Below are 71,453 nucleotides of genomic sequence, written 5' to 3' on the forward strand. Positions count from 1 at the left end.
AAGTGGGCCCTATCCAAAGGTTCAAGGACTGGGGGAAGTAGAGGCTCTATAGTGGAGATGTGAGATTCCTGCTGTCTTAGGGTTCAAAAAGACAATGGAAAGTTAATGTTATCATCACATTATTTGGTAATTGGGTTAACTCTGAAAAGTCCTTCTGTTAGGGTTTGCTGTATAGTACCCAGTGTCTTGTATGTAGCTGTGCCATTGGTTGCTTCTGATCTACTTGGTCTAGGCTTTTGAGAGAGTCCACATATCAAATACACAGCCTATATATTAAAAAGAGTCTGTGTTTTAAAAACTTCGAGACATACAATTAATTTCCCCCCTCTCATATTAATTAACTAGTGATTTATATGACTACACTTTACTAGGAGTGTACATAAACACTATTCCCACCACCAAAAGACTGTGTCCCATCCCACCCACCCACCCCCCCACCGGCCCAGGAAGCTGCATGTCTACCCCTCACCACAGGGCTTTTACTTTGGTGCCCTACTTTCAATTTAGTCAGATCCTGCTTTTAGTTTCCCTTTCTGATCTTCTTACTCAACTTCTGTTGCTGAGTGGGATCATCCCATACTCACCTTTATCTTTCTGACTTAGCTCACTTAACATAATTCCTTCTAGCTCTGTCCAAGATGGGTCAGAGAAGGTGGGTTTATTGTTCTTGATAGCTGCATAGTATTCCATTGTGTATATATACCACAGCTTTCTCAGCCACTCATCTGTTGAACCAGAATCCTTACGCCAGCCCTTGCACTTTGCGCCAGGTGCATTTAACCCACTGTGCTACCGCCCGACTCCCATCTTTTTTTGGTTTTTTGTCTTTTTTATTAGTGTCTTAATATTGCTTTAGAAAATTATAAGGTAAGCGGCTGCAATTCTGCACCGTTCCCACCACCAGAGTTCTGTGTCCTCATTCTCTCCATTGGAAGCTACAGTAGTTTTCCCAGAGTTGCAGATATGTGTTGAGTATTATTTCTATAACTATCGTCTATTTGTATTTATTTGCCCTCCCCCCCCTTTTTTTTTTGGTTCTGCCCTCTCTTCCTTTTTCAGTCACGCCTACACCTACTACTATTTCCAAATATCCTTCCTTTCCCCCCTTTCTCTCTCTGAATGCTGATGGAGTTGGAGTTCAGAGGCCCCTGGTCAGCTTCCCATATCATTTCTCCCTCACTGGGAGTGTGGACCAAAAGTTGTGAAAGTCTTTTTGTATAACCATTATACTATCTCTTTGACCCTATACTTGGATGGATAATAAGAAAAATCTACTTCCTTTTATTCATTCATTCATTCATTCACTCATTCTTTCTTTCTTTCTCTCTTTTTAATTTTTTTATTTATAAAAAGGAGACATTGACTAAACCATAGGATAAGAGGGGTACAACTCCACACAGTTCCCACCACCAGAATTCTGTATTCCATCCCCTTCCCTGATAGCTTTCCTATTTTTTAACCCTCTGGGAGTATGGACCCAAGGTCCTTGTGGGATGCAGAAGGTGGAAGGTCTGGCTTCTGTAATTGCTTCTCCGCTGAACATGAGCGTTTACAGGTCAATCCATACTCCCAGCCTGTCTCTCTCTTTCCCTAGTGGGGCAGGGTTTGGGGAAGCAGAACTCCAGGACACGTTGGTGGGGTTGTCTGTCCAGGGAAGTCTGGTTGGCATCCTGCTAGCATCTGGAACCTGGTGGTTGATAAGAGAGTTAACATACAAAGCCAAACAAATTGTTGACCAATCATGAACCTAAAGGCTGGAATAGTGCAGATGAAGATTTGGTGGGGGTCTCCATCTTGTTTGTTTGTTTGTTTCTTTCTTTCTCTCTCTCTCTTTTTTTTTTTTTTTTTTACCAGAGCTCTGCTCAGCTCTGGCTTATGGTGGTGCAGAGGATTGAACCTGGGACTTTGGAGCCTTAGGTACGAGACTCTCATTGAATAACCATATGCTATCTACCCCTGCAGAAAAATTTATTTCCTTTTCAGATTTAATTTTATTCTCAAGTCAAAAGGGAAAAATTCCGCTTATATGTTACCTCTCTTCCCAGTCCGTACTTAATTTATTTATTACTTTTGTTTTTACTGCCACCAGGATTATTGCTAGGACTTGGTATCTGCATGAAGAATTCACCACTTCTCCTTCTCCTTCTTCTTCTTCTTTTCTTTTATTTGATAAGACAAAGAGAAGTTTAGAGGGGAGGGGAAGGTAGAGAGGAATAGAGAGAGACCTCCAGAACTACTTTATTGTTTGTAAAGCTTCCCCCCTATAGGAGGAGACTGGGGACTTAAACTAGGGTCCCTACTCATGGTTACATGTGAGTTCAACCGGGTGGGTCAAACCCAGCCCACAAGTCTTTGCTTTATATTTGAAATTGAATAAACTAGTTAAAAAAGAGAGGTAAGAGAAATAAAATTATATTCTTTTTATGTTACTTATTTATTAAATAGAGACAGAGAGAAATTAAGAGGGAGGTAGATAGTGAGGGAAAGAAACAGAGGGACACCTACAGCAATGCTTCGCCACTCATGAAGCCTTCCACTTGCAGGTGGGGGCCAGGGACTTGAACCTGGGTCCTTGCACACTGCAATGTGTATGCTTAACCAGGTGCACCACCACCTGACTCCATAAAATTACATTTCTCCACATTTTACTATGCAAACACATATACTTCCAAAGAAATTCCTACTTATAAAATGTTGCTAAACTAGCCTAAAGAGGGTACCATAAGTTCTCTAACTGATGAAACTTAGACCTAATAAGCTCAGTAATTTAGTAGAAAAGCACAGAGAAGACAGACTCTATAAACCTAATACCAGTTTGAATACAAGAAATGACACTCAAGGGGCTGGGTGGTGGCACACCTGGTTAAGTGCACATATTACAATGTGCAAGAACACAGGTTCGAGCCCCTGGTTTCCACCTGCAGGAGGAAAGCTTCACAAGTGGTAAAGCAGGGCTGCAGATGTCTATTTCTCACCCTCTCTAGCTCCTTCCCTCGCAATTTCTGACTGTCTCTATCCAATAAATAAATAAAGATAAAAAAAAATTAAAAAAAAATGACACTCAACACTTTAGCAACTGGGAGAAAGTTCAAGCTTATCAGATAAACAAAGAACTACAAAAGATGGATACGGGGAGTCAGGCGGTAGCGCAGCAGGTTAAGCACACGTGGCACAAAGCGCAAGGACCAGTGGTTCCAGCCCCCAGCTACCCACCTGTAGGGGAATCGCTTCACAGGCGGTGAAGTAGGTCTGCAGGTGTCTATCTTTTTCTCCCCCGTCTTCCCCTATTCTCTCCATTTCTCTCTGTCCTATGCAACAACGACCACATCAATAACAACAACAACAGTAACTACAACAATAAAACAACAAGGGCAACAAAAGGGGAAATAAATAAATATTTTTTTAAAAAAATGGGTAAGGGCAAAGCAACGATTGCTACCTCAACATGCTTCACCCCAGAATGTATCCAGAGACTTCACGTGTGGAATGACAACCCTTCAGCTTCATTACTCGGGTGAGACCTTTCCTTTAATAGTACACTCTAATTTCATCTCAGGTAGTTCACTTTCCAACAAAGTCCCATAACCTATATATACACCAGTTTCTGTGAGAGAGAGCTTATGTGCACACGTATCCATAAACTACTGCAAAATATATACCTGAAAGCAGGACTACACTAGAGTTTGCAGTGAGTACCTCCCTAACACTTCCTCTCCACTATTCCAAGCTTGGGATCCATGATTGCTCAACAAATTGTTTGGCTTCATATGTTAACTCTCTTTTCAATCACCAGGTTCCAGATGCCACCAGGATGCTGGCTAGGCTTCCCTGGATTGAAGACCCCACCAATGTGTCCTGGAGCTCAGCTTCCCCAGAGTCACACCCTACTAGGGAAAGAGAGAGGCAGACTGGGGGTATGGACCGACCAGTCAACGCCCATGTTCAGCGGGGAAGCAATTACAGAAGCCAGACCTTCTACCTTCTGCATCCCTCAACGACCCTGAGTCCATGCTCCCAGAGGGATAGAGAATGGGAAAGCTATCAGGGGAGGGGGTGGGTTATGGGGATTGGGTGTTGGGAATTGTGTGGAGTTGTACCCCTCCTACCTTATGCTTTTGTTCACTAATCCTTTCTTAAATAAAAAATAAAAAAATAAAAAAAAAAAAAGAAATACACTAGGATTCATAAGATGGAAATACATAGAAAAAAAAAAATGGGTAAGGGCAAAAGACTGGCTCACTTAATGATGGCATTTTTAGTCAGTGCCAGATCACCTCATCATCTGGGGCCCTAGTTATGGAATCATTGGATTCCCACACAGATATAATGGGCCTAGACCTCTAACTGATGACTCTCCCACAATCACTGGTCACCTCCATTGGGAGCATCATCATAAGCCCTCTTGTGGGCCACCCTAGAAACTTGTCCTTATTATAAAGTAGCAGTGGTGAGGACTGCCCCACTCTGTAAAAGTAGGCTGGATCACCCTACCCTGCCACTCTAGGAAGACTAGTCCTGAAGTGAGTGCAACCTAGAATGTTCCCAGCTATGATCATAGACTGCAAGGTCAGACTGACGGACTTAGAGGTCACACAGGCTCCTATGCTAAATTTGAATCTATATTGGCCCTGGGTGAGATTGGTGGGGTAAACAGTTAACTTTATTTATGGATTTTCTTCAAGTTTGGGAGTATTCTCTGCCCTAGTCCAACTTTCTAGCCCTACTCTCAACTCTGACACCATCTTCCCAGATAATATTTTTAGTCCACCTGCATGTTAATTATCAAACTCAAGCAAAAAGTACTAAAGTCATAAGTCCCTAGGAACATACCTATAATAGATTTCCTCACTTCTCTCTACCTCAAGATCCTTATTCTCATCTTTTATATTCCTACTTTTTTGGTTCCTGCTTATTAATCATTTTTCCCTGTCTTGTATCTTACTGCCTTTCAGCCACCAAGTTATAGAAGCTATCATGATACCATCCTGACTTCCCTGGGCAGATGACTTCACCAATGTGTCCTGGAACTTCTCCAGAGCCCTACACCACTAGGGAAAGATAAAAACAGGTTAGGGGAATGGATTGACTTGCCAATGCCCATGTCTAGTGGAGAAGCAATTACAGAAGCCAGATCTCTCAACTTCTGCACCCCCCCCAAAAGATTTTTGATCCATACTACCAGAGATAGAAAAATGTTAGGGAAAAATTACCAGAAGGCTTTGAACTCTACTTCCATCAGGACACACAGAGAGAAAAAGAGTGGCATTTGAAAGTAGCAGTAGGTATAGGTGTGACTTAGAAAGCAATTAAAGGCAGGACTACAGGGAAAAAAATAGACAAATATATACATATACATATATATATATTTATAGAAATAATAGTAAACTCATATCTGTGACCTTGAGAGAACTACTGCAGTTTCCAGTGGAGAGAAGGGGACACAGAACTCTGGTGGTGGGAACAGTTCAAAATTATAACCCCGTTATCTCATAATTTTATAAATCTATATTATGTCACTAATAACATTTTTTATTTTATTTATAAAAAGGAAACACTGACAAAAATCATAGGATAAGAGTGGTATAACTCCACACAATTCCCACCACTAGAACTCTGTATCCCATCCCCTCCCCTGATAGCTTCCCTATTCTTTAACCTTCTGGGAGTATGGACCCAGGGTCATTGTGGGGTGCAGAAGGTGGAAGGTCTGACTTCTGTAATTGTTTCCCCACTGAACATGGGCATTGACAGGTCGATCCATACTTGCACTAACAAAATTTAAAGAATAAAATGTCCGTAAAGATTATGAGCTGGGAGTCAGGTGGTAGTGCTATGGGTTAAGTGTAGGTGGTGCAAAGTGCAAGGACTGCATAAGGATCCCAGTTCAAGCCCCCAGCTCCCCACCTGTGGGGGAGTCACTTCACAAGCAGTGAAGCAGGTCTGCAGGTGTCTATCTTTCTCTTCCCCTCTCTGTCTTCCCCTCCTCTCTCCATTTCTCTCTGTCCCATCCAACAACGATGACATCAAGAACAACAATAGTAACTACAACAATAAAACAGCAAGGGCAACAAAAAGAAATAAATAAATGTTAAAAAATTAAAAGAAAAAAAAAAGAATATGAGCAAACTTCTGTATGGCTCCAGGAGTTTCATGGACATGGTTTACTCCAAAATAAAGTATCTTTCTACTTTTTAAAGTAATAACAGATCTTTTTGGTTACAACTAAATTAAACATCTTTTTGCTTGCATATATACATATTAAACACTGAGGTAAGACAGCTACAGGGTCACATAATTCATCAGCTTAACAAAACCATCAAAGACCTGAAATTCTTTCTTTTCACTCTGGTGTACTTTGCATGGAGTAGATTTGCTCAGTCACACAATGATGCCTAGCTACAAACATCATGTTCCTATCACCATAAGGGAATAAAAACTTAGAAAAGAAAATATGTTCTCTTTGGAGAATGAGTGAAACCCCACTCCTACTCAGACTGTGCTTTATAAGGCCAAAAATTGTGCTTTTTTTTTTTTTGCTCTTTTTTTTAAATGTTTTATTTATTAGATAGAGACAGAGACAAATTGAGAGGGAAGGGGAAAACAGAAAGGGAGAGAGACATAGAGACACCTGCAGCTCTGTTCCACCATTGTGGAGCTTTTTTCCTCCAGGTGGGGACCAGGGGCTTGAACCTATAAGCTTGTGCACTGCAATTTGTGTGCTTAACCAGGGGCACCATCGCCTGGCCCCTTTTTTGCTCATTCTTTTTTTTTATTTTTTAAAAATATTTATTTATTTTCCCTTTTGTTGCCCTTGTTGTTTTTTATTGTTGTTGTAGTTATTATTGTCATCGTTGTTAGGACAGAGAGAAATCGAGAGGGGAGGGGAAGACAGGGGGAGAGAAAGATAGACACCTGCTTATGCCAGCCCTTGCGCTTGACGCCACATGCGCTTAAGCCGCTGTGCTATTGCCCAACTCCACTTTTTGCTCATTCTTAAACTAGTCACTACAGCCACTAAAGAGGGAGTAGAGAGACCATCATCAGGGTAGATAAGTCACTCTCAACCCAGACTGCCCACTAACCTCACTTGGAGAGTTTCAAAACTGTCAGACTCTAGATCAATTGACCACACTCTCTAGACAAGTTCTTAAACATTGGGGTTTTTTTCTTTGTTGGGGGGATAAATTGTTTATAATCAACAGTAAAATACAGTAGTCTGTATGTGTGTAACATTTCTCAGTTTTCCATATCACAATCAACCCTCTATGTCCTTCTCTGCCATCATGTACCAGGACCTGAACCCCTCCCCCACCCCAGAGTATTTTACTTTAGTGAAATACACCCAAAACATCATTATTTATTTATTTATATATATTTTTCCTCCAGAATTATCTCTGGGGGTCAGTGCCTGTCCTACGAATGCACTACTCCTGGTAGCCGTCTTTTTCCATTTGCTTGTTGTCATTATTGGATAGGACATGTCTCTGATATCTGATTACTGTAAAAAATGTGCAGCTTGGCGGTACGAGAATCCGGCATGAAGACCAGCCAGTCTATCTTGGCGTTACTCTCGATCGCACCCTGTCATTTCACGAACATCTCATAAAAACTGCAGCAAAGGTGGGCGCGAGGAATAACATCATTGCAAGACTGGCCAGCTCCTCACGGGGCGTGAGCGCTTCCACACTACGATCATCATCTCTGGCATTATGCTATTCCACTGCAGAATACTGTGCCCCAGTATGGTTCCGTAGCCCCCATGTCCACTTGGTCTATTCCAAATTATATTCCTCCATGAGGATAATTTCTGGAACCATCCATTCCACCCCAGTTCCATGGCTGCCAGTTCTTAGCAACATCGCCCCGCCAGATATTCGTCGGGATGCGGCATCATCTCAGTTCATTTCCCACGTCTACACTCGACCGGACCTGCCAATATACGCGGATATCTTCGCCTACCCTGTTCAACGCTTGACGTCTCGTCATCCAATCTGGTCTCCTATGCCTACACTGAACTTCTCTGTTCCAGTCTCTTGGAAACAGAGTTGGCAGTCAGCTGAGGTAAAGAACAAACACCTCATCACAGACCCCTGCAAGCGTCAACCCGGCTTTGACCTAGCATGTTATGATTGGGCCCTCCTCAATCGCTATCGAACAGGCCATGGCCGGTGCGCCGCTATGTTCCATCGCTGGGGAGTCAGAGACGACCCGAACTTCCCCTGCGGCTACAGACAGACTATGACCCACATAGTCAATGACTGCCACCTCTCCAGATTCAAAGGAGGCCTCGAAACTTTACATCAGGCTCAACCTGATGCTGTTGACTGGCTACGGAAGAAGGGCAAACGCTAGAAGAAGAAGAATTGGATAGGACAGAGAGAAATTGAAAGAGGAGGGGAAAACAGAGGGGGAGAGAAAGACAGACAACTGCAGACTCGCTTCAATACTTGAGAAGTAACCACCCTGCAGGTGGGGAGCAGTGGGCTTGAACTGGGATCCTGGAGTAGGTCCTTGCGCTTCATTCACACTATGAGCACTTAACCCAGTGTACTACCACCTGACCCCCCAAAACATCAGTCTTTTTATTAAGCTCCCTATAATATTCTTTTTTTTTTTATTTTTTTTATTGTTGTTGGATAGGACAGAGAGAAATGGAAAGGAGGGGAAGACAGAGAAGGGGAGAGAAAGATAGATACCTGCAGACCTGCTTCACTGCCTGTGAAGTGACACCCCTGCAGGTGGGGAGCCGGGGGCTCGAACCGGGATCCTTTTGCAGGTCCTTGCAATTGCGCCACCTGCGCTTAACCCACTGCACTACCGCCCAACTCCCTCCCTATAATATTCTGATTGACAGTGAGGGGTAAAAACTAGTGAGGTGTTCAATTTTACATATATATATATATATATATATATATATATATATATATATATAATGCTTTTTAATTATCTTTATGTATTTTTTAGAGACAGCTAGAAATGAAGAGAGAAGGGGGAGATAGATAGAGAGAGAGACAGAGAGACACCTGCAGCACTGCTTCACCACTCATAAAGATTTTTTCCTTTGCAGATGGGAACCAGAGACTTGAACCTGGGTCCTTGTGCATTGTAATATGTGTGCTCAACCAGGTGTGCCACCACCCATTGAGGCATTTAATTCTTAGATGAAATGACGTTTATCCTGTTGTTATATAAGGAGGGATCAACTCACCTTTCTGGAAACATGTGGTTGCCTGAAAGAAAAAAAAAAAAAAACCACTAGGGTTCTGTATAGAAGAATTAAGAGAGAACAATTACCCATGGCTTTGTAGGGAAGGTTTAAGAGAAGGCAGGGGATAGCATAATGGTTATGCAGACAGAATCTCATGCCTAAGGCTCTGAGGTCCCAGATTCAACCCCCCAAACCACCATACACCAGAGTTGAACAGTGTTCTGGTAAAGAAAAAAAAAAAGAGAGAGGTGGGAAGGCAGTGGTGCATCTGGTTAAGTGCACACATTACGGTGAGCAAGACCCAGATTCAAACCCCTGGTCCCCATCTGCAGGGGGAAAGCTTTATGAGTGGTGAAGCCAGACTTCATGTGTCTCTCTGTCTTTCTCCCTATTTTCCCCTCATCTCTCAATTTCTGTCTTTATCCAATAAATAAATAAGTAAACAAATAATTAAATTGCCTTGGTCTCTCCTTATATTTTCCCCAGTCGACAATAAAGCTGGTTTTCTTAAAAAGAAGAAGGGGAGTCGAGTGGTAGCGCAGTGGGTTTAGTGCACGTGGTGCAAGGAGCAAGGACCGGCATTAAGGATCCTGGTTTGAGCCCCTGGCTCCCCACCTGCAGGGGGGTCACTTCACAGGCGGTGAAGCAGGTCTGCAGGTGTCTATTGTTTTCTCTCCCCTCTGTCTTTCCCTCCTCTCTCCATTTATCTCTGTCTTATCCAACAATGACGACACTAATAACTACAACAATAAAACAAGGGCAACAAAAGGGAATAAATAAATATTTTTTTTAAAAAAAGAACTATTCAGAACTGAAGAGGCACTTGTTGCATACTACATACCCTGAAGATAGTTTCCATATCTGAAATCACAGGTATTTTGCAGCATAATTATTGGCCATTAAAGAAAATGAACTTCTTATCTTCTCAAGCTCAGAGTTTGAGAAGCAGGTTTGTCAAGAAGACAGAGGAACAAGGTGATGGATTCCAGTGATGAAACAGGAAGTTCAGTTATAAGTTTGGGACACACCTCCAAACTGGTTACTTAGCCAGAAATGGGATAATCAAAATTTAGAGCTAGCTGGGTGTTTGACTACCATACTCTCCCCACCCAGCCAGTCTACTGCCCTGTTCACATGAAAGAGAAGCAAGCACAGAGTTTACATAATTCCTGGAAATGAAACCAAGAGTCTGGAGCCTGAGTAAGACCTTTTTTGTACCTTTCTTTTGTACCCACTCTTTGGCTCTGTCTTACAATCACCAGTGTTTTCTCTACAGTTGTGCACATAAATCTAATCGGACTGTAGCAAAGCAGGCTAAGCACAGGTGGCATCAAGTGCAAGGACTGGCGTAAGGATCCTGGTTCAAGCCCCCGGCTCCCCACCTGCAGGGGAGTCACTTCTCAAGTGGTGAAGCAGGTCTGCAGGTGTCTGTCTTTCTCTCCCCCTCTCTGTCTTTACCTTCTCTCTCCATTTCTCTCTGTCCTATCCAACAACAATGACATCAATAACTATAACAATAAACAACAAGGGCAACAAAAGGGAATAAATACATAAATAAATAAAAACTAAAAAAAAGATTAAAAAAAAACCTAAACTAGGTATGTCAAGAGATGCTCAGCATTTTACTTCCACACTCAATTTTCCAAGGGGACACATGGGGGCAGCAAATGTTTAAGAAGACTGTCCAGGCTATATTCATATACTTAGAAATCATTTGGAAAAGGGATGGGGAGGTGGTGTTTATTTTATAGTACTGTCTATGATCTCTATATTTTGCACTGATTGTAATAGGGATTTCAGAGAATGTAGAAATCATCATGATCCCATTCTGCTTTCAAATATTGCCCTGATAAGATATACTGAAAAACATTCCTTATCAGTAGAAAGTGTGTCTTCGTGAGGATGCTTGGTAATATTGAGTCACAGATTCCTCATAGATCTTAATGATATTTTGTGTTGTGGACACTTGGATAAATGTATATAAGTATATTGAGGGATTTCCTTTAGCTGTTACATGCCTAATTTTTACTGTTAATGACTAGTGATGAATAAAGTCTTCCTTTTTGGTAAATGATTTTACTATTTTAAATTTTCTCCCTCATTTAATGTTTCTTCTCCTGTTATCAATTTCCATATATATATGAAGAAAGAGGGGGGACAAGGAGAAAGAAGGAAAGAGGGAGAGAGGGAAGAGGAGTGGTGTTTTTGAGAGAGAAGTATGGTAACACTATACAGAGTGTGCTTTCTTCCAGTTATTCTTATTATCATTCACTGAAGAAGAAGAAAACGAAAAAGGAGACAGGGGCTAGGTGGTGGTGCACCTGGTTAAGCGCACATGTTACAGTGTACAAAGATCCAGGTTTAAAGCCCTGGTCCCCACCTGCAGGAGGAAAGCTTCATGAGTGGTAAAGCCAGGCTGCAGGTGTCTGTCTCTCCGTCTCTATCTACCCCTCCATTCTCAATTTCTCTCTGTCTCTATCCAATAAATACATAAAGGTAATAAAATAGTATTAAAATTTAAGAAAAAAGAGAGGCATTCTTGCACTGGAATTTGTGCCGTAAAATATCAGGTATGTGTCCAGACAGTGTTCAAGACACATTAAAGGTACCAGTAACTGTAGCCATATTCAGACAGACAGAAAGAAGTTTACATTTTCTGTAGATTTCAGTGGAGGTGGAGGTGAAAGTAATTCATGGAAAACAGTCACCTATGAAATGGCAACGGTAGGCCTGAGGATCATTTATTTCTCTAACATCATGCAGAAGCAAGGGTTGGAGGTCATTTCAATAAACCCAAGACATTTCCAACCTGCAGCTGACCATGGTCACGGGTCACAGCATGTTGAATCTCTTTAAAGTGGATTGAATGATTAGGCTTATAAACATTCATTCAAGAGTTATTTTAATTAAACCTTTAATTTTAAACACAACCCAGGACACAGTCTTCTGCCTAGCTAAGTCAGGAGCTAGTTGTGGTAGGGGCAGGACACCAGCACGGACACCGAGTCCTGACCAATTGGGCCCCCAGTAAACTGAGTACAGTGGGCTCAAAATATACCCTGTACTTCACTCAGAGGACACAACTGCACTGGGCTTAGCACACCTGCATTGAGGGGGCTTTATAGGACTCTAAAGCTCTAAAAATCAGTGATGCCGACTATTTATTCTTTGGCACAACACTATGGAAAGCATAGTGAATCTTCTCCTTTTGGGAGGTTTGAACCAGACTACTGTATATGCCCATGAATGAGTTTTTCTTTTCTTTTTTTCTTCCTTCTTTCTTTCTTTCCTTCCTTCCTTTCCTTCTTTTCTTTCTTTCTCTTTCTCACTCTTTTTTCTCTCTTCCTTTCTTTCTTCTTCTTCATCTTTTTTTTTTTCCTTTTTCTTTTTCTTTCTATCTAGTATTGGCACTAGAACACATCTAACTGCCAGGCCAAGGAAATCCTATTGTTTGGAGAAGACTTTCTTTCCTGGTTCTTTTTCTAGTGACAAAAGGAAAAGGATAAGTTTTAAATCTTTTTGATATGGGGTAGGGGTTGCTATGTAAGTATTTAAATCCAGTAAGAATATGTAAACTGGATCTATTTCTTTGTTTGTTTTACTTAAGGTAAACTTTATATCATGGTTGCTTGAGTGCTCCCACAATGAAAGGAGAAAATATGTAGCTAAACAATTTTTAGGTTTTTATGATTTGTTTGGTGTAGTTGAGAGGTTCACTGGAGCCATAGTTTGAAATTTAACAAAGACTTTAAGATAACTGGAAATTAAAAGCAGTCAGATGCTGTTGTATGTGTCTTTGTTCATCCAAGTGTCTTAGATCACTTGGCCTTTAATGGTTCCTGAAGAAAATGAAAACCAGTTTTTCACAATTAGGAATAAAATATTTTAACTGAAACCCTCCCTCAATTAGCTTAATGTCCTGTAACTTTGCTGTTTTAAATAGTAATTCTTAAAAAGGAGAGTCAAGTCAGAAAGGAAACAGTGTGTATAAATTGTCAGTTCTGGTGTTTGTTTTCAAACACTTTCAAGAAAGAAAAAAAAAAAATCTCATTCTTTGCACCACCCTTCAAAGGAAGAGTGTATAATTCTTATATCCACAACATTAGGACTGGGATCATCTAATTAGAAAGGTTGTACAATGTACACTTCAAGGTTCAGAAAGAATACACTTGGAGTTTGGAAACAGATGATGTGGTATGTGCCACCTACTTGATTAAGCCTTGTTCCACTGTTAACTTAGCATGTTGAAATAACAAGGAAAATCACGGTGCCACTTGAGCACGGCTCCCTAGACTTTCAGAGTATTTTTAAGTTAATAACCCCCCGCCCCAAAGTCTAGTACCTAAAAGCAAGAGCCACACACCCTTGCTTTTTCGGGTAAGTAATTAGAAACCAGCGGTGGCTGGCCTGCGGTGCTTGGGGAATGTTGGGTGAGTACTCTAAACACAGGCTCGAATCCGTACCAGATCTCAGCGTCACCTGCAAAAGCAGGAAGGCTCCCTTATCGAAAAAACTACAGGAGATTCAAGCACAAATACATGGCAGATTAATGGCAACCGGGGTTGCTTAAAAAAAAAAAAAAAAAAACTATGATGGCTTGTAACCCCAGTGAAATCTTAACTTTGAGGTTCACCACCACGAGGCAAAGAGGTAAAGTGACACATTTCCAACTTTCAAGAGGATGCCCTTCCTCTCTCCCCACACCATCCCCCCCCATGGTGACAAATCCTTGGAGAAAACCTTAGAGACTCCTTGAGGAACCCTCGAGGATCCTCGGGAAACCTCAGAGAAAATAAAAAGCTGAAAGTCCATTGGAGTGACCCCGCCCGCACCAAGGGAGGGGGCCTGGCCGGACGCGGACGAGGGCAGGTTTCGCACTGCAGGAAGTATTGGGCTCCTTTCCTAGACTTGCCGGAGACCTGCACGAATGCGGGAGACGTCTCCACCAGCCTCCGAAATCTGAATGGGAATGAGCCCGCGGCTCCCGCCCTCTGCCCCCCCAGCTAGGCGCCAGCGAACACCCCTCCCGGTGAGGCCGGCGCAGCGGGGACTGTCGCACCGGCGGGGGCCGGACGCCCAGCGCAGCCACCGCTCCAGTCCCGCGGCGGAAATCGCAGAGCAGCACTGCGACTTGGGGGAGCTCGGAGCACCATCTACCTGTTGGCCAGGATCACTCCATTTCCCAGAAAGACGCCTTTGGGCCCGCCAAGACTGGGACCACCGGGCACACCCTCCTCCAGGGGACACCTCCGGGGAAGGAGCTTCTAGTGGAGCGGAGACAGAAGCTTGGGCGCTCCTGAGACTGGAAGGAGGTGTCCCATTGCCCCCCACACACACCACCACACACACGTACCACCACCACCTCTTCTAATGCATCTCTGTCCACAGCCTGTCCCCACCCCCGCCTTCCTAACACCTTGCTTTTCCAACTCAGCACGCCTGCTCCTGGGATGCTTAGAAGGGACCCACCTGCTCAGTTAACTACACGGGGTGGGGGTGGAGGGAGTGATGAAGGCAAGGACGGACATCTTACCTCCACAGGAGCAAGTCAGGTGGATTTGCTGATCTGTGACTCTAGATGCAGAGAACAATTACAAAGCATATGGGCTAAGACCTAGATGCAAAGTTAGACTGGGAAGAGGGAGAGTGGACTGAAAGTTACATCTGACCCCCAGGGAAACACAGACACTGCATTTCTTGCAGTTAAGATCCCCTATTGTAGTCTGCCAGACACTACCCCACTAAACTTTGAGACAGAGAGTCAATACTTAACAATTTGTGGGCTCTGGTTCTGCAGTGGTATTGAAGTCACTCTTGAATTGGTTGATTCTCATGCAGGGAGTTTGTTCCTGAGATGTATACATTCTATAATTCTATACTGAGACTGAGAGTTGCCCTAGCTTCTTTTCAAAGGTAAAGCCTGGGCTTTACCTGGTGGAAAGAAAATACCTGTTGTATAGAGATAGTCCCCAAACTGCCACAGAGAGAAGCAAACAAATCAGTGATTCTCAAAGTTGAACAACTTGCATTTCCAGAGCCCACCAGGCCAGCTCAGGGTTTTCAGTAGCACTGATTTGGCTGGAGAATTTGCATTTCCCCCTAAATTCCAAGAGGATGGTGATCTTGCACTTTGAGGGGCACTGTTGAAAGTTTACTTAAAGGGAGTCGGGTGTAAGGATCCTGGTTCAAGCCCCTGGCTCCCCACCTGCAGGGGAGTCACTTCACAGGTGGTGAAGCAGGTCTGCAGGTGTCTTTCTCTCCCTTTCTGTCTTCGCCTCCTCTCTCCATTTCTCTCTGTCCTATCTATGACGATGACATCAACAAGGGCAACAAAAGGGAATAAATATTTTTTAAAAAAAAGTTTATCTAATAAGAGAAAGAAGAGCACCACTCTGTCACACAGTGTTGGCAAGCACACAACCCCTCTGGCCCCATTAAACTCTTTGGGTGATCATAACATGGCAAAGTTTAGATGCACTACCCTACTTTACCCATGTACCCAGACAGCTCTCACTGGGGCAAGGATGGCACCTTATTACACCCTACCCTTGGTTACTCTACAGTTTTGGCATCTGTACAAGGAGAATCTCTCAGTGCATTGATGTTGCAGGTGTCTTACACGTGGTCTTGACCTTATGCTTTCAAAAAGTATTCAGAAATTAGAAAGAATGAGGCAAGGCCCTACCACAGTTCAAAATGCAACTAGTAATTTATAACCCTAATCCTTTATAACTGGGGTAGATAGGCAGCCTCTTCCACCAGCTATAGTAGCACATCCCATAGAAGCCTATTTTCTGTGACCACCCTTTTCTCAGGCTGGAGGTATGGAGACCAACCTACCCCAATCTAGGTGGGTCGCAGACACTCAGTAAAGTTTGGCCTCTGTGTTGGTGTTGGCAGCAGAAGAAATGTCTCACTTGGTGACTCCCAGAGTTGTCACAGTGATAGAGCATGAGGGTCCTGAGTTTGATCCCCAGCACAGTAAATGCCAGAGTGATGCTTTGTTAAATCTTTCTCCATCTCTCCTGCTTCTTAATTTTATGAAACAAAATAAAGCTTTAAAAAATGAAATATCTTGGGGCCAGGCAGTGGTGTATCTGTTACAATGAGCAAGAACCTGGGTTCAAGCCCCCAGTCCCCACTTGCAGGTGGAAAGCTTCACAAGTGGTGAAGCAGGGCTGCATGTGTCTCTCTGTCTCTTTCCTTCTATCTCCCCCTTCCTTTTCTATTTCTGGCTGTCTCTATCCAATAAATAAAGATAATACATTTTTTTTAAAAAATGAAATATCTTACTTGAAAAGGAGAATGGGTGTGACTATGGGAGTTTAGTGGATGTCTGGGATTGCTGGGGCACAAATCCAAACTTCAGTTACATCAGTGGGATGTTGGTGATATGGAAACTAGAAAGATCTTCACCACACACATCTGAAGCAAACTGGTTCAGATGGTGGTGTGGAGAGGTATTTTCTCTTAACTCTTTCCAAGATCAACCTGAGAAGCAGTGGCACCCACATTCCAGAGGAACCCCAAAGGTACCCTATTACTCATGACTTAGCTACTGTGTGTGTGTGTGTGTGTGTGTGTGTGTGTATAAGACAAATCAGGCTAGGCTAAGGGTGGATAAAGCTCATCAATAGGGACTGGGTTCAGCTGGTATTTCTGGTAACTTCCCAGAATGCCTTTCCCCCACCTTCATTTCCTAGGCATTTAATACTCAGCATCTGCTAACCTCTGACCCCCCCCCCAACACAAAAATACACACAAATGCATGGGGGGGGGTTACAAGTGAAATTAGAGGGAGCAAAATCCTCACTGGTTAAGGGTTTCTTAAAAACATTTGTAGGCCTGAAATGTCCCGTGCAAAGAATGAATTCTAAGGTGACCAGGATTCCATTTTCCCTTTTTCAACCCATCATCATCTATTGGTATGTGTGTGTGTGTGTGTGTGGGGGGGGTTGAAATGACTCTAGAAATGTAGATAAGAAATGACTGGAGAAAGAGCTCAGCTGGTAGAGCTCAGACTGCATGTGCTGGAGTGCTGCTTTGACTTGATTCTCTCCTCTCTACCACATGTGAAAGTCCCTCTCATATGCAATTAAAAAAAAATGCATCTTTAAAAAATAAATAAAAGTAGTGAGAGTATGGAGAAAGGCAGATGGACATTTTCAAAAATCTAAGACTTGGTGGTGAGGGTGAGGCTGGGGTGTGGGGTGTGGGGTGTTGTTTTGGTTGTAGCCAGGTTCAGCACTCAAAACTGACTTTTTCAGGGAGAGAGGGGAGGGGTGGTGGAGAGAGAGATAGTAGCACTGAAGCTTCCCCCAATGCCTGGAGGCAGGGGTTCCAACATGCATTTTGTGAAGTTTTATGTGCACCCTGCATGCCCTGCACTCAGGCTGCTCCCTCCTTCTTTCCAAACCTGCAGGACTCCAAATGTCCAAGCAATGGACTCTAGGGAAAGTTGGGAGAGTTCACCTTTCCTTTCTCACTGGTCCCCTGCACACCACTCCTCTGCCCCTCCTCCCACCACACATGGGATTCTTCACTAGGGTTTCCCTTTAGGGCAGATTATTTTATGACAGGGTGTGATAAGTGGTGATTTTGTTCCTCTTTTGATGGTAGGATTGCTTTGTAAACAGAAGCGCAAACTCATTCCGATAGTGGTTCCGCACCACTGCTCAGCGGCTGCCTGTGCAGAAGGTTGGTGGAGGCTGTGGAGCACCTGTCGCCTGGGGCTGGGAGGAACTCAGGCACATGGAGGGGGTTCACTCACAGGGTCCCAGTCCTCTGGGCCTCGGGATTTCTCTAGGTCTTCTGCCTGTGGGCTTCCGGTTTGCTACACCTCTGAGGCCTTGCACCTCTGTCCTAAGAACTCTCAATGAAAAGTGTGGCCTGGAAGGCAGCCTTTGGCTACATTTCAGGGCTTTTCATTTCTCCTGGGAAACTTTGGTGGGAAGTTTGACTTCTGTCTGTGGAAATTGGGAAGACTTACTTTACCTGATGCTATTTGGAGACTGAGTGGGCTTCTGTTGTGCTAAAGCAAGTACTCCTGGTGAAGGCCTCAGGTCCTCACCAGGGCAAGACAACCTCAGCTCTCCTCATTTTCCCCCACCCTCACCTCCACACATACAGTCATCCAACCTCCTCTTACTTCAGCTTGGAGTTTGGGGGTGCACTTTAATACTCCCTGGGGCCCAAGAAAGAACCAAAAGTTGAGTTAGGATCTTGCAGACTAAAAGGTCTCAGGAGAGAGAACCTCTGTGGACAAGAGGCAGAAGCTAGAGTGGTGTCTCAACCACTGTATGGCGGGAAGTGAAACTCAGGCTGCCACACGAATCAGCCTCTATCTGTGTTGACCCATTGCCCAGATTCAGGTCTGGATTTCCAAGTGCCTCCAGGAGCCTGGAACCAGAGTGCTGGCTAGGGGTATGAGGTTAATGGTAAAGAAGGGGGGGGGGAAGCCCTGGGAATTCTGGGTAAATGAATCTTAGCAGTGTTTGCCCTAAAAGAAAGATGGGTTCAGTTGCAGTTTTGGGACTGATGGGGCTGGGGGAGTTGGTTACAAAATAGGAAGAGAGCCCGCCAGAATACCCTGGGACACCACGGGCCTTGGAGAGCATGGGTTCAGCCTTACCTGAAGCTGGGAGTAGCAGTCTGACACCCTCTCCTTAGGGGGGTGGGATGTGTTCCTGCATTGAGTGGCCTAGAGAAGTTTGCTTTGTGGGGAGTCTCAGGACCTGTTAGGATTTGTGATGGCAGCCCCCAGGAAGGTGGGAGGAATCCCCTATCTCTAATCTCATTGAACATAGCCTTAGTGTGCTCTGATTCAAGAATACTGTTCTGGAGACTTCTTGGTGTGGAGGCAGAGGCCTAAAACAGTTAGTGGCCCTATGGCCAGTGCTTACCCTAGCACCACAGGTCTCCTGGGTGAGCTCCCAGGCTGTACCCACCCCCACCCCAGGCTCTCTGGGGCACCAGTCAAGCTGGTGGAGAGGTTTGAGAAAGTCAGATGGGAAAGGAGAGTGTATGGGGGGAAGGGGCGCACTCTCTTGAGAGATTCAGTGCTGGAGGAGAGGATGCGGGGCAGCTAACTGGTCTGGCATCCTAGGACTGAGAAGGGAGAGTTCGTCCAGGTTGAACCGGTCCAGGAACCGACAGGCGTCCGTCTGGGCAGCTCTGACCAGTCTCGGCAGCCTCTCCAAGCTCAGAGCTGAGCTGGGTACAGTGCAATGCACTCTGAGCCCCTTCTCGTGAAATCTACAAATCGGACGTTTCCCAAAAACTCTTAACTGACGAGTTCCCAGACCAACCTGTTTCCAGTTCACTTGGCACATGACAACTAAAGTTGGTCCCAAGCGGTCTTTAAAGTTGAACTCTAGCTCCTGGCTGCTCCCGGATTCCTGGACTCCCTGCGCGCAGGACCCAACAGACCCCACCGGTCCTCGCGCCCTAAATCGGGGTTTGTTAGCTTCCAAATTGCCCTTCTCGCGTCCATCTCATTGGTGCGGCTTCGAGGAGGCCACTCCAAAAGCAGTGTGTCCAGTACGCCCCCCCCACCCAAAAAAACCCTCTCATATAGGCGTAAACGCGGGGGGGAGGGGCTACTCTCTTGGCGCCCACTGGGCCCTGCCAGCACCACGCTCGCCCCAGCTGGCTAGCCCGACCCAATTCACTGGGTCCGGCCAGGGCACTCGAGGATTCTGGACAGTAGACGGAGTTCATTTTAAGAGCACAGCACCCCCCACTGGAATGTCGAGAAGCTGTGGATGCGTCCTCTGTAAGTCTTGCACTTTTGAGGAATCCAGTTTTCACTACCCCATTTCAACAATCTGGAAGAAGACCGAATAGATGAAGTCTAGACACTTGCGGTTTTTTGAGTTTTGTTTTTTTTTTTTAAAAAAAAAACTTCAAAACATCATAACTTAAGCTACTTAGAATCTCACACACAACACAAAGAAAATGCAAGCTTGTTATGTAGGGTCTAAATCAGCCTCGGCAGCGTTTCCAATCAAAAAAACGGGCGCTGATGAAAAGCCCAGAGACATCTCATACTCTTGAGCTGTAGGGAGCTTCTGGTGAGACACCAGGCCACCTCAGGCTGCTTCCAGGACCACAAGGATGAGGCCAGAGTAAAGGACACAGAGAGAAGCTATGATGTGGGGACGAGTCTCCCTCCACTCCTTGGCAGGGAGTTGACGTTTCACACACATTGGATTGACGTGTAGGAGGCGATTTGAAACCGGTTTTTTGGTTCACCTCAGAGCCCTGCGACGGCAGCCTGGTAGAGTTCGCCAGCCTGTCTCAGGAAGCCAGGCTCAACCTGGACAGTGGGTCTTAATTCTACTGGTGACGCTTGATGGGGTCTGGCTGGAAACTTGCCACCCCCCCATCCCGCCCTCTTCCGGTCAGGTGTGGTTCCAAGGAGGTGAGCGGTGGAGTCCCAAATCCCATGGCTTCTTTTAAAGCTCCCTTGTAATTAGAAGCAGCGGTGAAATCACTGTAGTGATGTTATCTGTCCTGGGAAAGCAAACCCCCACCCAAACTTCAGTTGCCCATCCCAGAACCACCAACATCCTCACTCAGCAGCCTTGAAAAAGTTTTCTTTCCTTTCCTTTCCTTTCCTTTCCTTTCCTTTCCTTTCCTTTCCTTTCCTTTCCTTTCCTTTCCTTTTCTCTTCGTGGAAATGACAAAGGGCTGGGAATCCTAGGGAGTTGTGAGCGTGCAAGAGAGGGTGGACCTTCAGTGGAAGTATAAATGTGTGTGTGTGTGTGTGTGTGTGTGTGTGTGTGTGTGTAGGGTGGGTAAGTGTACAGATTTCGTCGCGGGAAATCAAACCTAGGAGCCCAGAGGAAGTAAAGTCGTGAAGTCTACATCTACCAGACACTACTTTCATCTAATGTGGCCCTGGTGGTGAGGGTGGGGTGGGGTGGGGTTACAGGCGCAGATCAGCGCGGCTCCGGAGCCCCGCACCTCCTGGGAAGGACCCAGAGGTCACTATCCCCTGCGCGGGACCTCTGGGGTCTTGCCGCATCTCCGGGGCCTGCCCTCCTCCCCCCTTTTTCACCTTGGTAGAGACCGTCCCAGACTCAAAGTGCGGTGGGTGGGGGGGTCCCGGGAAAAGCACCGAGGAGCCCCTGAGTGAGAAGACACACCCACTCATACCCTCCTAGCGCCCCGTACACCCAGCCAGGTCGTCTGCCTCGGTGCCTCGACCAGGAACTGACCGGGAAAGCGGGTTGGGGCTGTTGGGAAAAGCTGGAGCTGATGACGAGATTGCCGTGGCTATAAATCCATCACTTCCCAGGTCAGCTCCGCGCCGCGCTGGGACTGGGGCTGGCGGAGCGAATTCCTGGGCGGGCGCGCATGCGTCGGCAGGTAGCAACCCGGCTCTTTATGGCCAGGTGAGATTTTGGTGAGCAGGTTAAAAAAAAAAAAAAAAGGAGGATTTGCCTAAGCGAGTCCGGGGAACCGACTGGCCCAGCCCTACAGCCGATGCGCCAAGGGGACCTGTCGCCTGGAGCGCCGAGCCGCGATGTCCATACTTGCCAAAATGGGGGACTGGCAGGTACCGGGGTTTCCTTGGGTTGGGGGCGAGTTATGCGGGGGTGGAGAAGGGGAGAGCGTGGGTGCGGGGAGGCTAGGAGAGATAGAGGCCCAGAGCAGGGCAGCAGCTGGGGAGGCGCACGACTGCGCCCCGGAGTGATTCTTGGAGAGAAGGGGACCCGGAGGGGCTCGGGTTGTGGTTCCGCAATTGGGGGGGGAACACGCCGCCAGCCGGGCTCCCGGGAGAGTCCTGCGCACACTCCACAGGTGGCCCTGGGGGGGGGGTCCTTTGCCAGTGGTTCCCCCACCACCGCAGCCCACTAGAAACCTGGGTGGATGACTAATTCAGGAGAGAGAAGGGGAGGGGCTGGGGCTGCCGTGCTGGGGGGTGGTGGTGGTGGGGGACGAAGGGGATTCCCTCCTCTGCCTGAGGCCTGGGGAGCTGGACTGCTAGTGAGAGGAAGTTCGGGTGCACCTGTCTCCCTTTCTGTCCCCAGTGTGGGCCACCTAGATGGTGAGGAGAATGAAAAGGGGCCGAGTAGCCGGTCGTAGCGGAGAACTCTTTCTACAGGGAAATACTTAAAAGAGTTTGCGCAAAGTTAAGTTCCTCACTCAGTCTGCTTCCTGAAGCTACTCCTCGGGCGCCCCGGGGTAACTAGATGGGGGCGGGGGCGTTTAGCGGTGAGTGGGGGACGGTGAAGAGACGGAAGGTTGAGAATTTGCCCAAACCAGCGCCTGCCAAACTTGGCGCTGCTGGGCTGCCAGCACCACAAGGCCAACCAGGCTTCTGATCCGTCCTCTCCCAGCGCCGGGACCCGGATGGGCTACCAAGCTTTCCCGGCAGTGCTCTCCTTCCAAGTTCCAGGATTTCTTACTTGATCCAGGAGCGGTTCTGGTCCGCCTGGAAATAGTAGAAACTCTCCCCCCATGTGGCTGGTTTTTATAAGGAACCACTGGGGCCCACTTTTCACTCCAGCCAAGCGAGACCTGGTGAGGACAAAATTCTGTGTGCCTATAAACCTGTGGGCCAGTGGAACCTAATGCGGGACTTCCTCAAGGTAAAGCCAGCCCCACGGCCTCGGAGGAGAGTGATCCGGGGCTTGTTTCAGATTTGGGTCATTCAGTGTAACATTGGGAGACTTCACTCCATTTCCTGGAGTTGGGAAAAGGAAGGCATTTTGCATGTTTGCTATCCTGTTGTTTGTATTATTCAAGACAGTGTTGTCAACTGTGAGCTCTTCTACCTCTCTCCCAGTTAAACGTGGCTGAGTGCAACTGTAGCCCCCAAATTAGACTTGCCAAGGTGGTTTAAGGGTATAAATCCAGCACCAAGCACAGATTCTGAGGATTCATATATTCCTTCCTTGTGGGGCCTAAGGGTTTCTCTTTATTGGGGTAGGGGGGACATCAGGGGGAGGTCTGGGGATTTTCTTCTCCAGAAGAACTAACTATAAAATTCTTAATCAGGGCAAGGCCTCACCTAGGTCTGGGCTCTCAGTCGGCCTGCCTTGATTCAGAAACAGCCTGGGTTTGACTCCTGCGGGCTTTGGGTTTGGCAAGTTGCAGGAAGTCTGCATCTCAGGTGGAGCCAGCAAATTTGGGGCCTGGAGGTGTCAAATCCTCAAAGTTTGGCCTATGGGCTCCTGGGTCTGGCTGGGTGGTGGCAACTACAGAGAATGAAGTCATTCTGATTGTTTGGTCTTTGTTACATTGTCTCTGACTCTCACAAGGCTTTATCCTCCATGTCCCCAAGCTGGACTTGGACTCCCAGCCATTCTCCCCTGACTGGTTCTGGTACGGTGTCCTGGGTGATCTGGCAGCAGCAGAAGCATTAAAATGCATTGAAGTGACTTGACATGGTAATGATACTCACAGATGGAGCTTAGCCCCTTCTGGGGTGACCTAGGCCCTTCTCCTGGCCTTTGCTAAACACTAGGTTGCAGTCCACAGTGCCCAGCTGACTATGGAGAGCCAGCAATCCCAATCTGCTATTCAAAGTGCCCTCCTTGGGCTGCACCACAGTCTAGTAGCCCTGAAGGTGTGGAGTCCTTGAGCTGGCTTTATGGGTCATAAGGAGTGTGAGTGGAGAGAATGAAAGGCCTAGATGCTATCCCAGCCCACACTCAGAAAGAAAGTGAAACTTAGAGCTAGCTCCCTGAAGCACACTGTGATGATGCCTGAGGGTGTGAAATCCCAGGCTCCTAGACCCGGGATCCTGCCTGTAGCTCTAACTCTATACCTGGAGAGGCTGTGAGGTGTGGGGACTCCCAACACCTCAGATCTCTATTTCCTGTGCTGATTTGTATTGCCAGCCAGCCCGGGGCAGCCCTATAGGGTGCCCTGAACCAGACCAAGAAACCAGTGCTTCTCTGGGTGGAATTCTGAGTACTGTACTCAACTCTAGTTCAGGCAAAGGAGTGTGCTGTCTTTTAGCAGGGGCAAGTGTGTGGTGTGTGTGTGGCAGGAGGCGGGCTTCCAGGGTGTACTGAGAGCTGCCTGACTTGAAATCTTCTGATAATTGAATCTCCTCCTAACCACCCTCTAAAGATTGCAGGGCTCTGACCCACTGTACCTGGCACAGGGAATTTGCTGTAGTCTTATGGAGGGAAAATGACCCTATTGCAACTTTAGGGAGTGGTCTTCCTCCTGTCTTTCTTCTATCTGCTAGGGAATGCTGGAATCTTCAGCAGTCTCCCCCACTGCCACCCCACTCACTAAACAAATCCGTGAAGCCTGCACACTTGCAAGAAACAGGCCCAGATAGAATCAGAAGGTGTTACTGGGATGGCTCTGAGGTGGATCTGCCCTTGTGAGGGAGAGGAAGGAGTTTGAAACTCAAGAGGGAGAAAGACAGAAACTCTTAAAAGCTAAAAGACAATGTTGAACCCAAGCAAAGGAGTGTTCTGCTTTGGGGAGAGAGCTGATCACACTGCACCTCTCTTTTTTCCCCTCTTACTTCAACAACTGGCTGGATTCCAAAGATAAAGCTACTAGGTCTCAGCAGGTGAAAGGGGTCCCTTTGTGAAGCTTAGAGTCCCTAGATTGGCCACTTTGGAGGAGGGGGGTGGTCCAGGCCTGAATTCCTGGCAGCTGGGCACTTCACCAGAGAGCACTGCTTGCCTCAGAAACACTATCAAATCATGAAGGAACTCTCCTGCTTTAATTAAAAAGGGGGGTCTTGGGAAAACTGGAGCAGATTAGCACAGAGAAGAGTTGGTTCCCTGTGATTTATTTTGATGCACGCATGATATGGTATCCAGACGCGCAGGCACGCACATGTGGCTCTTTCGGCCCAACTCCAGAAGCAACTGTGAGTCTCCCTGGGAGTTCTGTATGGTCCTAGAAAGACTTTAGTCTGAACACCGCATCTAATTATCAGTCGGTAGGGCTTCATACAAACCAGAAGAAAATAATTTAACCCCTGGAGCTGTCAAGTCACCTCTTCCAGGATACAATTTTTATTTTACACGCAGCAATTAAATGATCGCACACCCCAGCCGAGAGTGTCCTGAGCAGTTTGGCAAAATCTCCAACCTGGGGTGGGGGGGAGAGGGGAGAGGAGCTCAAAGCCAATAAAACTCCCAAGGCTCTGAGGCCGAAGTGGAGGTTGTAGTGTGCCTAGGCGATCTCTGGTTTTGGAGGGGGAAGAGGGTGGAATCCTGGAGTGACTTGGCCTGCCTTGTTTTGGTGGTTAGATTTAACTGCAGAAGGGATCATTTCTAATAAAATTGGAAGAGGAGGAAAGGACAGCGCCATTAGTGGCAGACCGGGGTGTTGAAAGCCGAGTCCTGGAGCAACTGCTTGGACCTTTAACCTGGCCGAACTCACTGAAGGCACTTCCCAAGAAGAGCTAACAGACAGGAATGGGAATGGACAGAATTGGGTCAGGGGTTCTGGGACCTGGGCGCGGGACCTGGCTCCAGGGAGGTTTAGTCGGCTGGAAGGCCAACTGGAGCTCTAGGAGAGGGTTCGCAGCTGGTACAGGCCTTTATACCTGGGTTGGAGAGGCCGGTGGCAGATTGCGGTGCTGGCGAGCAATTGGACTATTGTTGATATGCTAATGAGGCGATTAGGCTGCTGGTAAAGAGCTGGAAAAGGGAAAAGTTTCTACCATTAGAGGGAGATCTCCGAGCGCACACGGGAGTTCTTTTTCTCTCCTCCTCCTCCTCACCCTCCTCCTCACCCTCCTCCTTACCCTCCTCCTCGCCCTTCTCCTCCTTGCTCTCCTCCTCCTCTGCCCTCCTCCTCCTCTGCCCTCCTCCTCCTCCTCTGCCCTCCTCCTCTGCCCTCCTCCTCCTCTTCTGGCTCGTCCTCCTCTGCTCACCACGGGCAGCCGGCACTTTGCGCTTACCCAGTGTGTAGCTCCACTTGGTGCTAGGCAGAGAATCCAAGAAGTTGTTCACGACGATCCATGAAAATGCTTTGGAAACTGACGGATAATATTAAGTACGAGGACTGTGAGGTGAGTGAGGCACCAGTGCAGCTATCCCCGGCCCCGGAGGCTCTGAGCTCTCCCTGCTCACTCTTCTGCTGGTAGCAAGCTGCGACACGCCGGTGGGACAAAGTTGCCCCAGTGCAGAGCGCCTGTCTCTCCGATTCGCCCAAAGAACAGGGTGGAAGGGGGTGGGGATCGTGGAGAAGGGAGATGCCCGTGCACCCCCTCTTTTTTTTTCTTTGCCTTCTTCGGGGGCTGCGTTCCAGGTCCCCTTCTTTCCTGACCACTTTGCGCCGGGGCTCTGAGTGATGCGAAGGGGCAGGCGTGAGGTTTGAAGCAGTAGCTGGCCGTGGGGCATGCGCCTGTGAGATTCCCCCTGTGAGGTTCTGGGACGCCCCAAGTCACCAGGACAAACCAAAAATTTTATGTCTTCCAGGTCCTCTCTTATCTTTTAATATTCCTTTTTAAACATTCTTTTTTTTTTTTTTCTCTTGTTTGTCCCTTTCTTCCCCTCTCCCTTAAAGGCTCACTTCTGTTTGGAGAAGAGACCCACACACCTCTCTGAGCTGGTTTGCACCTCCTTGCCGTTCAAGGAGTGCATGTTTCCCAGCTCTCTGGGGAGGGGGGGCTCTCACACACCCACTCTAGGGCTTCTATTATTCAGAAACTTCTAAGCAGTTTTTCCCTCTGAACTACTTGGTCAGTGCTTGGTGGTGTGTGTGTGTGTGTGTGGAGGGTTGCTTTGGCTACCTCCTGGCCTCTAAGCCCCCACAGATTAGTCCCTGCAGCTGGCTGACCCTGCACTCCGTGGGGACCCCAGCAGGGCTGCTGTGGACCTCTCATCTCAGAACCCTGTGGGCTGATAGAGCATGCGGTTTTGGAGTCCATTTGGAAATCCAGGCTCCCGGAGATAGGCTTCCAGGGTCAGCCGAGAAAGCCCAGTAGCACTAACTGATCTGTTCAAGGCCTGGCAACAACCTAGCTCCCAACCCCTCTAGAAAGAGCTCATGGGGGAGGCAGGGGAAGGTGGAGATTACCTAAATGAGTAGGTGGCTGCTTGCTGTGTCTTTTCTCTTCTTTCTTTTTTGGCTCAAGGAGCTGGGAAAGTCAGGCGTTAAGGTTCTGTGTGATTGGAGCTGTGGTGACTTGTCTTTACTTGAAATCGAAACACAGGTGGATGTGAACGCAGTGTCACCGGCCTCCTTTTCTCTCTTAAGTTCTGCAGATTTTTCTATATCTCCTCTCTCTCTCTTTCTTCTTTACCTGGGCTTTCCTATTCGCCTCCCTCCCACCTCGGAGGGAAAGCCACCGGGTGACAGCCCACCCGGACTCCGCTTCCCAGAGGGCTCCCCCTGTGCGGGGCACAGAGAACCGCCTCCACAGACCACTCGCTTTGTTTTCGTGGTGTGTGTGTGTGTTGAGGGTGGGGCGGGTCGTCTTTGCGAGCAGGTCCGGGTGAAACTGTGCTCAGGATCTCAGAGCGAGTCGTTCCAGCCCGGCCTTGGCCAGAGGCTCCGGTTTCCAACTCGCCGAGGCCCAAGTTGGGCTCCAGGCGCCCACCCCTTGGCGGGAGGGGTCCGAACCTCAGCGCGCTCGGGGCGTGGGCAAGAGGTGGAGGCCAGGGACTTGCACCTCCAGAGAGGAGGGACCTCTGGAGGCGCGAGTGCTTGGGTGTGCGGGTTAGGCGAGGAAAGACCGAGAAAAAGAAGAATAAGCAGAGCGAAAGCTGTTTCAACAACTTTGGTGGCGGTGGGCGAGCGCCCTAGCAGGGATTTCGGGTTTCCAAGCCGGCTTGGGGCTGGCTAATTATGCCGGTCTCTGCAGGGACACGCAGAAGGCGAGGTGCCGCTTGTTCTGACAGCCCGCCGGGCAGACTGGCATTGGCGGCAGCCTCGCAGAGCTAAGAGAGAGAGCCGTGTCACCCAGGGGCGGCAGGGTGGAGGAGTGGGAGGGAGGACAGCCGTCGGACTGGGTGGCTCAGCCTGTCCGACAGGTTTGCGCCGGGAGCGGGAGCCGATGCCAGCGGGGCCGCCTCGAGTCTCTGCGCGCCCGCCCGGGGCCGCGTCTCGGCCAGCCTGCCCAGACTCCCAGCTCCCAGAGCCCAGCGCGGGGCGGCGGTGGGTGCGGTGCTCACGGCCCCTGGCGTCCCAGGGCAGCCGGGACGGGCGAGTCCCGGGGCCATGGACGAGCAGCACGGCGGCGGGCCGCCAGATCTCGAGTTCCCGGCTCGGCTGCTGGGCGTAGGATCCCGCAGCGGGAGACGGCTGGGCAGCCCCTCCTCTGCCGAGAGCCTGACGAGAGCCCGGACGCGGTCGCCGGCAGCTCCTGCCAGCGACGCGCGGTCCCCGCAACACCCCGAGGTCTGCCCTAGCCTTTTAGGTCCGATTATGCTCTCTGGCTTCCTCTCCCCTCCCCCTCCCCGCGGCCTCCCCCCCCCCTCCCGGTTTGCTGCGGCTCGGCCCCCTTCCACCCTCCCCCTCCTCCTCCCTCTCTCCCTCCCTTCCTCCTCCGGGGCTCTCCCTCCTTCCTCCCACCCCACTCCGCGCCTCTCTCTCTTTCTCTCTCTCTCTTACACTTTCTTTCTCACACACGCGCGCAGACATTCTCCCACTCTGCGCTCTCTCCCTCTCTCTCTCCCCGGCCTCCCTCTTCCCCCTTCTCTCTCTTTCTCACCCTCTCTCTCTCCCTCTTTCTCTTTCACTTTTGCATGCCCTGCAACCTTTTAAAATGTGGCCCCTTCCCTGTGATTCGCCAGACGCCGCGCCGCGGCCCCCTGCGCGCTCGCCCGCTCGCTCCCTCGCAGGCTTTTTGTCTCCGGCGCCCGTGCTCCCCACCTCCGATTTGCTCCACTGAGGCGCCCGTCAATGGACTGCATTGAGAGCCGGCTCCGGCGCGAGTTGCCTCTCCGCTTCACGCTCGATTTCCAGGCATTCTTCCCTTATTAAGCATTCGTGTAATATTAATAGTCATGAATATCTGCTATTAGGAGGCTCCAGGAACGCTGCCCAGCGCGGTTGTTAGAAGCTCAAGCGAAGCCGCCGCTAAGGAAAGAGGGGAGACACGGATTAAGGAACACGCGCGCACACACAGACACACACATACTTTTTTTAAAAAAATTTTTCCGTTTTTGGTCTTTTTTTTTTTTTCCTTTCAATTTTTTTGTTGTTGTTTGTTAAGGACCTTTGAATCCTTACCGATCGCGGCAGGATAGAGACGGCGGGTTGGACCAGCTGAAGGCGCCGCTCGATCGGTGGTTCAAGTTCGGATGGACCCTAGCCGGGTCCCCGCGAGCGGGGCAGCGGCGGCGCCGTGACCGGAGTCCTGGGTGGCGCGGGGCTGTCGGCGCCTTTTGTGTGGGGCGCGCTTGGGCGGCGGGGCAGCCGGGCTCTCCGGGCTTGCTTGTTTTTATCCACCCTGACTCGTTACCCCAGACTCTTCGCAGATGTTAGTTCACAGTTTTTCAGCTATGGTGAGTCCCATCCCCTCCCCCTGTCTGTAGGAATTCTATTCTGCAAACCCGGTGCTAGGGAGCTCCTGAGACCTGGGGTCCTGCGCCTGGTTTTCTCCCAGGCAACCCCCTTTCCGTGTGCATTTATTTCCCTCTTCTCTCTCGCACCTCTTCGCCCTGCGGTCAAATGCAGCGCCCCGCTCGCTCCCTGCCCAACCTTTACCGGAGCGCAGAACTCACCTCCCCTGCTTCCAAAGGCGGCTTTCTAGCCCCGTTCACCCTGAATTCCCCGCACCTCTACTTTCTCCCCAGATGGGCTCCACATTTGATGTGGAGTCCGCCTGAAGGGTGGGGGCGGCCCGGTATGCCCCTGGCCCTCGAGGTCCGCGGCTGAACCTCCAGGGTCGGCATTCCCTTGGAATCAACTGTGCTTGATTTCTTTCTTTCTTTCTTTCTTTCTTTTTCTTTTCTTTTTTTTTTTTTTTTTTGCAAGAGATTTGCTATAGGGAAGCCTACAGTCAGGCTTCAGTTCTGCTGGCTATAGCTAGGGTCGAGGGGACGTGGTGGTGGTGGGGGACTAGGGGTGCACCTCTCTCTCATTTAAACCCTGTAAGGCTGAATCTTCTCTGTTAAACCTAGACTTCACGTCCTCCTGTGCTCTTCTGTTTCGTAAATCGACTCTGTGGAGAAAAAGGGCTCCTAACTGAAGAAGTGGGGAAAGACAGTACCCCCAACACACACACACACACACACACACACACACACACACACACACTCCCTCAGCTAAAGCCATCCTTAAGCTGGTAAATTAGAGGAGTGCTCGTCTTCTACCCACTCTGTGAAATGTGTCTGTTTAAATAGTCATGAAATGGTAGTAGTTTGATCGCTTATATGTTTCTTTGGACTCCACAGAAATAGGACAGGGAAAACTACAACTCCAGTGGCATCTAATGGATGGGGGGGGGGTCGAGGAGAGGAAGACCACTTCTGCTGCTTAATATTTAGCAGGGATTTTAATTTTGCTTAAGGGAAGTTTCACTCTGTGGCTTAATGGGGCCTTGTTCCAGGAGGTCCTATTCTGCCCACCCCACCCCCACCCCCCCACCGGCCCCCAGGAAAAAAAAACCCGCCTAAGGAGAGCCTTACTTAAGCCTCCACATTTGCAGAATGCACCCCCCCACACACACCCCCTGCCCCAGTGTTTCTGGAAGGGCTTGGCTCACTTCTGGGATGTTTTTTTCTACAAAGACAGACTCCAGTTGGTTTCCTTCTGCGGGTTTGCCACGCAGTCCCGAGGAGAGGATTGAGTGGCCGCAGCTGATCTTTCCCTCCTTATCTTGTTCTCTCTCCCAGGACCGCCACGACGGCACCAGCAACGGGACGGCGCGGCTGCCCCAGCTGGGCACTGTAGGTCAATCTCCCTACACCAGCGCCCCGCCGCTGTCCCACACCCCCAATGCTGACTTCCAGCCCCCCTACTTCCCCCCGCCCTACCAGCCTATCTACCCCCAGTCGCAAGATCCTTACTCCCACGTCAACGACCCCTACAGCCTGAACCCCTTGCACGCCCAGCCGCAGCCGCAGCACCCGGGCTGGCCGGGCCAGAGGCAGAGCCAGGAGTCCGGGCTCCTGCACACGCACCGGGGGCTGCCGCACCAGCTGTCTGGCCTGGACCCTCGCAGGGACTATCGGCGGCACGAAGACCTCCTTCACGGCCCTCACGGCCTCGGCTCGGGACTCGGGGACCTCCCGATCCACTCCTTACCTCACGCCATCGAGGACGTCCCGGTAAGGGGCCGCTGCGCGGGGACCCGCGCCTGGCATCCCTGGAGCACCCGGTTAATCCCGGGTTTAGGGGCTCCTCAATAGTCTTTCTTTTCTCAGAATTTCATTGTATTAATAGTTTCTGGGACGGGTGTGTGGGGGGACTTTTGAGAACCGACAAAGACAACTGAATTTTTTTTAAAAAGTAATTAGTGGATATTTCCTTCCCCAGAACAATGGTTCTGGGTACCCCTTCAAACAATGCCTACATTTTCATTTGCACTATCACGGAAATAAATCAGACAAACGTCACCATTCATATTATTCCCCCCCCCCCCAGGGACCACAGTAAACTGTTTGGATTGGGACAGGTTCTAATTCCTTTTAGTGGGGGAGATTTCCCCCTGTCCAGAAAAAGGAGTTAATTTCACCTAAGGAGTTTATTAAAAGCTCTCGGAATAATAATAATAATGATAATAATAATAATTTAAAAACTCAAAAGTCACAGTAAAGGATTTTTTTTTAACTGGACATTTGAAGTACTAGTGATATCTGAAAGTTATGTGTATACCAACCCTGATTAAAGGACAGTTAGGTAGCAAATCCAAGCAAAGGGATCTTAAAACGAAGCCCTGTTTCCTTCCTAGGGGTGCTAAGTGCTGACCTCATAAATCATTAGCTGGGTTTCTAAGGCCTATCAGAACCGGCTACACCCCATATTAAATTAAGTGTTTTGAGACTAGCGGGTACTGCATTATTTGAATTCTAATGCAGTTATCAATAAGTGCAGTTTAAAATGATTTCTAAGCATGGCATTAGCACACTTGCTATTTACAATGCAAAAGAGGGTATTGACAATTTGAAAATACTTTCTGAAATTAAATTTAAGCCAGCCAGCTCTGCTGCTCCAATTCTACATATTTATGATTTCCTCCCAACCTTCCTGAGATGGAATTAGAACAAGCCAATAATTTTATTAAAGCTGTAAAAGCTCCATTAATACCGCTTTTCTTTAGAGAGGAAATGTATCTGGATGTGATTTTTACTAAAATGCTATTTCAAATTACTGCATCAAATATTGTAGCAATATGTCCGTTGACAGTTTAATGATTACTACATTAGATTGCAAAGAAAATGGTCAGATGAATTTACCTGCTGGCTTGCTGAATTTAAAACATTATTTAAGGTACACAGAAAAATAGAAAATTTATTACATCTCTCTTTTGACCCAGTTAATCACTTAAATTTGTTTGGTTATGTTTAGTACACTTGCATGAAAAGCAGGGGGAATAGACACTAGATCTGTTACAGGACTTATACAAAATTAAGTGTGTGTGTGTGTGTGTGTGTGTGTGTTCCTACAGAAACTGATACAAAAAAATAAAAGTGTATTTCTTCAGGGTAAAATGAGAAGACCAATAGTTTAGAAAAGAACAATTTAAAATTCTAACTAGAAGTTGTGACCATTTTAATTTCCCTTTCCAATCAGACTTGAATCTTTTTCCTTGCCTACTCTTTAGAAATATTTGAATTACCAAATAACATTATACACTTTGGGAACTACTGAGAATTAGTATTGATCTACTTTGCAAAAATTCCAGTGACTGGTGTGAATTTTTAACATCTGTATAGTCACTCTTTGTGGTGAAATTGGTCAGTAGGAGAAATAAATATCAAATAAAAACAAGGAAACCCAGTTGCTGTTCTTCTCCAGCCCTCCCCCACCTTTTAAGAAGAAAAAAAATCCTTTCAAAGGAATTTGGGTCAGGAAAAAAGGTTGTTTTCAATTTTCCCATTGCTGCAACTGTTTGCCTTTAATAAGAATTGCTGTTGAATATTTGAGAAAATCAAATCACTGGTGAAAATTATTTAATCATTAATATCTTGGTGGGGTTTTAAACTTAACAGTCTTTCCTGTATGGACAAGGTCTAGAAATAACACAAATCAAAGTATTATGCCACACTACATTTAGTTTATGGGTTTAGGGTGTGTGCATAAAGGGATCATATTTCCCCATATAGTTAAGACACAAGAACTGCAGCAGTAGTCATTTCTGAACATTTCTCAATTTAATTATACTTAAATCCAGAAGCACTTTAGGCAAGTTACAAATGAGAGCATTGAGTATAATAAAACCTGTAATAAAGCAACTTAGTACCATCCACCCGGAATCATTGCGATCAGGCACAATTAACAGGAGCATAAATCCAAGACAGAATGGAAAAGGTTCGAATCAGTATTATTGTTGGACAAAGACTAGAGAAGGAAGTAATAGTTTTTTTAAATGGTAATGCCTGTGTTTGGTAAAGATTGCGAAATCTTCTATCTCAGCAGCCCTGGTGCTAATTTGTAAACACAGCCAGACATTATATTGCCTGTCAGTTTCTGCATTAAGAAGCATGATTTCATTTTACTTTCTAATCACGTTTTGACTCTAGCACACATGTATAACCATCCATCTGGAAAAAAGAAAAGAATTAAAAGCCCCAACCAATAAAACTACAGGCCAGTCACAAAATAACTTAAAAGGTTTCTCTTAAAAATCATTTCCCTATTTCTGTCTACTGATAACCAGTTTAGACAGTGATCCTTTTTGTAAAGATTATATATATACACACACACACACACACACACACACATTTTTCAGTTTTTCATCAGTGATGGTGTGTGTTTACTCTTTATCACACTACCTAAACATCTTTCCAAATGGTTTCCACACTGCCGTTACTCCCGCCTGTCATTTCTATTGTGTTTCTCTGGCTTTTGCTGCCTGGCTGATAGAATTGCCAAAGTCCAAATGAAGCTGCTGAAACACCAATCTAAAACTAGGTGCATTATTTAGAGGTGGTACCGATTGTGAGAAAAGATGAGAGCTCCAAAACTTGATTTCATTTCCAAAGAAAGTTTTATTCCCCACCCCCACCTCTTTCAAATGTGGATTATTTGCTGGAGGAGGAGAAATCAATTGGCTTTGGGTATGCAGTGAAACCTCTTGAGTTGCAAAGCCCCAATTCCAATAAACCAGATGAGATGTTTATATATAAATGTCACACAGGGAGGGGGACTTCCATGTGCTCCCTTCCCCTCCCCCATCTTTCACAGAATATTCATTTCCTTTTGTTTTGATTATACACTTACATCCATGTGTACCCTTTTGTTGCAGCATGTGGAAGACCCGGGTATTAACATCCCAGATCAAACTGTAATTAAGAAAGGTAAGCCATTTCCTTCTACATTCCAAGCATGTCCTTACAGGCAGAGTGCTCTTTAACAGAACTTGCAGAACTGTATTTATTTTCCTCAAATAGGATTTCCTAAAGGCTCGGAATTAGCAAATAGGCATAGAACTGCAATGCTTAAATGATCAACTTTCAGTATGTTAGTAATGGCAACAGGCTAGCTTTGTTCTGATTAATGATTTGATCATTTCAATGAGCTTAATACTATGTGGACAAACACTTGAACGTGTAATAACTGGGCTGTTTTGGAAGCAGCATGTCAGTTTTGCAGTAGTTTAGCCAGTCCATTGTGTGAGTGACCATGAGTGCTAAGAAACGTGTATTGCTAAAGTAGTGCAAATGATTGAACATAAATGTAAGGGCAAGACTTAAGAGATCCTTAGCAGAAGGGAAAAAAAAAATCTTTCGTGTTCGTCTAAGTTCTTGTTAACTGTTTAATGGTTCTAAAAACTTTTGTGCAATTCCCCAATGAAGAAATTAAAAAAAAAAAAAAAACAAACAAAACGGTGCATTAGGTTAAGAAAAACCTGGCTTTTGCTTAAAACTAGCATCTCAGAGAAATGTCAGTTAATAGCACAACTGTTTAGTTGTTCAGAGCAATTATTATAAAAGTGTCAAGTGACTTGGGTGGGTTTGCAGTTTGCTTTGTGTTAGTGACTAGAAATAGTTTCCTGGACTAAATACTATTCACAACAGCTTTTCTCCCCACCCCCGTTTATGGTGACTACATTACAATTCAGGGTTCTAAGCACCAGGAGAGAACGATGCTATATAAGTGTTATCATTTTTTAACCCAAATCAGTATATTGATAGCAAGTGTTTTTTTTTTTTCTTTTCATTTTTGCATCTCTGAAGTCTTTGTCACATCAGATTAGATGTACAAGGGATAAATCTTAAGAGATGCTCTTTCCAAGTCGACATGATAATTGGCTCTTTTATTAGTAATCTCTCAAGAGTTCGTTTAACTCCTATTGTCTCTATTAGCCTCCCCAGAGCTATTAATGTCACAAGTGATCTATCCAAAACCTAGAGCCCCCACCTCCTCCTACGTCTAGAATATCCCCATTAAAGAGGGAGGAGTACAGTGATGAGGACGTAGGCACGTTATTATATATGTCTCCGTGTGAACTTTTTAAAAAAATACAGACTATAATGGTGGTGAATACATCTGAATTATGTTGGTGTGGAAAAATGTAACACAGCATCACAGTTTCTGCTGGCCTTGAACCCCCCCCCCCCAACTATGATGCGTTCTGCGAGGAGGAGCTTGTGATTTTAACTAGAGAGAATCTAACCTCCCCAGCCCCCCCCCCAAGAGGTTTAAGCGGAAAAGGACTATTAGGTACTTGCTCCATAAGAGGAGACATTCCAAGTATTCTAGTCTATTCGGTTATCCTCCTGCCAGTTCAAAGATGAATTTGGAGTACTTTTCCAAAATCGCTAGTCTTAAAAAAAAAAAAAGAAGAAGAAGCAAAGAAAGGCCTTCTTTATCTTAAAAGGACTGGCTTAGCGGCTTCTCAGCCGGGCGCCTTTAACTCAAGTGCTCCTTGCCGGCTGCTCTGTCCGTCTAAATTCTCTCGGGCCATTTTAATACTGGTCTGTCCTCTCCGACACAGGACGCCGGATTAAAAAAACTAGTAACAGAGCATGCACGGCTTGCTCTCAGATTGCAAAGCGGGTCCTCTCCCTCACATCTCACATCCCACTTTAGGCACCTCGGCCGGCCACCTCCGGGCCGCCGAGACTCACTTGCATCTCTATACAGAGTCCCGCCCCAAAGCCCTGGCCCCGCAGAGCCGGGGCGGGGGGCCCAGCGCAGCACCCCCTCCCGGGACGGGAACCCGGAAGAGAGCGGGGAGCCGGAGCACACGATTCCCAGGGCTGGGAAAACCGGGGGCTTGCGGTGCAGCCTGAGCCAGGCAAGGGCGAGGGCAGGATTGAGGAATCCCAGTTGCCCACACAGGGGTGAGGCTGGGCCCCCGAAAATTTGCAGGTCTTCTCTAGGGTCAAGATCACGGGATCCCCTGGAATCCGCCAGGTTAAGGGGCGGCTGGGGGGTACAGATCTGGGCGATCGGGAGGATTTGAGGAAATCCTGGGGGTCAGCAAGATTCGTGGCCCTTCTAGGTCAGCAGGTGGGAGGAGCCCGACGTCCACGCGCCCCGTCTGTCTCCGCAGGCCCGGTGTCTCTCTCCAAGTCCGGCAGCAACTCTGTGTCCGCCATCCCCATCAACAAGGACAACCTCTTCGGTGGCGTGGTGAACCCCAACGAAGTCTTCTGTTCAGTTCCGGGTCGCCTGTCGCTGCTCAGCTCCACCTCGAAGTACAAGGTCACGGTGGCGGAAGTGCAGCGGCGCCTGTCCCCGCCCGAGTGCCTCAACGCGTCGCTACTGGGCGGTGTGCTGCGGAGGTGAGGCCACGCCCCCGACACGCCCACCCGTCTGGAGGGCCCGCCTGGGCTGCGCGCGGCTGCGCCTTCTCCGCCGGCTGGTCTTTCGCTCAGAGAACGGGGCGGAGCTTGTACTATGGGCGGGGCCGGGGCGGGGTGAAGCAAGGCGCCTGCGCCCTTCCCTCCCGCTGCCCTCCTCCCCACGTTGGCTCTTCGGTGCCCGCCTGCCCTGCGCGCACGCGCAGCTCTCCCCAGCGCAGGCTCCATTGGGTCCTCTCTGAGCACCTGCAGAATTGGACAGCGGTCCCCAACCTCGGAATAGGGTTGAAGTAGAAATTGCTTCATCTGCTTCCAGTGGTCCTTGACACCCCTTCCCCAGCACCCCAGGATGGGACAGCACCTCTGTCTAGAAGCCATCTTCTTCCATGGTGAAAATTCTGCCTGGGGAGAACCCTTTCTCTCTCAGAAATGCGTCCCGTCTGTCCAAGAAGACACCCCATTCCTGGGATCATTGCCCTCCGCGGGGCGCACCTCCCCTTAAGGCTCCACTTGTGCTTAGGAGAGTCTGAGATGTTCTTCCTTGGGAAGAGGATGTGATTCTCAGAACTGGCAGTGTGCGTGGTCTTTGGGTGCACACCTGTCCCAGAATAGTGCCCACTTTTTTCCTTAGGCGACAGCGCCCGTGTCCACCTAAGTCCTGTACACTGGACTTTGTTGAGATTCCCCCCCCCTTTTTTTTTCTTTTTTGCTAATTAAGAAAGTCGACCAAGAGCTTCATTCTTTCAACAATTTATTTATTTATTTACTTATTGGCTCATAGGTTTACTCTGGTGGATATCTCCTATTCAAAACCTGTCAAACCATTTTGGAAGTTTTGTTGTTGTTGTTTGTTTTTCTTCCTCTATCTGTTCTTCATCCTTCAGTCATTTTGCTGTACCTTTACCATCTGAGTCAACCCTCTAATCCCCCCCACACACACATGCTTTCCCGTCCCCAATATTGAAGAATGTTTACCTAGGGGAATATAATCTAATCCATACAATTAAAGAACACTTGAATAGGGAATCAAATCTGAATTTAATTGATTTGCTGTTGTATCTAAACAATTTATCTCAACCGCTTTCTGATTTGGGGAGTCTATTTAGACATCTATTTAGAACCACCCCCACTGTCTGTGAAGTTGGGGAATGTTTTGAAGGCTGATATCAGTTTTTGACATTTCCAGTTAGGCTGGTGACATGACATGTAAACAGCTGGTGAAGGGAATTTCCCATTGGGACTAAAGCCAGAACAGGCAACAGTGAGAGTGATGATAACTCTGCTTACTCTCAACAACCCAATAGTAGATCTTGCAAAGACAATTTAAACACCCCATTGGGATTTGTGTGATTGTAACAACAGGGAAAGTGTACAGTAATCAGTTGAACTCAAAATACCTCAAATGCTGGAGATGGCAACTGTGTTTGGTTCTTCTTTAGAGATCGGGGAAATCAAAAACCTTCCAGCCTGCCACAATAGTTGCAGTAATCTATGAACACAAGTGGCACTTTATCGTTAACAAGCATTTATCTCCTGTGATCATTCTGTTCCATCTCTTCCTAAGCTTCCCTCAAATACCTAAGGGCCACCCTTCCTCATTTCTAAAACCATATTTTGGGAAACTGTCGAGATGGCTATAGTGTAATGCAGATGCGGGGGGGGGGAGGGGAGACAATGTTTTCTAAATACTTTTCTTGATTGAATTTGTGAAACAGGGCAAAGTCTAAAAATGGAGGCAGATCTTTAAGAGAAAAACTGGATAAGATAGGATTAAATCTGCCGGCTGGAAGACGCAAAGCTGCCAATGTCACCCTGCTGACATCTCTAGTGGAGGGTAAGCAAGTCCATTTACTAACAAGATGGAACTGTCTTCTGGGAAAATGGTGACTGCTTAGTGGCCAGATGTTTCAGTGTACTTTGTGTCTATTGGGCAGTTTCATTTTTCTCAAATATAGCTGGTTGTGAACAGCATTCTTGCACACCAAAAAGGAAAAGAAAAGCCTATTTGCATTATGCTGTACTCCTATCTTTTCTTTTTCCCCTTCTACCACAACATTACCTCTCTTAGTCCAGTGTTGGCCTAGACAACCTAAATGTTTAAGAACTGCATATTCTCCAAGTTCCTGTTTTCCTTAAAGAGCTCAGCAGTAAATCACTTAAGCTATTCTGACATCTGCGTTTGAGAAATGCGTGACCATTACTTCCTGAATTAATTTGGGAATCTTTGACCTGCATCCTGATTTAAGACCATCCTGAAAGCTCAGGGTTATATGCCCTTTTAGGTTTTTGTTTTCCAAACATATGCTCCCTTATCTCTCATTTAATTTCGTTTTTCTACTGGAGGAGTAGAAAAGTGAGCAGTTTCAGACTTTGGCTTGTTTAGGTAAGAAAAGAAAAAAGAAGTGTAAGCATTGCAAAAAGTTTTGCATGGTAGGTTTTCTCTCTTAAACACACACACACACACACACACACACACACACACACACACACACCCCAAAACAAAAGCCAACTCTGTCTTCACTCCCTACTCCAGAAACTTTATCACCAGAATTCACTCCTTTGGTTCCTAATAAAAATTACTGATACTAAACTACCTTAAGCTTGAGAATGAGGGACATGAATCTTCTTTTGTGTTCAATTGGAAATGTTTTATGCTAATAGGATAAAAACGTACTTTCATGATCAGGCAGATTGCAGAACTACCATTTCTGCTGAAAGAAGGCATTTTATCTTGTTTACATCTTGAGTTTGAGAATATATATTACAATGATATTCAAGTTCTAACTTTGTGGATTGGCAAAATGTTCAGTCTCATAACTTTGGGGGAAAATTCCATGATTTGTTAATGGTGTTCAAGCTGATAACATGACAGCTGAATAATAAGTAATTGTTCAGTGCCAGCCAACCAGCCACAGGGGGATTATGTTAAAAATAAAAATAAACACCAGTGCCACACTTGTCTTGGGAGGATGTGGAACTATACTCCTGTGACCATGTCCATGTAAATCAAAATTTTCTCAGTAGAGTGGTTAAATAAAAATAATGCCACTTGCTAGAGAACCGTCTGTGCATATTCTGAATTTGATGATGATGATGATGATGATGACAATGGCAACAGTGTCATAGGGTGTATGTGAGAGAGTACGGGCTTGAGTCCTGCAGCAAGGAGGCAGTTTCTGGAGAACTGTTATTGTTTGTGATCCGCTCCATTTTATGGAAACAAGCTCTGTGGACATGGCTTTGATGCTCTAATTGGCGCATGCGTTCTTCCGGGCTGGAGCTAATGGCAGGAAGCCCTGCAGTAAAAACCAACTGGTTCAGGAAATTAAAACCAAAGATTCGAAAATCAACAACACAGACAGACTCAGTGGAGTGACCCTCAAATCCCTTTGGTTAATCGGTTTGGATGAACAGATAATTATATGCGATCAAGTTAAAATGTAAACTCCTAGTTGCTCCCATGCAGGAAAGCTCAGAGTAATTATGAATATCATTTATGTGTGTGCCTAAAGGTGTGAGGGGCCTTGAAAGACATATATATTTTTTTTAAGTTAAGTTGGAAAAAAATGTCAGTAGGGTAGGTTAAGAACTGAGAAGGAGGGCTGTAGATGGGATTAATATTTTCAGCTCATCTTGGTCTTCAGGGATAAGTGTTTATTTCCCCCCAATAAATATTTCCCTGAACCTTTCAGGAAAGGGAAAAAGTGCCTGGTATTAGGAGGGTAGAGTAGCTTGTGTTTCCTTCTTGTCTGTGGTAAGAAAAGGAGGGAGTTGAGACGATTTTCTTTTTTATTCATTTTGTTTTTAAGGAAAATAGTGTAAAATTTCAGTATCATAGTTCCATACCTTAATAGGTGTTTGTAAGTCTTACCACACCTGCCGAGACTGTTCCAGTGCCATCACAGTATCAAAGTAACTTTATGGGGACATTCTGATCCCAACTCTCCTCATTCTCTCGCTTCCCTCCCCCCCTGCCAGGAGAAGCTGTCCACCTCGCAAGGGACTTTGGGTATGTGTGCGAAACGGAATTTCCTGCCAAAGCAGTAGCTGAATTTCTCAACCGACAACATTCCGATCCCAATGAGCAAGTGACAAGAAAAAACATGCTCCTGGCTACAAAGTAAGGCATTTACCTTGTCGGGGTCTCAGTCTCCCTGTCAAGAGACATTAAAATTGTTTCTGCTCTCACTTTTCCCTCTTCACTCTTTGTGTTGATTGGCCTTGTTGTAACTATAAAATGATAGTACAATCTTAGAACCCATAATCTACTTTAAAGGGGGAAATCCAAACTGGGTTATTAGTGTGTTTCCATCTCTTTTCTCTCTTCTGCCCTACCTTCTCTTTTCATCAATATTACTGTCTATGAGGGTGGGGCTATTAAGATTGAAACTGAGTGCAGACTTGAATTTTAGAAGGCCCAACATTAGTCCTTATAGTTAGGCCACCAGCTTGCTTACTTCTATCAGGTTTGGTCTCCTATCAGTGTTTTTCAAGGGCAACGGGTTAAGCAGAAGTCTGCAAAATGTGTAAACCAGAGCTGTCCTAGTTTTAACCCTAATCCTTTATCCCATTTCTTACTTTCCTTTCTCCTCCTCCCCCTCCCCACCCCAATCATATACACAGTCCACAAGCTTTAACCTACAGGCAAGATGTCAAATAGGTTTCAAAGTGGCCCACATTATTTTCCCATTGGTGCCTTGGCTGTATAGGCTTCTCCAGGTGGTGTGTGAAAAGAAAATGACTGTTTTGATACGTTTTTTCTGGAAATTAAAAGGCTTGTTTGGAAGCCCTTAATTATCAAAGTGGATGTCACAAAGAGGGCAGAGGCTGAGGCACCAGTCAGAATGGTCTCTGACCTAGGGACTTAATTGGCCTTGGAGAAGTGGCTCCTTGCCTCTCCAGGAAGTTGCTGGGGGGGTGGGGGGGTGGAGGGGGGGACAGCTAGCCCCTCTTCCAGATTTAGAGGGCAGGCTTCTGTGTATGCAGGCCACATCTGCCTCTTTTCTCAGTTCAAGACCCTTTCTGAGGCATCAGCATTACCTTTTTTCCTTACAAGCACACCCATACTTACAGTTTCCCCACAAGGGTGTGTGTATGTGTGTGAGAGAAAAAGAAGTGAAACGGGAATTTTGAAATGTCTCTTTTTTTTTCTCCTCCACACCCCCAAACCATTCAGAATTATCCCCTACATCATAAATTTCTCAGGCTTTTTTTGTTTGTTTGTTTGTTAAAGGCAAAATAATCCCACCCTGATTGGAAGGAGCCTAAGGAGAGACTCTCTAAGAGCAGACAGGTTTTGGCAACCATTGGACCAGAACTATGAGATGCTTGCATTTCAGCCTCCCTGTCCCCTTTTCCCTTTGTCTGTCTTCCAAAGTATGAGGATACTTGGTGTGAATGGATTAGGAGGGTAGACGGCTATAGCTACGGGAGGGGAGGCCAGCATGTAGGCAGGAAAGAGAGAGGTTGTTATGGACAGTGAGAAGTGACCACCTTCTGGCTCATCTGAGACTGTGGGTCAGGTCAGGGGTGCCTGGACTTGGACAGAAAACTCTGTGGGGAGGATTCTCTCCATCTGGGTACATAGCCAGGGGAGTCTCATCTCTCTCTTTTTCTTTCTGCCTCACTTGTGCTGCAGACAGATTTGCAAGGAGTTCACAGACCTGCTGGCTCAGGACCGGTCTCCCCTGGGGAACTCCAGACCCAATCCCATCCTGGAGCCTGGCATCCAGAGCTGTTTGACCCACTTCAACCTCATCTCCCATGGCTTCGGAAGTCCGGCCGTGTGTGCCGCGGTCACAGCCCTGCAGAACTATCTCACTGAGGCCCTCAAGGCCATGGACAAAATGTACCTCAGCAACAACCCCAACAGCCACACGGACAACAGCGCCAAAAGCAGTGACAAAGAGGAGAAGCACAGAAAGTGAGGCTCCCTCCTACTGCTGCCTCTCTCCCTCCACCAATCCAGATACACCAACACCAGTTCCCCACCTACCACCTGGCAGGTGACAGCTCGGACCAGCACCCTCTCCCACTGCTGCTACTGCTGCTGCTGCTGCTGCCGCCACCGCCACCGCTGCCACAGCCTCAGCCTCTGTCAGTGGGCAGCCCCTGACAGCCCTGCCTCAACTTCCCCAACAGCACCAACTCCCTTGTGCCCTCACATGGAGCCTAAGAGAACAGAGCAGGCCATGAAGCCAGCAAAGAAAACTTCTGAGTTTGTGAATCTTTTTTTTAAAATAAGTAAATAAAGTAAAAAAAAAAAAAAAAAGAACATCTGCAATGGCAACACTCCCCCCCAAAATAAAAACTTTTTTTCTAAAAAAAAGGAGCATAAAAGTTAAAAAAAAAAAATTATATGAGCTTCATGGGACTGAATCACCACCTTCCCTTACATACTTCAGTTCAGATTGTAGCCATACTAAAAAAAAAAAAAAAAAAAAAAAAAAAAGGCAAAAGGATAATAATGACATTTTTATCAGTATTGTGAATAAACTTGAACACAAATACAGGAAGTTCCGTGTCATGTCTTCAGTTGTACAAGTTTTTCCTCTTCAAGGTAAAGCGACCAACTTGAACTTTCTCTGGCAACAGGATTCACAGTTCTATAAGGGAATCCATGTTCACATCTCTGTATATATTTATTTATGTGTAATTTAATGGGAATTGTAAATATGGTGAGTCTGTTTTAAACCTTTTTTATTTATCTGGTGATCTTGTTTACCTCTTGTTTAGTGGGTTTGAATCTTCCTCTTAGTTCTTCATGTGGTTCATGGTACTTATTTAGAAATCCAGGGTTTGGGGATATTTTTTTCCTCTGGGATTTATGAATTTAGCCCTATCATAGCATGTTAAAGATGACAATGAAACAGCTGAGCAAATGAAAAAAAAAGGAGAATAAATTTATATATATATATATATAATTAGTATTACATTTAGCTTCTCATTGAACTGAAGGAAAAAAAATGATATTGAATCCTGGAAAGATTTTTAAACTTGAGCGGTTTGATAACCCTTCTATGTACTGTGGGAAGAAGAAAACAGTTTATTTTATTCCACTGCCCACCCATAAGAGCATTATTCGAGCAATAAATGAGTACTGTCTTTAAACCAAGGGTTAGGCATGCCCCCCATTTTTTTTGTTTAAAGAAGTTCAAACATTTGGGACCACCTGGTATTCTGTATTTTCACTGGCCACTTTGGGAGCAGCTCTCCTTGTGTTGTATTGAGTTGTGCTGGCGATAGTCTCCATGCCTGTCAATGTATCATAGTCCTTTGTTGCCCAGATAAATAAATATTTGATACGCTTTATGTCGATTTTTTTTTTTTATTCAGTGGCTGTCTTTACCCAGGCGTATTTTTGTTCTTGGCAGTATTTTTTATTCAGTATGGTTACAGTAATTGAGTTTAACTCTCCCTTGGCAATTGCTCCTTGCAATAAGCAGCTGAACCCACTGTTTCCCTCAAGTATAATAAAAACTTACTTTCAACTTGGAGTTCAGAGCAGGGTATCATTTAGATATTCCACTGAGTCTGTATTCAGACAAATGACACAATAAAACTCAATGTATTCTTTTGGATAAAAGATTGTTTGTACTGCTAAAAGAATGACATACTATCTTTCCTGGCTAGAAACATTAATTTTATTATTAAAAATAAAGTTTTATTTTATTTATGTTGATCCTTTAGGTTTTCACTTGTGTTTTGGAAACCCAAAATGTAAAATCTTCAGGGCCAAACATTAATGCTGAGGAGGAAGATTGAGACTAAAACAGAACCACTTTGGACTCTGTCTCAGAGGATAACTGAGACTTGAATTGAACTGAGACCTGAATTGTTGGTTCAGGACCACAAAGGAAATGCCCACCTCCACCTTCCTTGGCTGCTCTGGCTTCTAGGTGACTAAGCCACATAAAGGAACTGAAAGTACCTGCAGTTTTGGAGACAGAGAAAAGGAATCATGGCACAAACATCTGTGGAATAGAGAAAAAGAGCAGCTTGTGCCCTGTTTATTTTCCTTAAGTTTTTTTTTTTTTAAGAGATGAATATATGACCATATAGATTCTTAACAAAGGGGAGTAGAAATTCTGTTGAATTTGAAGCATCCTTTTCTGCTGACCCAGGAATGTAACTTACCCTGCTGTATCACCCTGGGGCTCCTAAGACCTTTTTAGAAACAAAATATCCCTTGGGGTAAGGCAAGGTAGGGGGCAAACCCCCCACAGACCTTCTTTCCTACTTCTTTCAGCTACTACAGGGCTCTTGTACTCAGCTTGCCTAGAAAGAAGAACTTCCTGTATGGTGATTTTGGGTTTCTCTCTCTCTCTCTCTCTCTCTCTCTCTCTCTTCCAAAAGTCTTTGCTCTGGAAGTGAGGAGGAGTTGAATAGGTTTGAAGAAGAAAACAGAGGTAGTTTGCTCGGAGGCTTAGAGGAGAGGTCACAGGAGCTGTGTCTGGGTGGATGTGCTGGAAAGGGTTAGTTAGCATTTGCTCCTTGGGCTTGACATTCCACAGGATTGTGGGCAAAACCTCAGACAGTGGCCGTTTGCAGCCATTTGCTTTCTAATCTTATGGAAGGCAGTGTAAAATCAATCTCGACAGATGAATGGGAGTTGGTGGAATCTAAATTCTATTTTCCAATGCCCGAGAATTCATAACAATGGTGCTTTTTTTTTCTTTTTCCAAATCAAATGGAAAATGTATCCTCAGAACACAGCACAGCAATTGTTTTTTAAAGCGGTTATTTATTATTTCCTAGAGAGACTGGTTAGCTGTAACGTAGATGTAACAAAATAATGAGGCGAATGAACCCTAACTGTACATACTCTTGACAGAAATGAAATGCACACAGCATCAGAGCAGGTGAAGTGAAGCATTATCTCTCAGAGCTGTTTTTCTTGGCTGCATCTCAGATTGTGTGGGGGATCCTAACCTCAGGCACAATAGCATTCATAAACAGCCATACATTGCTGCTCTTTCCCCAACGACACATAAATACTCATTTTGAAATGAAAACAATCTTATTAAATACCATTCATTCATATCTGGATTTACAGATGCTTGTTATGTTGGAAAACCCGAGACCAATATAATCCTTGCATCCTGAGAAAGATAGAAAGGAAATAATGGGTTAGAACATTACAAGGTCATAATAAACAATGGCTTCCAAATGCACAGAATTAGCTATTTTTATTCTGTAGTTGGACATTTTGAGGATCATGCTGTCGTCACTTAAAACAAAAAACGAGAAGTTTTCATACATATATTGAGAGGTGAGAGAATTTGGGTGTAATTACTAGAAATGATTTTATGATTGTCTTTCTCTGCTGTTACCAATGTGTATTTTTCAAAAGCACAGAGAGATTACTTGACAGGTCAGGTGTTTATACTGTAACAATATTTTTCTTTGGATTAACTCAAATTAGGACATGCAGCTGAACTACACAAGGATGCTTTCTAGTCCTTGTTAATCACCATCTCTCATTTTTTGTTGAAGTACAATGATGGGCATCTTCACTTCACCCCTTCTGTTCTCTAACACCCTTGAACAACCACAACCCAGCCCATCTCTCCCCCAAATCGAATATTAATATAATTTGAGTTCTTGATGGAACTACCATCAGGACTGCGATGCCCCGCAGCTGAAATAATATTTAAAATAGAAGGGATTTGACATTTGAGAAGTCAGTGGCTTGAAATACCCAGTTGTACTTAGCTAATTCAGTCCTTAACCTCTGGTTTCAAATAAATCAATTACAGTCGATTCCACTTCAGTTCAGAAGTGCACAGGGTTTTAGTTAATTGAATACATTTTGTTCACTTGCTAAGAATATTCATTTATCGAAATTCTGAATTTAATTTTTTTTTAGCCATTCAAGTTGTTGTTAGACTGCACAATCAAATCCCATGTGCCTTGGTCCCCCCCCCCCAATCCTGCTTAAAATCGAAATTAACCCCACTCATTTTGAAACAATGTTTTCCTCCTTCTTTTCTCAATCAAATGTAAATTCATAGGAATTCCATGTCAAAGGGGAGAGCTTCTTTTTACCAGGAACCAAAAGATCATATGTGGTCATCAGTCTGTGTGAACTCGAAATAGGTTAAGAACAGAACTGGATTAATTAAGTTTTTCAAAAAGTATTGACCTGAAATTTGAAAAAAGAAGTGTGCATGGTTTCCATTAGAACCTAACCCTGTTGCAGCTCACAGGTATGGAAGCCCCAGGGCCCCTTTCTTAACCCTCTCTCTTCCTCTGCCCAACCCTTCTTCATCTCTGATTTTCAGAGAAGTGCTCCAATAAATACTGACCTGTAACTGAAAGCAGCAAGGTCAAATATGCCCAGATAAAGTTCTACTTTAAGCAGATATTGATGTATGCAGTGCTTTATATTTATTGTTGTAGCACCCTACTGGCTGCAGCTTTCTGTTTGGAAAGGAAAAGGGTTAATTAGTGTCATTATCAATCACTAATGCTTGCCTAACACATCCAAGGAATAATCAAGTTAAAGGGTGGCATGTAGCCAACAGCTGCTTCATCCTAGTTACAGATCTGCTCTTCTGCCATGATCCCATAAAGTGGAGTTGGGGGGATGTGGGGAAAGATGCCTTATTTCTTGGGTAAGAGGGCTATAAAAACTGGGTCAATCCACTGGAAGTTCAAGAGCCCACATAAATAATCAGTTCTAGGTTCTAGATGTTCTAGGTGTCGTAGTGACGTCAGTCCAGGGCCCTGAGCCCAAGGAGAGCATGGGAGAAGCAAACCCCACACATTTCAGACAAACCCAAGTTAATGGCCGACATCAACTCTTCTCAGTAGTAGAAAGACCACAGAACCATCTTGGTGACTAAGATTCTCACTGTCTCTGCCCCTGCATGACCTCTAGAGATGCTTGGGTTTGTTTTTTTTTTCCCCCTTGGGAAATTCAATGAACAATTTTGTTTTATATTAAACTTGCAGTCTACATAGGTATGCTATCTCAGCTTCCTATTGTTATTGCTGCTTTTAGTGATACCTTCCTCCTGTGATACCCCGTGGGCAAGAAACTGGAAAAGTTTGATCCTGTTCTCCTAGGAGATGTTTATCTTTAAAAAACGTCTGTACCAAGCTAATCATGAAAACTAAAGACCCACATTAATGATTGGATTTTACTTGGTGGTTCTTCTGAACATAGGCAGGAATTAAATCAGAGATGGAGTATTTACAAACAAAATACTGCTATGTGATTGCAAAAGACATTGATTTCTTTCCATACAAAGCAGTAGCTCAAATCACCATTCCTGTGAAGGCACAGGTAAGAAACATTTTCAATCAAACCACAAACACGAGTTAAATACACCATCCACCTCCCCTCACTCCCAGAAGTCACTGATGCTTCCTCAGATAGCCACAGAATGGAAAGAAGGATGTTAAGATGGGAAAATAGATTCATTCATATATACAGGATGTTCTTGTGTTTTTAAAAAATAGCAATTTAGGGCCTTAGTGCAGTGGGTTAAGCTCAGGTGGTGCAAAGCACAATAACCGGATCCTGGTTTGAGCCCTTAGCTGCCCACCTGCAAGGGAGTCGCTTCACTGATGGTGAAGCAGGTCTGCAGGTGTCTATCTTTTTCTCCACCTCTCTGCCTTCCCCTCCTCTCTCTGTCCTATCCAACAACGACGACAATAGTAACTACAACAATAAAAAAAGACAACAAGGGCAACAAAAGGGAATAAATAAATGAATAAATAAATAGCAACTTTGCTTCTTAGGATCAAATTTGAAATAAAAAGGAAAGAAAGAAGATAAAAAGGATTTTAGACTGACAATGGTGGGTCTTATACGTAAATTTTTAAGTATTATGTGCACATAAAGCTGTATGTACCTCTTTTTCATCTTTGATGACTGCAAAGGATAGCTTATAACCAGCTTTGCTACTACAGATAAATTTCTTTCCTTCTTTCTTTTTAATTTCTTCCTTCATTTCTTTCTCTCTCCTTTCTTCCTTTCTTTTCCAGAGTACTGCTCAGATCTGGTTTATGATGGTGTATAGGATTGAACCTGGGACTTTGTAGCTTAATACTAGAAAGTCTCTTTGCATAATCATTATGCTCTCTCCCCTGGCCCAATAAAATTTATTTCTTTAACAAGAGATCAACATTTCTAGGAAAATTTAACTTAGAGGACCTCACTTTTCACCCTGGATACTTATGGAGAGTTTTAACTTAAAAATATTTATGGATATGATACACTATACACACAATCTTCCCTCCCCTCTTCCTCCTCCCATCCTTCTTTCCTCTGTCTCTTCTCTTTTGATTAACTCTTTAACTCAGAAATGAGTCCCACAATGTTTAGCTGAACTTAGAATCATGAATAGATTGACTTTCTAAAGTTCATTTAGAAGTGCAGTTTTTTTTCAATAGCAGGGACAGGATTTTGTTTTATTTCTCCCTTTCACCTTCCTTCCTTTCTTCCTTCCTTTCTTTCTTCCTTCCTTCCTTCCTATTTCCTTTTTAAAGTGCACCAGTTCCGTGCTATGCTTCTGCTACACATGATTATTCAATGGAAATACAAACTATATCAGCTGAGTTCCAATAAGGATTTCAAATACAAGTTCCCTAAGGGAAAGTAAAGCCTTGTGGTCCAGCCTCTGGATGGCGGCCCCGCAGGCTGCCCAACACCCTTCAACCAGCACGTGTCCAAATCCAGGCCGGCTTCGGTCTGGGCAGAACCCACCCCCAGGCTCTTTGGAGCTCTTCTCTGTCCTTGCTCTTTTAAAGTCCAGCTTAGTTGGAAACATTTCCGCATATATGCAAATGTGTTTGTTTACATTTACATATTTGAAGTGTCTGGTCAAACTAAATTTAGCTAATATAGCTTAAAATAATTTCTTCCCGCGCCACTGACTAAACACTGGATCACATTTTCGTTTGTTTTGTCAACATCCCAATCCTATTTTAGGACAACACCCCCCATGCCACATCTTTTCTGCCCACCGGCCCCCAGTGGGTTGCTCCTTTGTCCAGTGTATGGAGTCGGTCTTAGGGCTGGACCTCGCACCTCTTAGAGGCCCCCACTCACGGGGCGCAGTCCCATCCATGTAAATCCCCTAAACAAACCCGCGTACCCCTTGGATTAGCAGCACTTGAAACTAGGGCAGCGGAGGCGTGTGTGTGTGTGTGTGTGTGGGGGGGGGGGGTTGGGGGTGGTGGTGGTGGGGGATGGGGGGTGGCCAGTGGGAACGTGCGCACAGAATGTGCATGGGGGTGCATGGGGCTCAAAGGATACACTCCTTGCTTAAATCACAAGGGCCTTTCATAGGCCTCAGAGAACCCTTGGAGGTTCGATTCAGGAGCTGTCTGCTCCTGCGTGTGCGGGGTATGGGGTGTGCAAAATAGGTGTGTGTAGGGTAGTGGTGGTGCAAACAGTAGATGTGGGATACAGCGTGCTTCAGCGAGCCCGTGGCGAGCATGGAGTGCACTGTGTGTGGGTGTGTGTGTGGGGGGATGTGTTGTTTTGAGTGCTACTGCAAATCCCTGGTTGTGGTGCAGGTGACTGGTTTCCAGGGCAGACCTGAGTCCCTTGGGCGGGAATGGATTAGAGCCCTTGAACACCTCCTGGCTCCTGCTGGCCACCGCCCAGAAGAGTGTCCGCGTCCCTGGGAATCTTAGAAGCTGTAGCCCAGGAGTTGTGGGTTGGGTGGGAAGTGGGGGGTGCGGAGGGTGAAGAGGAGGTGTTGTGGGGAGGAGCGTCTAGAGGCCCTAGAGCCTTTGCTGTCCCACCAGGCCCGGGGAGTTTTGGCCCTCAGTTTGTTCCACACTCTGGAGACTTCACCCCCTGAACCCCAGTAGCCCAATATTTCATACCCTGCTGGACAAGGTCTACTCACCATTTGATCTTTAAAAGATAAAAACACAAACAGAAACCTCATTAAGACCAGGCCAGGAAGACTTCACTTGGATAATGCCTTGCTTTATCATGCACATGACCCAGGTTCGAGCCTGGCCCCCACTATATTGAAGGAAGCTTCCATGATACCAAAAGTCAGTGAAGCCCCACTGTCTGCCTTTCTCTCTCTCTCTCTCTCTCTCTCTCTCTCGTTTTATTGCTATAGGTCAACTGACCCTTTGACTAGCCTATCCCAAGATGAACCACCTTAAACAGGTGGAAGATGTGGAAGAGAACAGCTGACTGGACCAGACAGACGGCTTCAGGCTTTTCACACAGAGCCTTGGGACTCCACCCCACTGAACACCCTGCTCACCTCACCCCAAGTCCAGCCCCTGTTGTTGCACTTCAGCGCTCCCTTTCCCTAGTCTCCCTTCTCCTCTTCCCTTCCCCCATTCCCTCCAGCTTTCTCTCTTTCCTTTCCGGGTCCTCTCTCCTCTGTCACTCCTCTCATCATTGTAGTCCTCTCTACTTCTCCACCTTTCCTTCTTCTTCCCTCCTCCCCTCGCCTTCCTTTCCCACGCCTCCCCCTTCTTCTCTTCATTACCTTCCTTCCACTCCTTATCCCTTTTCTTTCCCTCCCCTGGCTTCCTGGTTGTCTTTCTCCTCTCTTTCCTTCCTTCTCTCCCCTCCCCCTTCCTCTCTCCGCTCCGACTTGGGGGTGGGGTGGGGGGGCGATTCTAGCTGGGCTGGGCGGGGCGGGGAGGAGGCCGGCAGATCGTTGATATTCCGGGTCCAGCCGCTCTCCGCGCTCCCATTCTCTGCGCTCAGCCGGGGGGAAGTGTCGCCCCGGGCCAAACATATGCTTCTTTCTGCGCTAATCCACCTTCAGCGCCGAGGCATAATTGCTCGAGTGTCCATGGATTCGCGGCGCTTTGTCCCTCGCTGGCTCTCATCAGCGCTGGCACACGCCATTTCAATCAAATCTTTTCAGAAAACTGTCTCCTTTTATCAAGTCCCAGCCCCTGCGAAAGCCCGAGTCTTTAACAAAACTCCCTCCGTGGTGGCCGCCTACCTCGGCAGGAGGAGAGGGACGCAGGGCCTGGCAACAACTTTTCACCCGGTCCAGTCCAGAGAGGGGCTTGGGAGTGGGTGGGAGACAGAGAGACAGACCGAGAGAGGTAAAGAAAGGAGGATGTGATTAAAGAGAGACAGCTAGAAAGAAACACCGGGAGAACAACAAAACAGAAAACCTAGCTTCTCACAGATTTTTTTTTTTTTAAAAAGCACTGTGTCAGGTGTATTTGTAAAGGAAAGATCAAAGGTCACTCTCAAAGAGAAAGCATCTTACTTATTTATTTTTTTATCTTTGAAATTACAGAAATTTTTAGGAAGAGGATGTTTGGCAGTCCACTGAGTTAAAAAAAAAAAAAGAAAGAAAAGACAGGCTAAATTAGCTAGGTGCAGCAAAAAGATTGGGAAGGCCTGTACAATGAAGGGTGCTGTGGGTAGAGTCTTTGTGTGTGTGTGTGTGTGTGTGTGTGTGTGTGTGTGTGTGTATTCTTTCAGAAGGCCCAGTAAGAGCACCCCACATCCTCACACAAATCCACACTGTCATGACTTGTCACAAGTAGACATGAAACTGGGTTCTGAGGATCTCCACCTTGTGATAATCCTTTCCTAGCATACATGAAAGTCTTAAACACCCTCACACAAACCTTTGGACTGGGTTCCTTTGGACTAGCATCTGGAGGAAAAGCTTACATTGACTAGAAAAGAAAGAATGGTGGAGTGACAGCAAAAAAAAAAAAAAAAAAAAAGATCAACTGGGGGTGATCTAGGAAGTTGACTCAAAAATATTTTTTGATGATCAAGAAAAAAAAAAGAATAATGGAGCCAAAAGCAAAAGATAAAGCTTGAGGTTAGATTTTGTGTAGCAATTATTATGCAAATACATGCCAGCAGAAGAGATTGTACTTCTATTATAGGAACACAGCTTTTGCTGCTTGTTTATAAAATGAGACCATCAGAGTCAACAACATCTCTCTCTCTCTTTCTCTTTTTTTTTAATTCCAGCTAGTTCCAAGTTGAGACTGATGGCAGCAACTTAGGGAGTCTTCCTTCTGCACTGATTTTTTTCATGATAGTGAAGGAGAAGGCCCTGTAAATAGGCATGGCCACTTCCTTTTAGTATGAAACTTCTTGGGCATTGTGTTGATTTCTGTATTCCTCCTGTTTCCAGCTATGGAAAACCAGGAATTAATAGGAATCCCCTAGTTCACTGGGACTCTATAGTGCCACCCCACCAGCCTGGATCCTCTTCCAGAGCTGAATGTAATCTTTGATGTTCATTCATTAATGTTTGAGCCATCTGTGGAGATTCAAGTGAAGTTTATTCTAAGTCAGACCACCAGGACCACAGTTCTAGTTGTTGACTGGAAAGGTACTGCTTAGCTGTAGATAAATGAAAATCCTCTATAACACACACAGAGATAGAGATAAACAGATAGAGGGGTCAGGCAGTGGCACACCTGGTTGAGCGGACATATTACAATGTTCAAGGACCCGGGTTCAAGCCCCCTTCCCCAGCTGCAGGAGGAAAGCTTTGGGAGTGGTGAAGCAGGGCTGCAGGTGTCTCTCTGTCTCTCTCCCTCTCTGTATCCCCCTTCCCTCTTGATTTCTGACTAGCTCTTTGTAATAAATAAAGATAATAGAAATGTTTTAAAAAGAGATAAGTAGATAGATAGGTAGATAGATAGCAATGTATTACCTTGAGTCCCTAAAATGTTCATGCTCTGCAGTGGGAACACGTTGGGGGAGAAGAGTTCCTTGTCCTACTCCAGAAACTAGAAAATGAGCCAAGTAGCTTCATATCTTGAGAACAAAATATCACTTTGCTGAGATCATGAAGTATAAATGAATGGGCAAAACTCTTTCAATTTAAGATACTAGGCTCATCAGGAGTAAGGAAAGAACATATTTTAAGTTTGTGTTTGTTTTGTTTCTATTGTGATCTCTTTGCTACTATAGAAAAAAAAAAAAAAAGATAGTGTAACTCCAAGAATTCCAGCCTCTCAATCATATGAAAGTGTGGAGGCTTGAAATAAGCTGAGGGTCTGGGGAGGAGAGAAACATTAAGCATTAAAAACTAGGATGTCAACCCTCCCTTTGGGAATCTATTCAATGAGTATAGTTGTGGCACAAATTTAACCCGTGTCCTACACAATTAGTTGAAGGGAAGGGCCTCAGAGAATGGATCCAAGGAAGATAGCTATTAGCTGGAAATCACAAAGCACAGGAGTGCCTAGCAATTAAGTAGATTTCACCTCATGTCTTCAAACCTAGCAGGTGGCTTAAGCTTCTTGGGTCAACTGCACAGGTGGAGTAGCTGGGAACTACTATGAAGGGAAGGGGAATTAATTCCAATGGAGTGTTTCAGGAGCTGAAACCATAAAAGCTTCAAGATAATAGGGCAAAGTTCTTCTTAAAAATATCTTTATTTATTTATTATTGGATAGAAACAGAGAGAAATTGAGAAAGGAGTGAGAGATAGGCAAAGAGAAGCGTAAAAAAGGAGAGAGAGAGAGAGAGAGAGAGAAAGAGAAAGACACCTGCAGCCCTACTTCACCACTCCTGAAGTTGTGCAGGTGGGGGCCAGGGGTTTGAACCTAGGACTTTGAGCACTGTAATGTGTATGCTTAACCAGGTGTGCCCCATCTGGTCCCTGGGCAAGGTTATGATGAGGTAAATCTAGTATGGAACCAGCTCATTAGTAATAATCCCATGCTTAGAGTTTTTCCTTTCCAAATACTCAAAGCCCACTGCTCTCAAGTTGTTCAAGGTTAGGGAACATCTTGTTGGCAAAGTGTTGGGATGGGTCAGCCTCACAAGTTCTAGGGAAGCACACACACTCTGGTAGCATGGGGAGAGACTATACCTGCTGCTGACCTCAGTGGGAACTTTATGGTGATTAGAGGAAATCTGACTGAACAGGGTTAGCTGACTGAACAGGGAATATCCCACACAATTTGGGGGGCAGGATAGGCACATGTGTGTGTGTGTGTGTATGTGTGTGTGTGTGTGTGTGTGTGTGTGTATGTCTGTGTTGGCATTCAGGTGTGACTCTAAAACCTGAAAGAAGTGCCACATGGGGGCCGGGTGGTGGTACACCTGGTTGAACGCATGTAGCATGTATTATAATGCGCAAGGGTGCAGGTTCGAGCCCCTGGTCCCCACCTGCAGAGGGAAAGCTTTGCGAGTGTTGAAGCAGTGCTGCAGGTGTCTCTCTATCATCCCCTTCCCTCTTGATTTCTGGCTGTCCTTATCCAATAAATAAAGATTTAAAAAAAATAAAAAAGAAGTGCCACATTAATACTATAAAGGCTGAAAACCACCTGGATATGTTCTAGAGAACATTCTTTCAGAGAAAGCCCTTTTAAGGAAGGGTGGGTCTGTAGGATTTCCCTCTGGTCCTGATCTTCTCTCTTCACTGAGAATTTTGGCTGAACTCAGTGTTTCACTGTACTTCCCTTCTTTGCTGAGAAAACCTTAAGAACCTTCTACTAGACTTAGATTTAACCACAACTTTGACTAAATCCAGCTTATGAAAACCAGACTTCTCTAAGAGACAGGTCTTCTGGCAGCAATTAGTCTGACTTTTCTTTAACAAAATTCTTTGTAATGCCATTCAAAAAAAAATGGGTTGGTGGGCGAGTGTTTGTGGTAGGGAGTGTGCTTGTGTGTGGGTGGGGATGGGGTGTTTGGATGGGGGATGGTATTACAGAAGACCAATTTGTATGATTTGGTAGGGCAAAAATCCCAATACTAACCATTGACTTTGGAAACTGTGAAATGTTTAATTAGTGTGCTGGTTGGACTCTTATTAAAACTGGCTCTGTTTTTGCAGACTTCTCTTAAAAGTCCGCTTGTTTCCATACAGTGAGTGCAAAACAGCATTGCCATCTCTCCTTGCCACTCAGTGATTTTAGGTAACCAAAGCAACCTTTATCTAAAGGTTCTGCCAGGGAACCTATATCTAAAGGTTCTCCCAGGGATGTAGCTCAGTGGTAGAGGGTATGCTTTGCACATATGAGATCTGGGGTGCTATCCTCAGCACTCTCTGCACTGAAATAAATGGAAGATCAGTTGGTGGGTGCCTGGGTGTTGCTGAGTCTCTCTCAATAGATATAGTAGGCCTGGAGCCAATGGGAGGAAGGTGCAGGGTCTCTGAGACCAGCAGGGGTGTATCTCTGACTGGAGCAGTAACACTCCCAGAAGTCCCTCCTATAGCCCTCCTCCCTTCCAAGTATTTAAAAACCCAACCCAGCAACACACAACAAACAAGAGCCCTATTCATCGAGTCTGCAAAGCCACCTTCTTCTCCTACTTATGCAAATACTAAATTGAATCAACGGGCTATAGCGTTCAGTCCATAGATGAAATTTGATAGAAAAAAAAAGTGGAGTATTCCCAGAAAATTGATTCCAACAGTTCGTTTTCAGTCGGCTCTGTGTGTGGAGACACAAATACATCTTGTTGAAGTTGTGGCTGATGTTCTGAGAAACAGCCTACAGTTTTAGACCTTCCTGCCCCCTTCCTGGGGAGATATAAATTCGACCCAGCAAGGATGCTGAGCCGAACTTCATCATCAGTCCAACCTTGTATAAGAGGACTCTCATCTCTGAAGTCTCTCTTTATCCTCTCTTCCCAAAGAGAAAGATAGGAAGTCCGAAGGTCCGGTTAACTGAGAGCCCATCACCACCGGGAGCTGATCTGCTCAGCCAGAGGAAGGAAAGTTCACGGTGGCACAGAACCTGAGGGCAGTAGTAGAAATCTCTCTCCCATTTCAGACCTGGGGCGGATCAGAAGCAGTGGGTCTTGTTCCTTAAACCAAGGGGCATCCCCTGGGAGAGAGAGATAGAGATGGAGATGGAGATGGAGATGGAGATGGAGATGGAGGAGGAGGAGGAGGAGGAGGAGGAGGAGGAGGAGGAGGAGGAGGAGGAGGAGGAAAGAGGAAAAAAGAAGAGAGGAGAGAGAGAAAGCCAGGCCCCAGTTCTTTCAAGGTGGCAACCCAGGCGGGAAGGCACTCTGATTCTAGAAGGAAGTGAGACTCTTTCTTCCTTCAGGGAGAGTTTCCCGGGTCCGGAACTCAAGGCAACATTCAGCATCTCAGTCCAGAACAATAAACGCAGGACACAGCACTGTTTCTTTTTCACTGTCTCCAAGTTACACACGTCATTAAAAAAAAAAAAAAAATCCCATCTCTCTGCACACCCAATACATCATTTCACTAAGAATGACTTCACTTTAATAAAGACTTAATACGTTAAATCTGTCTTTGTCGTGATTGATGCTTCTTTGTCTTGAGAACGATTTGGTTTTACTGATGAAGAATTCGGGGAGACAGTGCTGCCATTCAGAGTCGGGGTTGTGATTATGCTTTATGCCAACCTTTCCCTCAGAGGAACAGCTCCACGAGCGCAGCGACACGCGCGCTCGCACTTTCGGGGTCCGCTTGCCTGTCCAGCGTGACTCTCCAGCTTGGAAACTCTGAGAGCACCCCTCCCCCACCCCACCCCCCCAAAAAGCTCGCGGGACTCAGGGCTCAGAAGGGGTGGGGGCGCTGGCTCAGGGCAGGGGAATGGGGTGCGGAGGGAGCGAGCGGCTGTCATTTGCCCAGAATCACAAATTTGCACGGCTTAAAAAGCAAAAGGTAAAGCGACTGTCTGGCTCAATTAATAAACATGGTAATTTCACACCCGGAGAAAGACAGAATTTCCCCCCTGCGCTATCGGCGCCATCACAAAGGGTCAGGGCGCAGCTGCGCGGATCCGGGTCATTACGGAGTCTCCGCGGCCCCCGCGCTCGGCCCTGCGCGCCTCGGGGCGAAGCCTGGCTGCGGGCGAGGCCGGGGCTCCCCTCGATAAAGGACTTACCGCCGTGCGGGCTCCGCGCGCTGCAGACGCCACTAATCAGCTCGCGGACGTGGCGCCCGCCTTGGTGCCCCCCTCCCCGCCACTGACTCCTTAAAAATAAAAGATGAAACAAATAAGCACTCTTTCCCCATCCTCTTTTTCTCCTCCAGTCTTTTTTCCTTATCCCTCCTTGTCTTCTTTCCTTTTTCTCTCTTTCTCTCTTCCTTCCTTCCTCCTTTCTTTCCTTCCTTCCTTTTTTCTTCCTTCTCTTTCTTCCTTCCATCTTTCCTTTTTTCCTTCCTTCCTTCCTTCCTTTCGTTCTTTTTTCTCCCTTCCTTCCTTCTCTCTTCCTTTCTCTCCCTTCCTTCCTTCCTCTCTCTCTCTCTCCCTCCCTCCCTTCCTTCCTTCCTCCCTTCCTTCCTTCTTTCTCTCTCCCTCCTTTTCCCTCTCTCTCTTATTCTTTTCACAGCGGAACCGTGGCCAATCCAATATAGCCACGCACATATTTTATATATTTATTTTGAAGTTCGCTTGGATTTGTTGTCAAGAGGAGCCTCCTGTATCTGTAAATTTCAGGACAGTTGTAGCTGATAAATTTCCGGTGTCAAGATTTAGGGCCAGGAGCTGGGAGACAAGATATTAGCTTCAATCTCATAATCTCTTAATCACATTACACTTTAAGTGAGCATGTGTAATTTCACCCATCAATGATTTATTTAAGCATTTGCAGCACAATTACTTGTCTCATATACAAATACTGACTTTAGCATTGTTTGCTAGAAAGAAACACTAAGATTTAGGGAAAAGAGTGTATCATTTCGTTCCTTTACATGTCCCTCCTCAGAATCAAATTCATCTGTAACAGAGACCCACAGGGCTGGTGTCCTTAAAAAAGTGAGAGCTCCAGGGAGTAAATTTCCTCAACCTCAAGGAGTTCCATCCCTACATTTTCTGGGTTTAGATCTTTAAGGAGAACTTTAAGGCTAAAATAAATGCCCACTAAGTAGCCTCATGCAAATACAGCAGAGCTGGGCAACTAAACACACAAAGCCCATCTCACATAAAACAAAAGCATGATTGATGGCAACCCAGATGCTCGAGCGTGTTTGGAGAAAAAAAAAAACTTGTCCAGTCTTCCAGGTGTCTAAATTATTGAAGAGCAATGTACATATTTCAATGGGAGAAGGTGCCCAACAGTGTGGACAGAAACACCACAATTCATCGGGTGTCTCTGGCTTTGAGAATACCCCACGGAAAGAATTTGAACACATTCTCCTCCAGGGTGGGGGAGGCCAGCACTAACCTGACAGGTTAGAGACAATAGATCACAATAGAATGCTTTGCTCTGCAGTGGTGGTGGGGGTGGGGGACACTTGCCAGCTAAAGTGCCCTATTTCCAGCTGTGTAGACTGCTGTGCACCCTGGGTTCCTGGTGCCAGCAGACTGGGGGTAGTGGTGGCTGGGGACTGTGCACCCTGATGTTGGGCTTTGCCCGTGAGAGAATGACAGGTTGGGGACCGGGCTCCAAAAGGAGACTGTGTAGGTTGGCCTGTGTAGATTCTTTGTTCTAGACAATTTGGTGTGTCCTAGCGAGGTGCTTAGGGGAGGCAAAGGTCACCCAATGGAGTGGGAGCCAGACGGAGGGGCTGGGACTGTAGTGAATTAGGGGAAGTTAAGTCAGGGACCTGAAAATCACTTGTGTGTGTGTGGGGGGGGGGGGCGGTGGTGGTGAGGGGTGGAGGGTGGATTGGGGTGGAGAACTAATTATGTGACAAGTTGGGTGAAGGTTTCTGGTATATGATGTTAAAGGTAGGAAGAACATATTTGAGAATTAGCAGCTCACTGCTTTTCTCCACATTTTCACACCTTTCTCTATTTGTTTCCTTCTTTGTCTAACTTGCTAAATCAATCTCTGTTTCTTCTATCCTGAGTCCTACCTTTGTTTACCACACATTCTCCCCACCCCCCATACGTGTCCCAAGTACCGCCTTTCTCCCTATAAATAAGTCCAATGGAGAAGTCTTAATAACTCCTGCTGGAAGAGTGGACATGCTTCTCAGCAGAGACAAAGTCAGGGTCCTTATCCAGCCAGGAGACCCCACTTGTCCTTTTCTTGCTAGATGGGGGTGGTGGGAGGCAGGGTTCTCTGTGTGAGGGAACTGCTATTTCCTCCTGTGTTGGATCCTAACCCCAAACTGTCTTGCTGCTGGAATCAGGCTCAGCGGATTCATATTAAGGACGATGAATGTAATTACATACCAGAAAACAAAACAATAATTACACCACCACGTCATACGCCAGCCTAAGCGCAGTCACAAGGTTGGGAAGAGGGAGTGGGCACTGTGCTGGCTCAGCAAATGCTGGAGCTGGTTGTGGACAGGGCTGTCCCCGCGGTAGCTGCTAGGGCTCTGGAGTTCCCCTTTGTGAGACCTGCTTTGGGAACTGTCTGCCAGAGGTGACTAAGGATTATTGGCCAGGTGTACACCCATTCTTGGGTATTGCTTTTTCATTTATATTTTGCTTTTTTGAGCAGATAGCACAGGTCTTTTATGAACTCCCTGGTGACTTGGAAGCACATTCAACGAAGTGTCCTGGGGTTCTGCTTTGTCCCCTAGTCTGGCCACGTGTCTTACCCTCCTTCAGGATCTGAGGTCTACAGTGAAGGTGACCCCTGGATTTCAGCCCATCCCTTGAGCTGTCCTGGAACTCTGGGATTGGGGGTGGGGGCAGTTAGGATGGAACCAAGTAGTCAGTTCCCACTGCCCACTTCTCACATCCCCCAGGCTGTTTGAGCTTTAAGATCCGGGTCTAGGGTGGGGGAGATAGCATATGGTTATGCAAACAGACTCTCAAGCTTGAGGCTCCAAAGTCCCAGGTTCAATCCCCTCACCACCATAAGCCAGAGCTGAGCAGTGCTTTGGTGTTTCTGTGTCTCTCTCTGCATCTCTCTCAAAGATTTAAAAAAAAAAAAAAAAAAAAGATCCAGGTCTAGAGGCCAGGTGGCGACACACCTGGTTGAACGCACATGTTAAAGTGCTCAAGGACCCAGGTTCCAGGCCCCAACCGCCACCTGCAGGGAGAAAGCTTCACAAGTAGTGAAGCAGTGCTGCAGGTTTCTCTCTGTCTCCTTCTCTCTCTATCTCCTCCTTCCTCTCAATGTCTGTATTAAATAAATAAAGATTTTAAAATAAAATAAAATAAAACCACTTAAGGATCTTGGTCTGAAGATCACATCACTATAAAACAGGTATGGGTTTGGATGGTTTGTGAAAACACAGCCCTGGCCTCTGGGGGCTTTTCCCAGTGGCCTCAGGCTTGTTGCCTAGGGGCCAGAGACTGCTTGTAAGGCCAAGGACTTTGGGTGGGGGTGCTCATGTACCTGTGAGTGGGAGTGGCAAGGGGGGGCAGGAACAGGGGAGTTCCCCAGCTGGGAGAAGACCCAGAGAAGTGTCTGAGATCTGGAAGAAGACTAAAAAAATCACTTTGGTCAAGATCAGAAGAGAAAACACAAGTAGAACCTGAACTGGAGTTGGTATATTGCACCAAAGTAAAAGACTCTGGGGTGGGTGTGGGGGAGAGTACACGTCCAAAAAGGATGACAGAGGACCTAGTGGGGGTTGTATTGTTATGTGGAAAACTGAGAAATGTTATGCATATACAAACTATTGTATTTACAGTTGAATGTAAAGCATTAATCCCCCAATAAAGAAATTAAAAAAAAAATGTTTTGGGCCCAGGAGGGGACCTGAAGCATGGTCATAGACCCAGAGCTGTTCCTGGGTCCAGTGTGCCCTACTGCTGATTTGGGGACCATGTCACAATTTCCCTTTAGTTGGCAACAAATCCACAGACCTCAGGAATCAGATTTGATCAAGCAACCCAGGGCTCTGGTATTCTTGTCTTTGTAGCCCTGGAAGCTAAGTCTAGTGCCTTCCTCTATAAGGCTTCAGTGTAGAGAGCTCCCCTTTCAATCCCCAGGGTGCAGGGAAGGACAAAGGACCTATAAAAAAAATCTAACAACAACAACAACAAAAAATATATCAGCTTGACCCCCAAAAGAACACTGTTTAATGAGGTGGAAAATTCTTCCACACAAATTGCTTTTTCTACTACTTTATGAGAGTTCATAAATGTTAATGAAATCCAGTTACCAAAAAGTAACATACAACATTGCAGCTGAAGGAGGCAGAGGAAGAAAGGTGGTGGTTAACACACCATCATAATGAAAATAACAGCAGCAACAGAGACAGTGCCCTTATCATCACTGTGGACAAAGCCCAACTGGCATCTGTCCTCCCTGTAGCTCTCACCCTGCAGTTTTACTGGGCAGGAGTGAACAACCAAAACTGTAGAAGTGCAGGCACTCAAGGGTCAGAGTGACAATAAAGTGAAGTGCTCCCAACTCTTTCCTTTTGCAACAGGAAGCTTGATGTAATGAAATCAAAGGCTCTCAGATTTAGCAGAAATGCCCAGGAGGAGAGAAGGGGAGACAAATTCATGCTTCTGCCATCTGTAGCACTTCCTTGCTCTTTCTCATCCTGTGTGTATCATATATTAAGTTTCTAGAGGCCAATACTTAGTAGGTGCTTAATAAGGGCAGGGGAATGGTTGAATGTATCAGTAACAGGAAGGTCAATGACTCTGGACAAAAGACTCCATAACATCTGATATGGATGAGATGCTCAAACAACTAACATTTTCACTATTCATCACATCAATGTTTGATGACTTAATACATATAAAAACTTTTCTGAGCACTGGGAACGTATTTAGCAAACAAATCTACATAAATGCCTCCCCTCATGTAGCTTACACTTGATTTGGGATGTCTTGGTTGATGAGATGTTTAACATGGGTAGGCAGAGGGCTTCCTACTTTCAGTCTTTAGACTCCTCTCTGTTGAATTCTGACTTTAAAAGGAATAAAATCCACAGGTGATGTTCTTACATACACATTATGCCCCCACCCCATTTTATTGTTTTATTGGTGAGTGCTAAAAAAATGAATTATATATTGTATCAAGACATTCTTTTTGTTTCCAGGGATATTTCTGGGACTTGGTGCCAGCACCACGAATCCACTGCTCCTGGGGGGTTATTTCTTTCCCTTTTTTTGCCCTTGTTTTATCGTTGTTGTGGTTATTGATGTCATTGTTGGATAGGACAGAGAGAAATGGAAGACAGAGAGAGGGAAAGACACCTGCAGACCTGCTTCACCGCTTGTGAAGCCACTTCCGCCCCCCTGCAGGTGGGAAGCCGGGGGGGGGGGGGGGGGGGGGGGGGGAGGGGGGGGGGCCTCGAACCAGGATCCTTGTGCCTGTCCTTGCATTTTGCACCATGTGCACTTAACCCGCTGCGCTACTGCCTGATCTCCCCTTTTTTTAATTCAAGGAGAAAGTCATCACCCATATTATTTCTCTTTAAAAAATATTTTTTTTATTAAGTTTATTTATTTATTTATTTTCCTTTTTGTTGCCCTTGTTGTTTAACATTGTTGTGGTTATTAATGTTGTTGTTGTTGGATAGGACAGAGAGAAATGGAGAGAGGAGGGGAAGACAGAGAGGAGGAGAGAAAGACAGACACCTACAGACCTGCTTCACCGCTTGTGAAGCGACTCCCCTGCAGGTGGGGAGCCGGGGGCTCGAACTGGGATCCTTATGCAGGTCCTGGCGATTTGCGCCACGTGTGCTTAGCCTGCTGCGCCACCGCCCGACTCCCTAAAAATCTTTTTATTCTGGGAGTTGGGCAGTAGCGCCGAAGATTAAGCGCAGGTGGCGGAAAGTGCAAGGACCGGCATAAGGATACCTGTTTGAGCCCCAGGCTCCCCACCTGCAGGGGAGTCGCTTCACAGGTGGTGAAGCAGGCTTGCAGGTATCTCTCTTTTTCTCCCCCTCTCTGTCTTCTCCTCCTCTCTCCATTTCTCTCTGTCCTATCCAACAATGACGACAACAATAATAACTACAACAATGAAACAACAAGGGCAACAAAAGGGAATAAATACATAAATAAAATAAAGTAAGTTTAGAAAAAAATTTTAAAAACTTTTTATTCTTTTATTCATGTTTAGATAGAGAAAAAGGGAAACTGAGATGAACAAAGATGACAGAGACACACACACACTCACACATATATATGGAGAGAGAGAGAGAGAGAGAGAGAGGGGACACACTCTAGCACTACTTCATGACTTGTGAAGTGGGGACCTTGCAAGTGGGGACCAGGGACTTGAACCCAGGTCCTTACACATTATAATATATGCTCTCTACTGGATGTGTCACCATCTGGTTCACTGTTTTATTTGTGATTAATAATCATTTACAAGATTATTAGATGACAGGGTATAGCTTCATACTGCACTCACGACCAAAGTTCCGTGCCTCCACCCTCCCAAAGAATTATATGCAATGAAGTGTAAGGCATGATGTTTTGGTATATATACACTCTCAAACTAATAAGTACACCTGTCACCTCACATAGTTATCCTGCTTTCCCCTTTGGTGACAACATTTAAGATTTATGCTTGGAGCATGTGGTAACTCACACACATCATGTGTGGATGTGAAATCACATCTTTAAAGTTTTTTTTGGATTTTGTAAAATACTGTTAAATCACTAATGAGAGGACTTTTTTTAAAATTAAAAAAAGAGGTTTATCTTAGTAAGTAAAATATAGTATTTAACAAATCTTTTATTTTTTAAAATGCAGTAATTCCAGGGGTCAAACCCAGAATCTCACACAGGTGCTAAGACTTAACTGAGATTCTTTCTCAGCCCAAGTTTTTCTTAGTAATTTGAGAGAGAAAGGAGAAGAGAGAGAGAGAGAGAGAGAGAGAAAGGAGAAGAAAGAGAGAGACAGAGAGAGAGAGACAGAGAGAGAGAGACAGAGAGAGAGAGATCTACACCCTACCTGCAGATCTGTTGGTGTCTATCTTTCTCATCTCCCTGTTTTCTCTCAATTTATCTCTCTCTCTTGTCTAATAAAAAGTGGGGAAAAAAAAAAAAAGGAAAAATGGCCAGGAATGGTGGTGGTGGCACTAAGCCCCAGAAACAACACTGGTGGTAATAAAAGAGAGAGAGAGAGAGACCCCCCAAAAACACTCATCATCCTTGGAGTTCCTCTTCCTGCTCTCAAATGGTACCAGCAATGAATTCAGTGCCTTAACATGCAAAGCAGAGACTCTATTAGAGAGCCAGTCCCCCACCACTCCTGAAAGCAGTATTTTATTTATTTATTTATTTAATTTATTTATTTATTGGGGAATTAATGTTTTACATTCAACAGTAAATACAATAAAATCAGTATTATTAATTGCAGCCAGCATGTTGTACATCAGATCCCAAAGACTTATTTATCTTATATCTGAAAGCTTGTACCTTTGCCACTATCTTCCTATTCCTTCCCCATCTTTGACCCATGCCTCCATTCTATTCTCTGCTTCTATAAGTTTAATGCTTACAGATTCCACATGAGTGATCATAGAGAGTTTGTCGTTCTGTGTCTGGCTTATTTTACTGCACAATAATGTCTTCCAGGTTCACCCACATTGTTATGAATGACAGGATTTCCCTCTCTTACTAAAACTGAATGACATGCTGCTATAAAAATATATGTGCTACACATTTAGAGAATATGTTTTGGGGGCCGGCAGACGGTGCACTGGGTTAAACACACACAGTCTGGAGCACAAAGGACCTGTGCAAGGATCCTAGTTTCAGCCCTGGACTCCCCACTTGTAGGGAGGGTCACTTCACAAGTTGTGAAGCAGGTCTGCAGGAGTCTCTTTCTCTCCCCATTTCTATCTTCCCTTCCTCTCTCTACTTCTCTTTGTCCTAGCCAATAAAATGGAAAAAATGGCCGCCAGGAGCCGTGGATTCCTGGTGCAGACACCAAGCTCCAGTGATAACCCTGGAGGCAAAATTAACATAAAATAAAATAAATATTTTTTTAAAAAGAGAATGTTTTATTTATTTATTTATTCATTCCCTTTTGTTGTTGTTGCCCTTGTTTTTTATTGCTGTAATTATTATTGTTGTTGTTACTGATGTTATTGTTACTGTTGGATAGGACAGAGAGAAATGGAGAGAGGAGGGGAAGACAGAGAGGGGGAGAGAAAGATAGACACCCGCAGACCTGCTTCACTGCTTGTGAAGTGACTCCCTGCAGGTGGGGAGCTGAGGACTTGAACTAGGATGCTTGTGTTGGTCCTTGAGCTTTGCACCACCTGCGCTTAATCTGCTGTGCTATTGCCTGACTCCCAAAAAGAGAATGTCTTAATAGAAGATGTGTATTCCTTTAATAATGCCCTGGAAGTCTCATATTAGGGTACTATTTTTGAAGGAAAATATTTATTTATTTAATTTTTTTTCTTTTTTTAATATTCATTTATTCTCTTTTGTTGCCCTTGTTTTGTGTTATAGTTATTATTGTTGTCATCATTGTTGGATAGGACAGAGAGAAATGGAGAGAGGAGGGGAAAACAGAGAGGTGGTGAGAAAGATAGACACCTGCAGACCTGCTTCACCGCCTGTGAAGTGACTCCCCTGCAGGTGGGGAGCTGGGGCCTTGAACCAAGATACTTACGCTGGTCCTTGTGTTTGAGCAGAGAGAAAAAGGGACTTGAGCAGTGAAGCAGGTCTGCAGGTGTCTAACTTTCTCTCCCCCTCTGTCTTCCCCTTTCCTCTCCATTTCTCTCTGTCCTGTCCAACAATGATGACGTCAACAACTACAACGATAAAACAAGGGCAACAAAAGGGAATAAAGAAAGAAAGAAAGTAATAAAGAAGGAAAGAAAAAAGAAAGAAAGAATAGGGAGTAATTGAGAGAGAGGGGAGATGGGAGAGAGAAAGATAGACACCTACCGACCTGCTTCACTGCTCATTAAGTGGATCCCCTGCAGGTGGGAAGCAGGGGCTTGAAACCAGATACTTGTGCTGGTTCTTGTGCTTAATACTATGTGCACTTAACTGGGTGCTCCATCACCTGCCCCCCCCCCCCCCATGATCAGCCTTTTTATTTTTCGTGATCATGATCTCTAAGAAGAAAAAGTAATAGTTTAATTTAAAATCTAATAGGAGAGACTACAAGAGAATAAGTTTTTGTCAACTGAGGTTGAGCTTAGAGAAACAAACCATCATCATGGCTAACAATTTGCTCTCCAAGAACCAGTTCTTGCCACTTTGCAGACAATGTCACCCCATTGAGAATGCAGATTCTCATCTTCTTCCATTCATCAAAATGGTAAATGTGTCCAGCTCCATTCCAGGTGTGCATCCCTGTTAGAACTCACCTTGATAATCTGTGATGACATTTTTTTGTTTCTCTGCCACCCCATCAGCCCATAAGCTTCTCAGTGGAATTTTTGAATTCCAATAAAAAGTGTGGAATTTTTGAATAAATGAATGAGTACATGAATAGATGGACTACAAAGGCCAGTGATTACAACCACCAAGAAGCTGTGATGTTCTCCAGTCCCACTGCTTTATTCCTTTACTGAGTGTCAGGCATTAAAGACAACTCCAGGTGTTGCCAAACACGTGGCCAGTGTGACTGCACTACGGTTTCAGTCCCCCACGAGGCCATGCCCACCCCTTAGAAGATGGCAGGTGTGATGGGTGGGGACAGAAGTGATTGATGTCTTTGTGACCATTTCCTCACCAGACACAAAAGGTGTCTAAAGTAGCAATTATGCTGTCACAAGGCAGCCGCGGCAATTTATTCACAAAAAAGTGAACACTTACCTTTCAGACTACCTGGACTAGTGAGGTCAAAAGCCCAGGAAGGCGGGACAGAGCACCTGCAATTAGGAGAAAGGAAATCCTCCAGGAAGACCGGAGGCACGTAGATGCATCAAACACCCACCTCTCCAGTCATGAGATCCCCCAGGAGGCAAGGACATCACTCGAAGAGTCAAGTCATCTTACCCCCCGCCCTGCAGTTCCCCAAAGCTTTGCACCTCCTGTTCAATGGGTCAACCACCACCCACAGTCTCACACATGTCCCAGGCAAGGCCCAGTCCTTTTCAGAGGTCAAAATATAAGGGTTGAAAAAAAATGATGGTTATTAGTGATACTCTCCATGTTTAGATGTCATGAAATACAAAGCAATGTGTGCAAAACCCAGATGACTGATTCCAACAGCTCTGAAAAGCAACAGAATAACATTTGTAATCCTAAGTATTTACAAATGAATAAATAGCGCACCCTATAGAGTGTATATGTTACCATGCTCAAGGACCCAAGTTCAAGCCCCTAGTCCATACCTAGCAGGGGGAGGGGTAGCAGTTGGAGGGGGGACTTCATGAGTGGTAAAACAGTGCTACAGGTCTCTCTCACTCACTCTCCCTATCCTCTCTTTTCCTTTCAACTTCTGTCATAATAATATGTTTAAAAAATAAATAAGGGGAGCGGGTGTTGGAGCACCTGGTTGAGCGCACGTGTTATAATGCGCAAGGACCCAGGTTTGAGCCCCCGGTCCCCATCTGCAGAGGGAAAGTTCTGTGAATGGTGAAGCAGTGCTGCAGGTGTTTCTCTGTCACCCTCCATTCCTATCACCCCCTTCCCTTTCAATTTCTAGCTGTCTTTATCTAATAAATAAAGGTAATTTTAAAAATTAAAAAATAGGGAGTTGGGCTGTAGTGAAGCAGGTTAAGCGCACGTGGCACAAAGTGCAAGGACTGGCGTAAGCATCCTGGTTCAAGTCCCCGCCTTCTTACCTGCAGGGAAGTAGCTTCATGCCAGGCTAGCTTTGATGGAGAGAGAGACGAGGAACTTGTGGCAGTGTGGTAATACAATTCTTTATTGATGCGAAAATGCTCCAGAGTCGGGTGTGAGCATAGCAGGTTTAGGCCACATGGAGCTAGCAAGATGGCCACCTCCTGCTATGCACGCCAGCCCTTCTCCAGGTCTTCTCCAGGTCAGGATGCGAGAGAAAAAGAGCAAAATCAGGAACAGCAGTGGGCTTTATAGTGTAAAAATGGAAGTGACAAGTCAGGAATGAGATTGACTAGGAAAGGGGGTGGAGAAAACAAGGCACTCTGGGACGGTAGAAAGCTGGTGGGATTAATGTACCCTGCAGGCATGGGTGGGGATCTTTCAGGCAAAACAATGATTATGTAAATAGGCCATAGTATCAAGCAATGCAGGGGAGCTGGTGTAATGCCTAACAGCTTCACAAGCAGTGAAGCAGGTCTGTAGGTATCTCTTTCTCTCCTCCTCTCTGTCTCCCCCTCCCCTCTCCATTTCTCTGTGTCCTATTCAGCAATGATGACAATAATAATAACTACAATAATAAAACAACAAGGGCAACAAAAGGGAATAAATAAATTTTAAAAAAAATGCAATTTATTGGGGCCAAGTGGTGGTACACCTGGTTGAGTGCATGTTACAATGCACAAGGACCCAGGTTCAAGACCCAGATTCCCACCTGCAGGGGGAAAGCCTTGCAAGTAAGTGGTGAGGGAGTGTTGCAGGTGTCTCTCTTTCTCTCTCCCTATCACCCCCTTCCCTCTTGATTTCTGGCTGTCTCTATCCAATAAATAAATAAAGATAATTTTTAAAAAATTAAAATAAATAAATAAAATGCTGTTTATTTTATTCTTTTTGTCCCATAGTTGGGTGTCTAAGTATTAATATGTACATATGTAAACACATATATACCAAGTGAAAATTAAAAACCAACAGCTATTTCACTAGCCCTGCCTCACTGTAAATCCTGTTGTGAAAGCTGTGTGTGTACACAAGGGTGACCAAATTGATACTTCTGCTTCATGAAAGTATTTTTTTAAATAAGGATTTTTAAAAACTTTATTTGATTAATTTAATTTGAGCTCAAGGACCTCAGTTCAAGCCCCCAGTCCCCATCAGCAGGGGGAAAGCTTCACAAGGCTACAGGTGTCTCTCTGTCTTTCTTCTTCTCTATCACTCCCTTCCCTCTCAATTTATGGCTATCTCTATCCAATAAATAAATACAGATAATAACAAATAAAAAATAGAATGAGCAAAGAGTACTTTTAAAAAACATTTGATAGAACAGAGGAAAATTGGGAGGGAGGGGGACAGAGAAAAAGACAGAGGAGGAGGAAGAGGAGAAAGATAGATAGATAGATAGATAGATAGATAGATAGATAGATAGATAGATAGATAGACTAGACCCGCGATACTGTTTTACTGCTTTTGAAACACCTGCAATACTGCTTAACCACTCATGAAGCTTTCCCTGTGCAGGGGACTGGGCTCTTAAACCTGGGCCCTTGTGCATGGTAACATGTGCACTATCACCTGCTCCCACCTCTCTTTTAATTTTAAAATTGATTTGACATTGGTTTATAATGTCCTAGAATTTCAGGGGTAGATCTTCATACATTTAGGGGTATGACTTTTACATATCTATAAGATTCATCTCACTATCAAACTTCTAGTGCCATCTTACTGTCAAACGATCCCTCTACCTATCTTATCCCTTCCTTTCCCCTCTGGTAACCACCATAATTTTCACTGAAACTAAGATTTACTTTCTACCTTTTGCCTGTTCTTTTGCTTTTGTTATTCATCTTCTACATGTGAATAAAATCATACAGCAATTGTCTTTCACATTTAGCCATCTAGTAGTAATTATTATTTAGTTCCTTATTTATTTCTCTTAGCATTATCACCTCAAATTCCATCCATTTTACCCTAAAAGGTACAATTTCATCCTTTTAATGGCAGAGTAGTATTCCATTAGTTATGTACCCCCACAGTTTTGTTGCCTAGTTCATCTATTGAGGAACATGCAGGTGGATTATATGTTGTAACTGTTGTGAAGAATGCTGCTATGAACTTAGTGTTACATGTATCCTTTCTTTTTTTTGAATTAATTTTTTTTATCACTCACCTGCTTATATATATATATATATATATATATATATATATATATATATATATATATATATATTTATAGCCACCAGTGTTGACACTGGGGCTAGGTGCCAGCACTGTGAATCCACTGGTCCTGAGAGGCTTTTTAAAATTTTTCTTTTTTTTCTACTTTATTGGATAGGATAGATAGAAATTAAGAGGGTGAGGGTGAGGTAGAGAGGGAGAAAGAGAGATACCTGCAGACTTGTTTCACTACCAATGAAGCATCCCCCCTGTAGGTGGGGGTGGGGCTAGGGGCAAGGGGCTAGGGGCTAGGGGCCCTTGAACCTGGGTCCTTACTCATGGTAATGTGCACTTAATCAGGTGCTCCACTGCCAGGCCCCCATTTTCATACCCTTAAAAAATTGTATTTATTATTGGATAGAGACAGAAAAATTGAGAGGGCAAGGGGAAGACAGAGAGACAGACAGCTGCCTCCCTGCTTTCCCACTCCTGAAGCTTCCCCTCTGCAGGTGGAGAGCAAGGCCTTGAACCTGGGTCCTTGCACACTGTACTGTGTGCACTTAACCAGGTGCTCCACCATCTGGCCCATTTTCAGACCCTTTAGATAAATGTTTAGGCTGGATTATATGCTGTTTTATTTTTAGTTACTTATTTTTTAAGGGACAGATATTTGCTTGTTTCTTAAGATTTTTTAAATGTTTATTTACTTAATTTGATAGGACAGAGAGAAGTTGAGAGGGAAGGGGGAT

General features: G+C 45.5%; 1 protein-coding gene across 12 annotated transcripts; it reads left to right on the forward strand.

The window, feature by feature from the left end:
• Positions 1–21,520: 21,520 nt before the first annotated feature.
• TFAP2A (transcription factor AP-2 alpha) lies at positions 21,521–44,743 on the forward strand. Of its 12 annotated transcripts, none has more exons than XM_060189184.1 (8): positions 21,613–21,770; positions 30,985–31,038; positions 31,204–31,419; positions 34,560–34,611; positions 36,762–37,044; positions 38,778–38,896; positions 41,041–41,182; positions 42,701–44,743. In XM_060189184.1, exons 1-8 carry the CDS (start codon positions 21,738–21,740, stop codon positions 42,987–42,989), a joined length of 1,188 nt encoding a protein of 395 aa, XP_060045167.1. In that variant the 5' UTR covers positions 21,613–21,737; the 3' UTR covers positions 42,990–44,743. The 12 variants fall into 12 exon arrangements, with proteins under 12 accessions (XP_007524323.1, XP_060045167.1, XP_060045163.1 ...); XM_060189183.1 differs by lacking the exon at positions 21,613–21,770 and adding an exon at positions 26,075–26,210; XM_060189182.1 differs by lacking the exon at positions 21,613–21,770 and adding an exon at positions 27,704–28,543.
• The last annotated feature ends 26,710 nt before the right edge of the window (positions 44,744–71,453 follow it).

This window comes from Erinaceus europaeus, chromosome 4, assembly GCF_950295315.1.
Source record: "Erinaceus europaeus chromosome 4, mEriEur2.1, whole genome shotgun sequence".
Taxonomy (NCBI): domain Eukaryota; kingdom Metazoa; phylum Chordata; class Mammalia; order Eulipotyphla; family Erinaceidae; genus Erinaceus; species Erinaceus europaeus.

Coding starts and splice junctions, on each gene's coding strand:
- TFAP2A (XM_060189177.1), top strand. CDS start 28,364: ATGGACGAGCAGCACGGCGGCGGGCCGCCAGATCTCGAGTTCCCGGCT. Junction 34,612..36,761: donor TCAAACTGTAATTAAGAAAG/GTAAGCCATTTC, acceptor TGGCCCTTCTAG/GTCAGCAGGTGGGAGGAGCC. Junction 37,045..38,777: donor CTGGGCGGTGTGCTGCGGAG/GTGAGGCCACGC, acceptor TTTGTGAAACAG/GGCAAAGTCTAAAAATGGAG.